Here is a 72,089-nt window from a genome sequence, read left to right on the forward strand (position 1 = left end):
GCATGTCAATTTGGAAAGAAAACAAAGCATGTATTTCCACATGACAGAAATGTGAGCAGGAATGTACTAGATGTTGTGCATTCAGATGTATGGGGTCATGCGAAGACTATGTCTATGGGTAGTTGCAGGTACTACATAACATTCATTGATGATCACACGAGGAAAGTGTGTGTACTTCAAGAAGGAGAAGAGTGAAGTGTTCACTCATTTTTAGAATTTCAGAGTGATGGGAGTGAAAAACAAATAGGAAAGCATGTGAAGTTCCTAAGGTTAGATGGAGGAGAAGAATACTTCTCCAATGAGTTCTCTGAATTCTTGCGACGAAAGAATGGCATTCAGAGACAATTTACATGTAGATACACTCCGCAACAAAATGGAGTTGCTCAGCGGAAAAATAAGCACATTGCAGAGATAGCATAAGCATTGATGGCAGAGAAGAATATTCCACATAGCTATTGGGTTGAGGCTGTGTCTACAGCAGTTTATATCATGAACATGACTCCTACTGGAGCTATACATGATGTAACACCAGAGGAGAAATTTACTGGCAAGAAACCTAATTTGTCTCACTTGAAAGTTTTTGGATGTATTGCATATGTGCATGTGCCAGATGAGTTGCATACCAAGATGGATCCAAAAGGTAGAAAAATGTGTGTTTATTGGGTATTCCCTTGAGAAAAAGGGATATGGATGCTATAATCCTGCTACACATGAATTGAGGGTAAGCAAGGATGTTGTATTTGATGAGATGGGTAGCTGGTATGGTGCTGAAAAAGATGTTGTTGGGGCTGATGTAAGTGGAAATGTGGTTGCACAGAATGCAAGTGAGCAATCACAGTCATTCAGTGGACCAAGAGAGTCCTCATCTAGTGGTTCTATTGATAGACCATGGAGTGGCAGGCTACGTCATAATACCAATCCTGGAAGAGAAAGTGGTTGAGCCCCTTGGTATGCTTGATATTTCTACAGGATATTCTCTTGTTGATGGAGATTCGAGTGGCTTAGAGATGAGCCTTGATGAGAAGCTTAGGATTCTAGCAATGAGGACACCTGGGGTGAAGAAGGCTATGAAAGCCATGAATGCAAAGTTACAAAGATCTAGAAGAGTCAAAAACCCTGTGTGCAGAGGTTGACTTATGATGGTTATGTGGCACATCACTATGCTTATCTAGCAAAAGTTGTGTAGGTTGTAGAATCCACATGTTTTGATGAGGCTATTGGAAATGTGTGTTGGGAGAAAGCTATGGATGAGGTGATGGATGCATTGTATGGAAATGAGACTTGGGATTTAGTGCCATTGCCTGAAGGTAAGAAAGCTATTAGTTGTGGGTGTATAAGGTGAAACATAACAGTGATGGTAGCATAAGCAGGTACAAGACTAGATTGGTAGCCAAAGGATATGCGTAGACACATGGGATAGATTCTGAGGACATTTACCCTAGTTGCAAAGATGGCAACTGTGACAGTTGTGATTGCAGTGGCTACAGCTAAAGGCTGATTTTTACATCAAATGAATGTAAAAAATGTATTCTTGCATGGTGACTTGCAAGAAGAAGTGTATATGGATCAACCACCAGGTTTTGAGAATACACGTCAACCAGAGTATGTATGTAAGCTTCGTAAGGCCTTGTATGGGCTGAAGTAAGCTCCACGAGCATGGTATGACAAGATTGTTGAGTATCTTGTCACTCTTGGTTTTCATATGGTAGATGCAGATCACTCTTTGTATGTGCGCAAGAGTGATAAGGGTATTGTGATCATCACCATTTATGTAGATGATCTTATTGTTGGGGGTGACAACTTGGAAGAGATTGAGCATGTGAAAAGTCTTCTCAAAAGGAAGTTTGAGATGTAGGATTTGGGAGATCTACGCTACTTTTTGGAATTGAGGTCTTTCGTACACCTGAGGGTATTTGGCTCACAAAGACAGTATGTATTGGACATGTTGTCCAAGTATGGGATGGCTGATTGTAAGTCAATCTCAGTGCCATTAGATCAAAATGGCAAGCTTAGTGTGGATACAAGTTATGTGTTGGAGGATCCCACTATGTACAAGAAGATTGTGGGGAGTTTAATCTATGTTACGAGACGATCAGCAGGCCAGATTTTAGCTATACTGTTGGCTTAGAGAGCCAGTTTATGTAGGTTCTGTGCAAACCACATCTTGACAGTGTGTGACGCACACTTCGATACTTGAGGGCCACTGTTGATTATACATTGTTTTATGCAGCAGGTGTACCATTCGAGCTATATGGGTATACAGATGCAGATTGGGCAGGTAGCATCTCAGATAGAAGATCTACCAATGGATTTATGTTTTCATTAGGGAGTGCTACTGTGACATGGAGCAGCAAGAAGCAACCCACAATTGCCTCGTCGAGTATAGAGGTAGAGTACAGAGGAGTTGTCGTGGGGGCAGCATGTGAGGTAGCTTGGTTACACAAGCTACTTGTTGTTGCTGATTTGGGGTTGCATGTGGAGAGAAAGGTTGTCATATATTGTGACAATCTTAGCAGTATACATTTGGCCAGGAACCTAGTTTTCCATGCACGGATGAAACACATTGAGGTACATTACCACTTCATCAGGGAGAGAGTCTTGGCAGCAGGCGACATCGACTTGGCCTACGTTAGCACACAAGATAAGGTTGCTGACATCTTCACGAAGGCCTTGGGAGCTAAGAAGCTCTGTAAATATTGAGATATGCTTGGAGTTCATGAGCTGGAGTTAAGTTTGAGGGGGAGTGTTGAGATATCAAGATCAACATGAGTTGACACTCACAAGGCGCCTGCATGACCATTCGACATTTACATCGCTGGCGGGTTTGGTAGCGTGCACTGACATATCTTCACCAGAGATTCTACAACTAGACTACACCAACTAGTCCACATCTACCCACTTCTCTTAGTGTGTTCATATTATGGACCGCTTGTATATACTCTATTACGTGTGTTAATCACTTTATCTTCTTTGTAGACCTATTTTGTTGTGTGAAGAAGAAGAAGAATTTTCAACCTCTCACCTTGTGTGTTCTCTTCTAAGGTTTGTGTGAGTGTGTGTGTGTGCTTGCAAGAGCTCAAACTCTCTCCTCCCCTCTGCATCTTTTCACAACATAATGTACATGCAAGCACATCAAAGGCACTAACTGATAGGACAAGGAAAATGATGTCCAGGGTGCTAGGGGTGGATCACAATGCTAGGACAAGGAAGGTACAAATATGTGTGACAAAAGAAATCGTAATGGTAGCACTAGTGCAAGAAGATGGTTCCTCACATTTCATTGGGGAACAAGAGTTTATCAACATTGCAGAGGAGATGGGACCACTAGTGGAAGACAACTGGTAGGCTAATCTGGTTGGAAAATTAGGTTTCTATAAAAGAGTTATTCAAATCTAGATAAATAAATTGTGATATTTGAACAATTTAATTTTTTAGGTTTCGGAGGTCAGTTAGTAGCCCGGCAAGGGCCTTCAAAGGAGAGCTTTGGCTTGGATGCACTTCTGAAGCTGAAGCAAGAGTGCACTTATTACGACTTCTTCCATGGAAGTAGGCTCCTAGGTCAAGGGTCCTCAGGTGAGAAGTGCTATGTTTTCAAGATGTCCACCATTGGACCCCCTTCAAAGTTGGATTTGGTGAATCAAATCGACGAATTGGCTCTAGCGACCTACGACATGCGTGGATACAGTTCGACCGCACCCGACGAACATCAAATTGGGTGACCATGGCTTGTCATGTATATGATCCAAGGTAGCAAATTACCAATGTAGAGTATTTAGGTAGTTAGAGCTAGCTAATTGTAGATTTCTATAGTTTCATGGCAGACGAGGCTCACGCTAACTGGGATGCAGTTCGACATATGTTCAATGGTGGAAAAAACAACGTCTTGACAGATAGGGAGAGGTCTTGCCTATTTCATTGGGAGCAAAGCATGGTTGCCCACACAACAAAGTATGTGTGTGTTACGTCTCAAGGAGAGCACAAAGGAATGTGCGAGAAGTTACGCGAGGCTCCTACTAGTGAAGCTACATTAGTGGAAGCTCGATTGATGAGCACTGCCTAGTTGTAAATGCATAAGCACAAAGGAATGTGCGAGAAGTTACGCAAGGCTCCTACTAGTGAAGCTACATTAGTGGAAGCTCGTAACTTCTCGCACAAAGGAATGTGCGAGAAGTTACGCAAGGCTCCTACTAGTGAAGCTACATTAGTGGAAGCTCGATTGATGAGCACTGCCTAGTTGTAAATGCATAAGCACCCGATCCAATGCTAGAATCACTATTGCGGTTCTTTTTACGAGTATTTTATGATTGTTAGAGTTTTTCATTGGGTTTTTATGGTTTAACCATGTTTTTGCATTTTTAAAAGATTTTTTTACAATGAAACGGTAAAATGATGGGCAAATGAATAAAAGTGTGCAAGATGCATATAAATAATGCAAGTGAATAAAAGTGTACAAGATGCATATAAACAATGCAAGTGAATAAAAGTGATTTTTAAAAGATTTTTTTACAATGAAACGGTAAAATGATGGGCAAATGAATAAAAGTGTGCAAGATGCATATAAACAATGCAAGTGAATAAAAGCGTACAAGATGCACATAAACAATGTAAAATGATGGGCAAATGAAAAGTGTGCAAGATGCATATAAACAATGCAAGTGAATAAAAGTGTGCAAGATGCATATAAACAATGCAAGTATGATTTCTATCTTTTCTTATTTTTTTTGCTTTTTAAAAATCCATTTGGATCTGCAATTTGAATTCAAATCCAAATTTGGGATTTTTTTTGTAAATGATCTGGATCTCGAACCGATGATCCAGATCACAGATGATCTAAATATAATGATCCCAAACTAGCGGGGGAAAGACTTGACGATCGACAAAGTGGGATGATCCAAAACCTCAATGATCTGACATTGGGTAGCCGATCTAAGAATTCGATCGATGGTCTAAATATTGGCGGTGATATTTTCACATGATTAAAATTTAGGATCGACGATCAAGAAAAGACTAACTATGATCCGATTTGGTTGTAGGATCCCTGTTCCCACCGCGCAACGGATTCGGGGTGCTAGTAGCGGAAGTAGCACTTCTTACGCGGGGCAGGGTCCCACACTCGGGGCCTCGCCCACCACCGATATCCGGACAAGAGACTAATCCATCAATTTATCCAAAACCGAACCCGGAAAAACTTCCTTTACCCGAAAAGCACGGGCGATTCCACCAGGATAACTCTTTACTCTAACGTAGTCAAGACCATTACTGAACAAACTGATCCGACAAACTGATCCGACTGTACCTATAAAGGTACTTGGTCAGATCAAGGAAGAAACTTGCACTTGGATCATTTGGATCAACGCTTTTTTCCCCATCAAGAGGCACAGCCGTTGATTCCTATCCATAGAACAATTACTATCCGAAATTTACTTCATCTATCGTAATTACATAATTTGAGTCTCGATTTACAGATCCATCAGTCCAGCCTAACCCCATCCAGTCCCATGGGTTAGCCAACCTCCCAACCACTGTAGTGATAGGATCCAATTAGGAATTTAATTAGGTTTTGTCCCGAGTACCAGGGAAAAGAGTTTCTATGCCCCCTAGTCGGAAGTTCATGCAAACATAAAACTAGTCACACCACTTACACACCCAATAAGAAATTGCCTTTTTCTCAGCATCAACTAACTTTAAAACAATCCTTTAATGAAACCATTATGTTACTGATGACAATCCTCAAAATCTCTGGTTGAATCCATATTTCCAGTCCTTCATTCATCGGTGTACTTATGGCATCATTGGCAACCAGAACGCTCACCACCTGTTCACTCAGGGGCCTTTTCAATAGTTCCTAGCTCATAGTACCCAACAATATTTTTCACATATAAAAATCAAGATGGAATCGTCGTTGAAGATCAGCAAGATCAATCAACAGATCCATATAAGAGAGCCATGGACTCATCCGTTGAGGACCAGCAAGGTCAGTCAACCAGATCCATGCCCGGTTTCAGAAAACAACTCTTACTCCTTGTTCCAATATCTTCCACAACGCACGTGTGGGTATCTTCGGCGACCCAGAGCCCGAGCACTGTATGGTCAGCACCCTCTAGGATCCTTCGCAGGTGACCTGGCGCTTCACTCATAGGCCGCTTCCTTGGTCCCTCATCCACCGTACCGGAAGCTCACCATTTAAATCGAACCGAGGCTGGTCAAGACCTCGGTCGACCTTGCTACGCGAGACGTCCTCCATTGACTCTCCGTCAGCAGCAATTGCAACTTTAACAGTTAGGTCTTCATGACCTTAATCCACAAGACGGTCAAAATGCTTCCCCAGCATTCTTGACATAAAACAGTCATTTACAAACAGTCACAAAATACAGTTTCTAAATCGAACTCTCGTCTTTCCACATTATCCCTCCTTAGTCCACATTACTTATTCCACATTCCATTCAATGTGTACTCATTCTCATCCATTTCCTCATATCGACGACACATTAATTCACATACACATTCACATTCACATCCATACATCCACATCTACATGCATACATCCATTTTCACATCCTCATTTATACATCCACATCCCATATCCACATTCATACATACACATCCATATCCACATCCATACATCCACATCCACATCCACATTCACATTCATACATCCACATCCACATTCCCATTCACATCTATACATCCACATCTACATCCACATACATACATACATCCACATCCGTATCTACATCCATACATCCACATCCACATCCACATCCACATTCACATTCACATCCATATATCCACATCTACATGCATACATCCATTATCACGTCCTCATTCATATATCCACATCCACATACATACATACATCTACATCCACATTTCCATTCACATCTACATCCACATACATACATACATCCACATCCGCATTCCCATTCACATCTATACATCCACACACATACATACATCCACATCTACATCCACATTCACATCTACGCATATACATCTTCATGCATACATCCATTTTCACATTCATACATCCACACTCCCATCTCCACATTCACACATCCACATACATACATCCATTTCCACATTCCCATTCATATAACCCCATATGCCTTCACATCTAATCTTTTACGTCACATCCATTCTTGCCCTATCACAACCCATATACATCTTATCCTATCACATACACTTCTTACCTCATCTCATACACATCTTAATTCATCTTATCACCTGCTAACTTATTTCATAAGCATCTTATCACCTCTTATCACATCTTATACACCTCTTATCACATCCTATCACATCTCATACCTATTTATAGAATACAAGAGAATTCTTATATTTGATATAAGATTTCTTTACACATTTATTTATGCATTTAAGGAGATTAATACTTTCGAAGTAAAAATCAATCTTTTATGCATCTTCCTATGCATAAATTCATTTTAAATAAAAATGACACTTTTGAATTAAAATTCAATCTTTTATGCATCTTCCTATGCATAAATTCAATTTAGATGAGAATGACACTTTTGAATCAATCTTTTATGCATCTTCCTATGCATAAATTCAATTTGGTAGGTATTACACTTTTAGAATAAAAGAATTTCTCTTATGCATAAAATCCATTTATGATGAAAATCACACTTTTAGTATAAAAAGAATATCTTTTATGCATACTTCTATGCATGAAATCCAAACATGATAAAAGTAACACTTTTATAATAAAATAATCAACTCTTATACATACTTCTATGCATGAAATTCAATTGTGATAAAAGTAACACTTTTATAATAAAATAATCAACTTTTATGCATACCTCTATGCATGAAATCCAAATATGATAAAAGTAACACTTTTATAATAAAATAATCAACTCTTATGCATACTTCTATGCATGAAATTCAATTGTCATAAAAGTAACACTTTTATAATAAAATAATCAACTTTTATGCATACCTCTATGCATGAAATCCAAATATGATAAAAGTAACACTTTTATAATAAAATAATCAACTCTTATGCATACTTCTATGCATGAAATTCAATTGTGATAAAAGTAACACTTTTATAATAAAATAATCAACTCTTATGCATACCTCTATGCATGAAATTCAATTGTGATAAAAGTAACACTTTTATAATAAAATAATCAACTTTTATGCATACCTCTATGCATGAAATTCAAATATGATAAAAGTAACACTTTTATAATAAAATAATCAACTTTTATGCATACCTTTATGCATGAAATTCAAATATGATAAAAATAACACTTTTATAATAAAATAATCATCTTTTATGCATACATCTATGCATGAAATTCAATTATGCTAAAAGTAACACTTTTATAATAAAATAATCATCTTTTATGCATACCTCTATGCATGAAATTCAATTATGCTAAAAGTAACACTTTTATAATAAAATAATCATCTTTTATGCATACCTCTATGCATGAAATTCAATTATGCTAAAAGTAACACTTTTATAATAAAATAATCATCTTTTATGTATACCTCTATGCATGAAATTCAATTATGCTAAAAGTAACACTTTTATAATAAAATAATCATTATATAAAAAAACTTAACATTAATCAATTAACCATTCACCTAGGATAGAGAATGGTTGGTTTTGTTAGAGAAGAGAGGGGAATGCCTTTTGTAATGAGGCCTAACATTATAGAGAAGACATGAAGCATAAAAATCATTTGAAACCATAAACATCCATAAAATAAGTGCAAGAAAAGAAGAATCACCAACTTCCTAATGACTTTGATAGCTTTCCTTTGGCTTGATGGTTTGAGGGTTCAACTCTTGTTTGAACAAGAGTGGCCACCAATCTTTGGAAGAGGGAAATGTCAAAAACTAATGAATTATTAATAAATTCATAGTTCTTGGCTTGGGTGGAGTAGAGTAACAATGCATTAAACATTGTTGAGTTTCAACAAAGGGGAAGGCCTCTATTTATAGGAAAAAGTGAGCTCCTAACCAAACAAACTGATTCTAGAATTTTCCAACTCAGTTTGGTCAATTTTTGACCATTTTTAGGTCAGTTGAGCTAACTTTTTGCAACTAGACTTGAATTAGGAGAGAGGAGAGATGAAATATCTCAATTTTTATGAGTTTAAAACTCATTCAAGCATGTGAAATATGCACCTCCTTTAATGGACTCCCCTTCCTTACATATGTGTCAAAATGGAATCATTATATCCAAAATATCTCATATTTTTAATATTGCTCATAGTTTTTTACTAATAAACCTTGTACATTTTCAACTCTTCATCTTGTGTGAGCATTTACTCATTTTTGGATACCCAAAATATCTCATATTTTTAATATTGCTCATGGTTTTTTACTAATAAACCTTGTACATTTTCAACTCTTCATCTTATGTGAGCATTTACTCATTTTTGGATACCCAAAATATCTCATATTTTTGATATTACTCATAGTTTCTTACTAATAAACCTTGTACATAGTCAACTCTTCATTTTATGTGAGCATTTACTCATTTTTGGGTATCTTCTTTTACAAATTGGATTTATCTCCTCCCTACACATGGATTGATGCTATTGGCCCATACGAACCTTAATTGGACCATAATCCAAAAAATTCTGAAAATCTAGACCCTTAGGCTAAGGTCTTTTATACCCATTTCCAATAAATTCCAATTGCACATTGGAAAGTTCTTTTTGAATTTCTGTTTCAGGGGAATCATTTTAATAATATGAGAAATTTTTCTATCTCAAAATATTCAAAATCTGAATATTCTCTCTCTAGAATATTTTCTCTCTCTATGTCAAAATAGGCAGAGACAAGATCTTTTATATTTCTGAAGAGGGGATTGATTACAGGGGAAGATGCTAGACATCTTAAGAGGCTGGGGAGGAATCTTACATTCTCTCCCACTTAAAAAACGCGAGATGCCCTCATCTCGCAAACTGGGGGTAATTTCGCAAGATGCACGAATATGAGACTGATAGAAAATTTTTAATTAAGATTAACCACCAAGAAAAGTCTCAAAGAGAGCAAGACTCAAGACAAGAACAAAGATTTCAACTTTATTTATTCTTGGAACATATACAGTAAAGATAGAAGAACTTTTTACACTTCCATAAGCCCGTCCATCATATGGTCACAAAAGCAGCACTCACAAGCTGTACACGTATAAGGTAATTCATCTATGGGAATAATTCGGTCGGTTATTACAGCACCTATCTCACTGGTATGAGGTGACCTATTAAAAGGACCTCTGAGAGGCAAGCCAAAAATGGGATAAAGGCATATCTTCTGATGAGGAAGAAAACACGCCAGTAAGAAGACCCGCTCAGAAAACCCAACATGCCTTGATCTCATCATGCAGTAGTATCGGGGTCCCAAACCCAAAGCTTCAATAACCATAGCCAAGCGAACATTGTTACGAAAGTGCTGTTGACCCCACGGTGTTACCCTAGTTATGTCTTGATAGGTCCGCCATTTGGTCTGAGCTACAAAAGTTCCCAAGTGAGGGAAAAGTGAGCGCTCATACAGTTCTATAAAATCCTTCTTCACAGACTCACTTGCGTCTTGAAGGTGAGAAATCATCATGGATAAAACCAATTCCTGCTGCCAAGCCATAAAGGAGATTAAGAAAGAAAGGAGATCGATGGAAGTAAGATTACTGCGAGCGACAAGTAAGAGTTACGACTTATATAAAGAAGGAACTAGCGTAACCTAGAAGCCACCGGGGTATCTTGCCCCACTGAAGTTTTACTGTCTCTCCATGATTTGGGTTTGGCACAAATTTCTATAGAAGGCATTAAGAACTTTGAGATGAGGAGATAAAAGAAGTTCGTAGGCTAAGTCACCTACTTTCTTTGGTCCACAATATCTAGGGGATAACTACTTATACTCTCCAAGAGATAAAGAACTTCTTTTGGTCCGTACTCAATTGAAGTCCATATCTGCTTCTTTGAACTCTCTGACTGTCCTCTTCTTATCTATATACTGTTTCTGTCGATCCTGGGCAGCTTTTATATCTTTATGAATTGCCTGCATTTGTTGCTCTATGTCGTCAAGCATTTGACTGGTTATCTCGACCCTAATCAATGGGTCGGACCTAGTTAATGGAGTTAAGCAATCTTATCCGAGAGACGGACCCTGATTAGATTGGTATGAAGGAATTGGTCTCTGAATTTGGGTTATTGACTTCCCTCTGCCCTTGTCATGGCAGGAGTCGGGCAGTCTTTTAACTGATGACCAAAACCTTGGCATCCAAAACACCGGTTCTCACTTCTGAACTCATTGTTCTGAATCCTTAAAACAGGTGGGCTCCTGATAAGGTATTATGGGGAAAGTGTCTTCCCTTTTTAAACAGAATCTTTCTTTTATTTTAGAGAGGGAATAATTTTAAGATCAGAAAGAGAGATTCTTACTCCTGTATACCTCGAAGGTTGGGGGAGGAATCTTACATTGGTATTGCTCGATCCAAAAGGTGACAATCTAAAAAGAGAAGTGATCCAAAAGGTGACAATCTAAAAAGAGAAGCAATCCGGATCTTAGATGATCTGAATTTAACAGTGATCCAAGTAACTAATGATCGAAAACATGGGAGGATCTGGAAGTTAGATCGATGATCCAAACTAGTGAGCTAGGATCAGTGATTTTGGGGTCACAATAATCCGGATTTGGGATCAACGATCCAACTATGCATTAAAGATGATCATTGATGTCGATTTTTGTTTACTTTTGAGGTACAACAATGGTCTTTACACAACTTTACACCCTCTTACAAGAGAATGGTACCTTCATAGCCCCTTTTTTACAGCTCGTGTGTGGAAATGAAGATCATTTAACACTGACATCAGTCCCTCATTACCCACTTTTTAAACTCTAGTCAACAATCTAGATATGCTTTCGATGATCCAAAAGCTAGATAATCCAGATCCTAGTCATCAGCGATCCAAAAATTCTAGTGAGTGAAAAACGTAATTTTTTGAGGATTTCATTTTTTTTTGGGGTTTTCTTGATTTTATGGGGTTTTTGATTGAATATTGATGTTTAGCAACACTCCATGCACTTATTTTTTATAAAAGAAAAAACAATAAAGGTTTATACCTAAATTAAGCTAATCTTGGTTTAAATAATAAAAAATACTAATGTACACTAATTTCCTAATTAATATAGGACTAATGCTTATGGTAAGGATGAAGGCAATCAAGTGGAGAGATGGCCTACCTCCATGAGCTTGCTCCTCATTCCATCACTCCCATGAGATAAATAATAGTTCAAATTAATGAACGCAAAGCACAATAGGATTAAACTAGAAGGAAAGGCTACTCTAATCACACACATAATCACTCAAATCAACTCAATATCCTACTCTGGAACACATTTTCCTAACATTCAACCAAAGATTTGCATCCAAGGGAAAGATATGAGAAAAATAGAAGTTTTTTTTTAGTAGATAATAGCTCTACTTCCTTTCCTCATCCAACACCAGTTTGATCCTCGACACCGGTGCTATCTTAGCCAAACCACTTATCTTGGATCGTGGAAGTCCCAATATACGAGAGGAGATAGTGGCCAAGACATGTGAGGACTTCCTCAACTTTCAATCCTCTAAGGTAATCCTTCCAAAAGTGAATGGTTAAGCTAGAAAGCTTGAAACACTCTCCTCTCCACTCTAGCTCAATCATTCCCTCGCTCAAGCTACCAACCATGCACACTCAATCACACTCCAAAAAAATCACACAAGCATGCACACTACAAGCAAGAGATAAGAGCACAAGAGAATAAGAAAGCTTTTGCACTTGAGAAATGATTGATTCTCCTTATTCACATTATTAGAATCAATCACACAAGAAAGCAAGAGGTAAGAGCATAAGAGAATGAGAAAGCTTTTGCACTTGAGAAATGATTAATTCTTCTTATTCACATTATCAAATGGTAATCACACAAACAAGCAAGAGGTAAGAGCACAAGAGAATGAGAAAGCTTTTGCACTTAATAAATGATTAATTCTCCTTATTCAGATCATCAAAAGTTGTATATATATACACAGGCTTTGCCCAGCTACCCAGCTTAAGTGGTTGCCCATTGCTTATCTCTACTATGGCTAGATTTTCCTACATCATAGGCGCCCACGACCATACATAATGTGAAATACTCTCAAGCTAGAGGTGGGGATTTTAGATATACAAAATGTGTGAACAAGAGTGCATAACTAAGAGATCCTTATCCCAAGAGGAAAATTAGATTGCCCAATCTTCCTCCTAGGTGACTTCTACTGCTTTTTATGTTTCTCCTCTTCTTTGGGTTTCTCTTCATCATCATCTTCTTCTTCTTTGTGACCCCTGTGACCCTTCTTTGCTATTAAGACTTTCCTTTCCTCTCCTTCTTCCTCAAAACAAGTTTTCTTCTAGATGCTCTCTCTTTCTTTACTCATGACACTCAATGAGATAGTGCCCTTTTATCTAACATTCATAATAGATTACACTACTCTTATTCCTTTGTGAGATAGTGCCCTTTTTTCTAGCATTTGTAATAGGTTATTCTACTCCTATCCCTGGGTTTATCCTCAAGCTCATGGGGTTCCAGGTGGCCTTGAATTTACTATAGTGTAGCTTTATGTCAAGAAACTCGGCCAAAGTTATGTAATCTGAATGTTATGGTATTTGGAATGGAGGAATCACTTCGACCCAAGGTGATGGAGTTGGCACACTTAAAGAATATTGAAATGTAGACTCAATTTGTAGGGTACCCTCGTTCTTTAAGGTGTTTTAAAGTGCCTTCTCAAGGGGTAACCTTCCTATGTTGGTAGCGCAAGCATCCAAGGCCATGAAAAAATTTCTCATAGGAAAGGTGCTCCATTACCAAAGAATTCTTGGAATCCTCCAAGGATGACAAAGAAGAAGTAGAGTGCTTTTATTTATTTGGCATACCTTCATTTCACCACAATCATATTGCACCATACCTTTCTTCCATATCCTATACCATGGACACCTTGGATCAGAATGGTTGGCATTTGACCACTTTTAGGTGCACCTACACTGACATTGGAGTGGATCCTCTTTGGACATGCAAATATAATATCAACATTTAATTATTGCTTTGATAAAGAGAATTTTCAAGTTTTGGCACGACATCTAGTACCATGCCATAACATAGTACTATCATGCGATCTCATTGTACAATCTCCTTCTCACTCTCACTTATGCCATAGTACCACCATTCTCAATAGTGTCATTCCATTCGATTTTCTCCATTTATTGGTATTATTCTCTTGTATCAATCAGTAGTGGCATAGTATGGTGACTTTTACTTGGTATTGAAAAAGGAAAAAGTGCCATTTCATTCAATGGTGGTTGTAAATATGTGCCGAATAAGTATTATGTCTTATTGAGACAACATGGTATAAGCCTAGGTAGACCACATGCAACTCACCATACAATGACTAAGATAAATGCATGGATCATCTAGGTAATATTTTTATTGTAACATCTTATTTTTACCACTAATCATTAATTTAAGAGTTGAATCCATGTTTATTATCTATGTGATGTTATCATTAGGTGTCACATAATTCTAAACCATGTATTCACATACTAATGAAGCAAGTTGATTGAACATGAGGATGAGCATTTTCTTTAAGTACATAAAGTCCAAATATGGCAAATCAAAATAGCTTGACTTTGCATCTCTACATTCCCATTGGTGGGAGGGTGACATTTGACATGAATAGTAATGACATAATTATTGTAGAAAATATTTATTGCATCGCCTATACATAAGATTTGTGATATGTTAATTTTTTGAAATCATAATGTAAAGATCTATCACAGTATGTAAAAGCTATCACAATGCCTTTGTTTAGGCAAGGCAAAATAGTTGTGTACATCTCATTTGTATGTGTTGTATTGTGTATTTTTTTGATTGGGGTCTAAACAGATAGATACAATGCATGACGCTTATCTTCATATATTTGAAGTATAGATAGAACCATTGGTCACAAGGTACCAATGAAACAAAATGAACCTATCCCAAATGACATAGTTTTTTTTCAAGTGAATCAAAATGATTAAGATTTACAAAATATTAAAAATGATTAAGTTTTACAAAATATTAAAAATGATTAAGTTTTACAAAATATAAAAAATGATTAAGTTTTACAAAATATAAAAGATTAAATGGAAAACATTAGACAATGTACAAATTTAGCATTCTATGGTTACAATATGTTGTTGCTTGGAAAAAAGATTAATAGGTCTTTAAAGAGGGCTTCATACTAGTTGTTAAGAAGTAATTTTCAAGCACACAATGTTCTTTCTGAAAAGGTAAGAAACATGCAATAGTTATGAAGTTGTTAGACAAATAGCGAGCACATTAAAATCTCCCTTTTCTAGATGCGTAAAAAGGTAATGTTCTAACTAATCAATACAAAAAACAAATACAATTAATGCTTAATGCTCCTAAACATCTTAGAACTTTGCACAAATGGTAATCAAAGTAGGCTTACTCATATGAGAGTATCATGTTCAATCATGGCTATAATGAGCACTTGTTGATGATTGACTATTAGTGACTTTTACCAATGAAAGCTTTAAAAAATAGGCAACAAGGTGACCTTTGATGTTTCCCATGAAGTGTGTCCATATGCATACACGTGTGGAGGCATTAAGATTGGTTGTTCTTATCCATTAAAAAAAAGCGTTCTTTATCAAAACTTTAATCAACCTTTAGACGCGTTGAGGATTCCTTGCTAGTCAGTAAGTCAAGCAAAGTTATATAAAATCCCTTCAGACATGTTAAAAGCAATCCCTTTCTATTCATAGTTATACAAAATCCCTTTCTATTCATAGTTATACAAATCCCTTTAGACATGTTAAAAGCAATCCCTTTCTATTCATAGTTATACAAAATCCCTTTAGACATGTTAAAAGCAATCCCTTTCTATTCATAGTTATACAAAATCCAATTTCTAAATAGGAACTTATCAATTTTTGTTTCTTCACCTTGTACAAAATTTTGAAAGTGTTGTTATGTTATGGTGATCTTGTGGGGTAGTTGCAAACTGATTGCTTATTTTGTGGTTCACAAAGGAAAAGCTTATTGGGTGAAGCACTCAAAAAGAAAAAGCTTAGTGGTTGAAGCACTCAAAATTTAAAGATTGGGTAGTCTCTTGGTTAGGTATTAGAAAAAGAATTTGTAGCTTCTCGTTAAAAGGAACATTATTATCACATGTTGCCATCAAGATAAACCCCCAATCCTTATGAGTTTTACTGAATAACATATAAGGGAACCTTAGTTTCTAAGAGTAGGTTAACCTTACCTTGGTGTAATTGGTGGTTCATTTTGGTACACGTCTTACATGCATATGTTCGACTCTCTCTTTGTTGATTGTACACGTCTCACATGCATATGTTTGGCTCTCTAGTTGTGGTTGTATCTATGGCATGAGTAAGAATTGAGTAGTGTTCTTGTAAAAGTGGGGAATGGACAATAGTAGGTTTTATTTGTCGTTATGTCTATCCGTATGCTTGTCTCTCTTTGTGTTGGAAGGGGAACCCTTTGCGTGAAGCCTTCTACAGATCCTTAATCTCTTTCTCTCCCTCTTGCAAGAAAGCATGGATGTTAAATCTTGAGGGATCCTATTTTGTGTTCGAGCGTGCATATATCTCTCTTCCTCCCCACCTATCTTGTACAATGCCACAAAAAGCAAGATCAAAACCTTAAATTTTTGTGTGTGTGTGTGTGTGTGTGTGTGTGTGACATGTTTTGGGCCCTACGTGGGCGGCACATCAAGAATCGTATTATGAGAGGGGTAGTGTGAGAAGCGGAGTATATGGGGAGAAAGGCACGACTATGGCATATGAGAGTTGGGTAGGAAGGGCACAAGGAGAAAGGTGCAAAGGAGGTGAGAAGGGGATGCTTGACATGTGAAAACGACGACTATGGTTGGACTTTAGTGTACTTAATTATTGCCAACTTATGTGGGCATTAATTAATACAACCTTTTTAATACAAACTTATTAGAAGTTTACAACATTCTCTGGGCACCACAAGAGGTCGCCATTCATCCAAATATACACTTGTTGTTTTTCTCTTGGCTATGACAAGAGTTGGTTGACAACCAATGTTAGCTAACAATCTTGTTTTGATGTTGAGGCTAGTAAAATTACATGACAATATGTGTGAGCATGAGTGGCCATGTCAGGCAGGGATGGACGAGCAATCTTGCCCATCTAAGATTTTGTGATCACCCTTAGACAAAGCACAACAACCCACACTAAATCCAACGAGGTTGCTGAAGTGGACTTGAGGTGCTATGGCATGTTCTGTAAAAAAATAATTGAGATGTTAACTATTGTGTGTTACATCATCTCTCTAGCTAAGCCATCTAACATCAACAAGCATGATTCTAAGGCAAATCCCTCTCTACTATAGACATCTGTGAGCATGTTCAAGAACCAATCTATTCATACTATTTCGAATGAACTTCAACAGGCAATACCTCACAACTGCAGATCTCCTTGGGTACCCGTCTTCAAAAACTGATCTGTTCTTATTATTTCAAATGAACTTCAACATGCCATACCTCAACATTGTGAATAGAGCTAGCTGCTCATGGATCTAAGGTTTGTAGCTCATGGATCTCAGTAATGTTCAAAGGGTTGTTTACATAGAGCGAGTGAGACAATTGTGTTACTGAGAGGAGCCCATCCTAACACAACAAACATGATTTACATGCTAATGTAATACTGTTTATAATAGTGTATGTGGTATGACCCAAAGGAAAGGAGTCATGAATTTGGTTTTGATGGAATGTTCCCATTTTTTTAATTGGGAAAAAGGAATATATGCTCCTCTTCCACAGGGAATGGGATATGCGTTTCAAATTTATGTAACTCCTGGAAAGGCAAAAGCTCGGTGGTCGAAGCACTCACGGCGGCTAGGATTGGTGGGTCTTTTCTTTTTTCACCCTTTTTTTTTTCTCGAAAAAATATTGGCGATGGGGACTGCTGCTGCGGCTGTACCTTTGCCACTGCTGCCAAATAATTACTACAAGAAGAAGAGGAAGAAGAAGGCGAAGAAGAAAGCATTGCAGAGAAGCCGTGCTTTCTTGTTGGCTTCCTACACCTGCAGGCCCTTGCCTTTCCATTTCGCAGCAACATGTACGTGCATTTCCATGCCATTTCTCTCTTGTTTTTCATCAAATCAGTGACCGTTTCGAGCTTTCCTTAGCACTGCATTTCCTGCAATTTTTTCCATGCGTGCATACATAAATAAAAAATGCTACTACCTCGACTGTAGCATAGATTTCCATGCCTATGGTAGAAGAGTTGTTAGGGTTTGGTTGTGTACGCCTCGTTTCTTGCCTTGTGCAGAAGCATAGCCTCATGTACGCAACAAAGACATTACAGGTTTAGTTTGATAATGCTTGAAGTTGATCAGCCTAGTTTTAGCATTGCACTTAAATAAATTGTGCTAGGATGGCTAAGGAACAGTTGTAGCAGGCTGAGTTTAGGTGAAGAAATGGTGAATGGTCGGACAGAGTCTCTTTGACAGGAAAGAACAGTTTTGTTGCATCATAAGGACTATTCTTTCAATGGAGCAATGTGTTTTACAATACTATTTGGTGTGTGGTGGTGTGGCCTTTGGCTGGCTGAAATGGGCTGCTTCATTCTGTGTTGGGAACTGAAGGCCATAAATCTACGTTCGTGGAGATGATCTTGGCCGGCCACATGAAACTTGTGGTGTAATTTTCAAGACGAGGAACAGGCTTGCCAGGGCCATGGATCCCACGACCGTGGACCATAGATTCTTGAAGATGATAATTTAGGGAAGGGCTCCTTGATTTTCAATCTGGGCCACAGAGATTTGTTTGAGCTCACAAACCAGGATTGGTCAGCCAAGGAAAGTATTTGGGTGCTGCTGTTTGGAGTGGATGGTTATCCAGAGGCCATTCTTTACTTTCACTGTTCGTCTTGTGCATGCACTGGATGGATATCTAGAGGCCATTGCCTACTTCCGTACTCAGCGAGACTGGGATTCGAAGGCTGTGATTGGAGAAGCAGATGCATGTAGGGCTTACCATAAGCTAATTGTAGAACACAGACACAACTGATTTCTGAGTCAGTGCCTCCGTTTCCCACATCCACAGCTATGTTTGGCTGAGAGATGGACTAAAAAATTTCCTTCAGTCTAAGTTTGCGTGTGGGGATGCTTGCAAGGCTGTTTTTGGCCTGTCAAGGGCTGCAATAGAGAGTTAATTCTCTACCAAAATTTTCAATTTATAGCCTTGGAAGGCACAATTTTCTCCACACGATTCTCTGTCCACCAGTGTGGCTGAAGTTCTTATGATGCATACATCATCGCGCACCATGCCATTCATTTACAGTCTTCTACCTTGACATTCTATATTCCCCTCAACCTTTAGACCTTAGATTACAAATATACATTCAGAGCATAAGTGCTCCATCTCTCTCAGCAGACGTGATTCCTAGTCCTTGCTACAAAAGTGACTCCTTTATTGCCATGGCTTTAGACAGACTGAATCGATGCCTCCGGTTTACATTGCTGTAGGGTGTGAAGATCTGGCTGCCACTTGTGCTAGGCTAACCTTTATAGCTTCTTTGCTCACAGCATCTATTGCTGCATTGATGGAGTTGCCCTATAGAGGAGAGATGCTCAAGCTTTTGGTTCTTGCTAGGTCTAGTGTGTATGGATTGCTCATTGTCTGCTTTGATTTCTTTGCTGGGACTACAGCCACGCTGGAAATTAGAATGAGCCAGAGCATTGAAGCAGTGGAGCCGGCTTGACCTCAGCTATCAGATTAACCAAGGGCTTGATTAAAGCTTAATTTGAAGCTCCCACTGAGGCTTCGGCCCGTCCGCAAACCTCTCGCATCTCGCATCTTGCGAGGCAGCAGCTGCTAATTGGTGGGGCTGAATGCTTAAACTGAGAGTGTTAGAGCCCTTAAATGGTTTAAATCTGTTTATGCATGGTCAGGCTGCTTATGACAAGGCCAAGCCTTAATGAACATATACTTTACCTTCATAAGGTGTTTGACCAAGTCGTGCCTACAACAGGTGCCCAACTCGATTGTGCTGACACCCAGCTCACCCAAACACATTGTCCAGCCTGACACTACTCTTGTGGGCATCCATCCAGGGCAGAGGCTGTTTGCTTAGCTTCTGGAACAAGCAGGCAACCCTGCTGATGGTGGCCATGGGTTGGATGTGCGTAGCACTGACATTCTCGTGGGTTTATTGCTTCTGGATACTGATATCTCCCATGAGAGGCCTGCACCTGTGTCTTTACGTGACTGTAGGCTTAATGGGCATGTCCCCTTATTCCACTATTGTTCACCATGGCCTGTAACTCTTCAAAACTACCCTGTAATAGACATGGAACATGCATTCAAGACCTGATGCACGGGACAAATAGTCAATCAGATTGATTGCAATATTCATACCAAAGATTAAGAAGGCCTACTCTTTCCAGATTTTGTAATTTTGAGGACAAAACAAGAGGGTGAAGTTTGTAAGCACGTTGAAATTTTAGGCCAAAAGAACTCGTAGGTGAAAATAAATTTTTTGTAGGAAAATAACATGCAACTTGACTAATCTACTGCTTATGACTTTGACATGCCTTTTTGTCAATGACATCACTAATGAAATACCTTTTTGTTGGTATCTAACACACTCCCAAATCTTGTACCAATCAAGCTAAAAGCCCACTCAGCATTGCTAACCCTTCAATAATGTTGTGCTTGAAGGCAAAGCCGCAAAACGCCACACGCACGCCCGTGCCTCTGCCTACCATCACACTTGCACAGATACTTGCATGTATGCACATTATGTCAATCAGTTTAGAAGTAGCATTTTTCTCGAAGATTAGGCTTTAAACACATCTTGAAATCAGCCTTCACATGTGCTCTTTTGGTCCTTTTTGGTCCATGTGTCATTTTTAAAATTGTCAGCAGCCAAAATTACTTTTTGGGAGCTGCTTTGCTACAGGTAGGCCTTCCGGGACCTTGTATTCAATCATTCAAAAGCTCTTCAAGTGTCCCATTCTTCAAAGATGCTACAAATTGGTTCTCATTCCCTGTGGCAAGAAGGTATGTGCCATTTTTTGTGAAGCTTCATTACAGCTGGGATAATCCTGTATGGTATAAGCAGAGTATTGTTTAAAATCTTTTCTCGACAAAGCAGGTTATTACAGATTTATGCCCATCACAAGGTCAAAGCAAATTGTTTAAGGAGGAGATGCTGTGATGCTTCACAATGACATGCTAGCATACATGAGCAACCTACTTCCAAAGTATCATCATACAGAGCACGAGTTAGCAAGTCGATGATGCCATTGGGCAAGGAAGATGGGGTCAAAGGTGTCACAGGTCAAACCAGAGAAAGGGATAGGTGTTGTTTGCGCTATTTCTTGGAGGGTGCCAGGTAACTACAATTTTTAGAATACAACAATAGTAGTGTCTTGAATAATTGAGGTGAAAATGTACTAACGTAGATCTGATTGTGTTGGAATTTTCCATTTGGATCCTTTCCAGCAACGTTTTCAAGGCAGATGAGCTTGGATGTGAGATTGCTGTCATTGCCTTGCCAGCCTTGGTTGCTCTGACAGCTGATCCTCTTGCCTCTTTAGTGGACACTGCGTTCATTGGACGGCTAGGTAATGGAGCTTCTTGGTTCATGTTATTCTTTAGTTGGCAAGAAGTGAAGCTTTCTGAACACTGGAAAGTGTTACTGTCCACAAAAGAGCATAGATTTAAGTTGTGTAAAAAAGTTTGCCAGGATCCTCTCTTTATTTTGGCCTGATTCTTTGCATAAACAAATGATTTGACTGTGTGGTTTGTCTGCATAATGCAGCTGAAATACAGAACGGTCATAACATCCTGTTAGCTATTTGATGCACAATTTCAGGATGTGTTTATAGAACATCTTGTGTACCCAAAGTCTCTTTACATTGTCATAAGTATGCTTTAAAGTGCAATAAACTAATGTGTAAGAGCTCCCATCTACTGTCGACTGAGGCAAAGGGCCGATTCAAAGGCAGCTCCCATCTACTGTCAAGTGAGCCAAAGGGCCGGTTTCATTTGAAAAGCTGTGTCAGATGCATACTTTGATAGAGGAGCCATGGTGCCCTTTAACAAGAAGGAAACAATCAGGGCATTAATACTAAATTTAATATCATTTTTTTTTCCAAGAAAAAGATCCTTCTATTAGTTAATAAACAACAGCCACGAAGGGCTAGATACAACCATGAAGGGCTAGATACAAACTTGCCTCCATATACGGGGCGGGGAACAAATAATCAAGAGGTGGAGAAAGATACACTTCTCCTCCGGTTGATTGCTGGCTATCTCATACAGGGGGAGGGGGGGGTAACCACACAGGTGGTTTGTAATGCCAAGTGGGATCACCACCTCTATCGGTGAGAAAAAGGCAAGGCCGCTAGAGCCTCAAGAAAGCTTTTCGCCGCTTTCACATGCGGTCAGAACCACCCTTCACCTGGCAAGTCCTATGCTCAACGCATCCCATGATACATGAGGTCGGACCCCCAACATATGGCCACTGGGTAAACGGATCAGGGGGTTCCAGATCCGTGGCTACCAAAGACGCTCCTCTAAGGCTACCAGAGCTAGTTGCCTAAGGGCCGGCCTAAGGTGAGCCCAAGCTCGGAGTAAGCTGGCTGCAAATCTGTCCTCAAAAGTTGGGCTAAATCCGTGGGCCTGCATCTTTGTGAAGAACCATCTGGTTCTCTGGTTCTCTGTGGCCAGGGGCCCCCGAGGCTCGGGGTGCGGGCAGAAATCCGGGCTAAGAGGAAGTCCTTCCAAGGCTCACCACCGGGAAGGAGTCCTCTAACAATCGCTTGCCCAGCAGGGTGCAGCTTTGAATAGCAGGGTCAATGATGCCTAGGCCCCCCTATGCGTTGTGGCTGAATGATTACTCTCCATGCCACCTTGTCCTAGGCGTGCCTCCTGTCTTTGCCAGCCCACAAGAAGTTCCGGATCAACTGCTGTACCTGAGCAATGCATGCTTGGGAGAAGGCCCAATAAGAAGTAATGTACCACATGGTGGCAAGAAGGACCTGGTTCGCCACCACCACTCAACTAGGTAAGGAGAGTCTCACAGAACTCAAGTACAAAAGCTTCTTCCGAATGCTTAGAAGAAGAGGGGCGAGTTGCTGCTCCGGAGAGAGATCGATGTCCACATGGCATCCAAGATAACGGATTGGAATGCCCCTCGGGATCCACTGGAAATCCTCAACTGGGCGCCAAGTTCGGGCGGGTGCAGTGCCTACTACCTAGAAACCACATGATTTGTGCCAGTTGATCTGAGCTCCTGATGTGTGACAAAAGATCTCGATCGCCTCAGTGAATTTCTAGAGATTCCCCACATCTCCTGATAGGCAAGCTGCTGTGAACATCTGCAAACTCTGAGTCCAACAGCTCCTCCCGAGTACGGAGGGGGAGATGCAATCCCTAGAGCCCCGTCTCCTGAGCAGAGAGAGAACTGCTCATGGCCTCGGCGACGAATAAGAAAAGGTAAGGTGCTAGAGGATAGCCTTGTCGGACCGAGCGGGAAAGGGGGAATTTGTCGCCTGGGGCTTCCTGAATGAGAACTTGACTGTGAGAGGCTGAGTAAGGTCTTGAAACACTATGGATCCACTCCATTGGGAACCCCATCTGGCTCATCGTGCCCTCCAGAAAGCTCCAATCAACCCTATCATAAGCTTTCTCAAAGTCTAGGAGTAGCACCATGAGGTCTTGCTGCTACATCTTGGCCGAAGCTCTCGCCTCCCAGAAGGTGAAGATGATGTCCAGAATGCTCCAATCCTAAACAAAACATGTTTGAGTGTCATAGATCAAGTCAGGGAGGAAAGGCCGAAGTCTTCGGCTGATGGCCTTGGCCAAGATCTTGTAGGCAGTCCCAAGAAGGGTTATGGGTCTCCACTGTCGGATCTCCAATCTGTCACCACCCTCCTTAGGAATCAAGTGTATCAAACCCTCTGAAAGCCTATCTAGCATGGCACTTGTGGTAATAATCTCATTGAAGGCTGCGCGAAGGCCGCCTTCTAGGAGGTCCTAGTGGCAAAGAAAGAAAAACCGGGAGTTCGTCCGCCCCCCTAGGAAGAGCCATCAATATCTCTGCCAACTCCTTTGCAGTGAAGGGAGTCACTAAGGGGGACTGAAGAGCGGGGGGAACCACCTCTCTTGTGTGCCGCCAGACCCTCTCACACGCATCATCACCTATAATGGGACACCTGTGAGGAGAGATTGAAAAAAATCAGTGGCGATGGCTCTCACATGGGGGGGGGGGGGGGGGGGGGGGTCAGAAACAATAGCTCCATCCTGGCCACGCAACCTGCGAATACCATCTCTCCGCGTGTGGGGGCTTGCTATCTCAAAGAAGGCCAGCTTGGGTCCAAAAGGAAGCTCTAGCATGGTACCTCCACTCCACCCTCCTCTCCTTGATGAATCTGATCTCCGTACGAGCGACAGCAAGCTGAATCTCAATCCATGGGCTATCGTGGGAACTCTCCTGAAGCCGTTGGAGAGAAGCAAGACCCCTCCTCAAAATCCTCTCTTGCTCACGAAATCCCTCCAATCTGCTCTGAGTTGCCTTCTGCAAAAAGCTGCTGATCTCACCAAGGTCCGCATCCAAGGTGCACATGGCAAAACTTGGAATAAAATCCAGTCCCGCCCATATCTGCTCTATCTTGCTGCAGATCTCGAGGTCTTGTATAAGGCTGTCTGTGCCCGCGTGCCTGTCGTGCTTCTAGGGGTCCTCTAAGGATAGAATAATTGGAGCGTGATCAAAAAGAATATTGCCCGCCAAGACGCCAATCATGCCCCACGGCCGCAAGGCCAGTCATCCACGTAAAACCTTTCAAGTCGAGAGAGGTTAGGGCCGGTCCTCCTCCTATCAGACCGCAAGAAGCATAGGCTCTCGGGCTGTGCCCAAACTCTGGGAGATGCCAAGGATCCTGTCCCTTGAGTGCCGGGATCAACTCCTCCCATGTAGAGTACTCTGCACCTGAGACTGTAGCTGTGCCTCCTCCGAGTCTGTCCTCTACTGCCTCAATCATGTTAAGGTCTCCACCCATGCACCAAAAGTCAGCTTGAGGAAGGGCTCGACAGACTATACTCCAAAAGATGGCTCTACCTGCTACGGCGTTTGGAGCATAAACATTGAGGAAGTCCATGCAGTCCTCTCCAACTATAATGGTAACCCACTGTTCTCACCTATAGGCTATGACACCTGAGCTTGTCACTGCCTCCAAGAGTTGCTCACTGACAGGTATACAAACTTCTCCCTGTGTCCCCGAGGGCCCAAAAGAGGGAGACCAAAAAGTGTGGCTCTTGCCTGGCAAAATCTTCCCGCAGCGGCGAGTACGCCCCTCGGAAAGGTGGTACTCCGGGAGGAAAAGAACGTCGATGGGTCCCCCAACTGTAGCTCTGTGAAGCTCTCCTCTGAGGACGCCTCACCTCTGAGAGCATTGGCGCTATCCGCATATCAATCTCTGTGGGAGGTGGAACTATTGGAACTGCCCTCCACTTGACAATCAATTCTGGGGCGGAGGTGTGCCAAATGGGCATAGATTTGTCCTCCATATATTGCCACTTTGTCCGACCGCGAGAGTAGGCATACTCCGAACTCCATCGATCACAATGGAGGTATCTGGAAGAAGGGGGGAGGGGTACTGCATCTGAGATAAGAAGGAACACACAGAGCAGCATCTCCAAGCTGGAGGCCACCACCTTCCCGTCCTGGTCTCTATGGCCTAAGCCTCCAAGCTCCATCCTAGCCAAGGGCCAGAGGTGTGTGAGCACGTCGGTGATGCGTAGATTGTGAAGATGGTGTGAGAGCTCTATTGCATGCCCTTGGATGGCGGCAACCACCGACTCTGAATCCCACTCCGTCCCTAGGGCTGCACTCAAGGGAAAGGAGAAAACCATTGCGCCACTCTTTGGCATAGAAGGTATGGAGTGATGAAACACCACACATATCTGAACGGGAGCTACTGTCTCCTCACAAAAATGTCCCTTACATCGGAAGAAATTATAATCCATAGGTAGCCCCAAGATCTTGGGCGGCCCATCGGGACTCTGGCTGGACAGCCCTCATCGGGGAAGCGGCAATGGTGATCTCTACTGGCTTTGAGAAATGATGGATCAAGCGGTGGTGGACGGAACTCGCCGGTTGTCTCTGCTCTGGGTCGGGTGCTGCTGGAGGGCGATGGGAGTGCTCTGGAGAGGCGGAGGGAGGGGGGAGTGCGGGCTCAAAGGAAGAGGACGGGGCAGAGGGGACTGCGGCGGGGAGAGTTGGAGGCGAGGATGGAGGAGGAGCAGGAGAAGGGGGGTGGAGGTGGGGGGGGGGGGAGGCGGAGAGGAGGGAGATGGGAGCGGCCGGGAGTGATCCATCGAAGAGGGAGGGTGCTAGGAGGGGCTCGCCGGGGGCCAGCTGGCCTCATTGGAAACTGAGAACCAAAGGAGGAATCTTGGCGGGGAAGCGGCCACCAAACCGGAGGGGCCAGAGGGACCCTCGTAGTGACTAGAGGGGGCACATCACCGATGGGTGGGTGTTGCGATAAATGCTCGAAACAGTTCTCTGATAGAACCGAATCCTCATGTACTTTGCCAGCTTGGCGCTCGTGGCGGCGGTGGTGCTTAGCTCTAGAAGTCGGTGGTGGCCCTGGCGTGGGCCAACGGTCTGCCACTCTCCGGCAGCAGAGTCGTTTGTGGTCGGGTTCTAGTGCTCGGCTGCCTGAGATCTTGCCTCTTTCTCTACGCCTTGGCGATGATCTGAGTGGGGACCAAGAGGGGGGACCATCGGGAGCAGTCTCCTGGTGGACTGGCACCGAGGGAAATCTTTGGCGAGGTGTCCCATCTGCTTTTTGCAAATGAAACATTAACCGAGAAGGCTGGAGTACTCCACTCTCTGCAGGATGGCGTCTCCCTGAAGACAAGGAAGGGATATGACATGAGGCACTATCTCCGGCAATGCGATGCAGATGCGCAGTGATGGAATCCCGGTTGCTCGTGCGAGGGATGAAGCGGCAATTGGGGGGGTTTCCATCAGTCTCCCAATGGCTCCATTAATCACTGGGAGAAGAAGAAGGTATTCCTTCCTGAGGCCTCGGAAGCAGGCTGTTTAGTGGAAAGCCTGAAACGCTAGCCAGTGGGTCGGATGCGGGGTTGAAGCCGTGTTGCCACCTTGCAAAGCAGGCCTGGGCCATACGCAATGTGACGGGGCTCAGCTCCATGACTCGATTTGACGCCGTTGGCAAGTCAAACTTAACTTGGTAGTAGCTGTGCCCCAAAGGATGAATGTCTGTGATCTTTCCAGGCACTTCAAGGAGGCTAGCTTGAAGAAGATCCCTGAATTGTCCGCGCGCGGGGTGGCTACCAACAATCTTGCAAACCAGAGTGGAGGCCTCTTAGATGCAACCGTTGTAGGGAGGAGCTGGAGGTCCGCTTCAGAGAAAGATAAGCAAGGAATGTCTCGGTCGGGGATGGTGGAGCGACTGCCATGGAGTTCTCCTGAGGGGTGAAGACCAGAAGGGGCCGAGGCTTGCCAATAGGGGAAAACTCGAGAACAAAGAAATTGCCAAGGGAGAGGGAAGACAGAAATGAGAGGAAAATGGGAAAGGCCGAGCGGGGGCTAGGCGAAGAGGGGGGGGGGGGGGGGGGGGGAAGGCGAAGGGGGGGAGGGAAATGACGGTAGAGAAAGGGGGCCGAGGCGCACAGAGGGGAGAAATAATTTTTTTTCTTCACTTGTGTGGTTGGTTTATAGACGCCGGAAGCACTCCCTATTCCGGTGTGACTCCTGTCCCTTGAAGGACGGTTGGTTTTCAGCCTCTTGAACGCAACCGGAAACGTCTCCCCACATACAGTGGATGGTTTGTTTGCGGTTAGGAAGAACTTTGACCACTCCCACTATGGCAACCTCCACCGACGAGAGAGAAGAGCAGATCCAAGAAGAGATTGTCACTTCTACAGCCACGGCATCAAGGAGCAATGCTCTCATTGGGGACCAGATGCAAGCAATGTTCCAGAATTTCATGAATCTCATGAAGCATAGGGAGATATTGCTTGAGCAGAAAGCCATGATTGAGGCTCGGGAGAAGCGATTACCTCTTCCAGCCTCTTCTTCTTCCCATGTCTCCTTCCCTCCTCTCTTCGGTTCTACCCCAATTCCTACCACAACCAACTCCACAACAGACCTGTTCTCCGCTTGAATTGCAGTTACAGGAACTAGAGCTTCGGATGCACGCAGACCGTGAAGTAGCAACTCGCACCACTGCACAAGAGGACCAAGGACGACACGAGGAACACGAGTGTTTCCTTGCAGCTCTCGACGCAAGGGCGGTACCGGTGACTTCCTCAACTCATCTTCACAAGAAGGTGAGCTTCAGTAAGTATAATGGTAAACTCCACCCCATTGCTTTGTAGTCTTGGATTCTTGAACCTTATTTTGCTACAGGTAGAAAGTCGGATGTGAATAATATCAAGGCTGAAACTGGCCTCATCCAATGCCCATCAAGTGTCTGCAATGAGCAAACCGCTCTGGAGGCAAACTCTTTGTCAACAGATCAGCCGGGTTGTCATCCGTATGAATCTTGACAAGCTGAATCTGCTTGTTCTCTATCACCTCTCTGATGAAGTGATACTTCACATCCACATGCTTCGTCTTTGCATGAAAGACAGGGTTCTTTGCCAAGTGGATGGCACTCTGACTGTCACAATGCAACAATGCTCATTCACACTTATCACATGGAGCCAGAGTAGCCATTGGGTGACTAAGGGTCTCATCACACCAACTAGAGATCGAGACTGGGAGAGCAGTACGCATCCCTCGAGCAGCGCATTTGCAGATTATGCCAGACGGGGGTAGAGACGGAGGAGCATTTTGTTTGCCAGTGTGGTGCTTTGCAAGAGATCAGGGCATGCTATCCTGAGGTTTTTAGAGGGACCACATCACTTAGACAGATCTGGGAGAGATCGGACCAGAGACAGCTAGGCAGACTACTACTAGCACTACAGCGACAGGGAGATCTTACTTCAGACACCCGCACATCATAGCGGAGGAAGACAGTCCTAGTTGACTGACTTCTTCCAGAGATTGGCACTAGTAGCCCAGCCACACACATTGGGAGTGACATCTCAGCGAGCGGAGGAGATTCGAGCTAGGCGACGACCCAGACTAGCCGGCTACTAGACACCACGGCTACACCACAGAGAGATCGCGGCCATCCGGTCTCGACACCAGCAGGAGGTCCAGGAGCAGCTGGCACATTTTCGCTCTGATCCAGGATGCATGTTCCAGACATTTACGGCATCCTCAGATCGGATGTATGACATATTGTACCCAGACTATGGGACTGGATGGAGTTAGGAGTAGATAACATATCATACTTGTATCACCCCTTCAGCTCCTCCCACCGCCTTAGAGTAGAGACTGGCAGAGCTGAGGATATCCCACATGAGGAGAGGACTTCCATAGTATGCATCACAAGAGCAGTAGAGGATGAGGCCCATTATATGTTTAGTTGCCCGGCTTACTATGAGATATGGGGGAGATTCCACTGCCTCTTCCAAGAGGGATTCGGACCACTCACAGGGGTGATACAGTTTGAGGATCAAAGGTGCTTGGGCATGTACTTGATGGAGCTCGGATGACACAGGGATGTAGTGTTGAGGCAACATACTGAGAGATAGCCCTGGCTTCGACAAGACACCTCACACAGAGCCATCACAGATTTCTTTGCAGTACACACATCTACACAGAATCCACTGCCCACATCAGTTCCTCTACTATGACATTGGAGCCCACCACCCGTACCCACGCTCTAACTCCACGCCCCAGAGGAGTTCTTAGCGAGTGAGCTCGATCCATTTTGCAAGCCAGATGTCCCCGATCCAGAGCATTAGATCCCTCCACCACACAGAGACAGATTCGTGAGGTTCTCCGCCGACATGACATGCTCCCATCACAGAGGCCTGATAGTCACTCCACCATTAGATTGGTTCTGGCCGAGGCGGGTATTGTCATTAGCTGATCACAATATATCTCACTCTACACAGGATCATCTGTTGATCACATGTACTGTCAGATGTTTTCATTTTAATTTTTCTTTTAGTTTTCCATGGCCCAGTATATCCATGGTACCATTGTATTACTTTTGGTCTCATAGGCCCTTGGGGTCTTCTGTAGACGTTAATTTAACTTTCTTTCTTTCTTTCTTTGTCTCTTTTACACACTCCACCGTGATGACGATATTTCATCCTCCATAGCTTCATGTGTGATCTTGTGGATGCCAACATGGTATTAGAGCTTGGATTGCCATTGTCATTATCATCCTTTATTTTCTACGTGTGAAGCCTTGCATTTTGATGCTATAACTATTATCATCATCAACAACATTTGCGTTTTCATCTTCGTGGCTCTAAAATCTTAGCTAGCTACATCATCATTGTGTTTTCGTCTTTGCGAGCTCCGCCGCCTTAGAGTCTCCGTCGCCGCGGTCCGTTGTCTACACCTCACTAGTGCATATACCACCTACTCATCTCATTAAAGACTAACATCTCTGCTTACTGGCATCTCACGAGTGGTAGGGTTATAGCATCTAAAACCTTTCTACTCCAAAGCATAACCGCCTTAGCTCTCACTTCATTAGGAACATGCACATATGCAATATATGCGAGAACTTCATCAGGACCATGCACATATGCAATATATCCAAATATCTCAAGTGAGACACATTTGGTTGTAAACTTATGTGCAGGTGTCATTCCATGAACAACTACAGTGGGGGCCATGTTCATAATGTAAATAACAGTTGTTACTACTTCAGTCTAAAAATAAAATCTTGTATATTCTTTTTAGAGATAGCAACTTCTATAATGTGTATGTTTTTTCTTTCTGTTGGCAACACCATTCTATTGCAAGTGTACGTACATGTGAATTGCCTCTTGATTCCCTTCCTTCTCAAGAAAACACTGAACTCGTTGAAGAAATATTTTCTCCCACCATCCGATCTTAGGTACTTGATCTACATACCTTTTCTCTTCTCAATCAAGGCTTCAAATCTCTGAAGGTGAGTAGACACCTCACTTTTCTTCTTCATGAAGTAAACCCACAATTTCCTAGTGTGATTATCAATGAATGTAACATAGCACCTACAACCTACAATTGTTGCAGTGCGAAAATGCCACCACGTGGTCACAACGTGCTCTTCATCAACAAAACAAAAAATAAAAAAATGCAGCTTCAACATGTTTTTTAAATTTTTTTTGGAGATAAGATATTTTTATTTATTCATGCGATTATGAGGTGTTTTCATCAAAGCTTGTAAGCTGCTGTTCACATGGACACCTTCATGTGCTTGGCTTTTGAGCTCTTCTACACTACCTCTTCTACACTACATATGAGATCCATGTCTCCACAGCATCCATCTTTTCCGCCATGGGATCTTCTTCAACAACTTCTATGTTCATGCTTGAGCTCCAGACTCAAGTCTCCATCATGTGGCAATGAAGACACAAAAGAATCTACACTAGCATCAAGGGGAGATCTTAATCTTTCCATAATTATCTATTTTCTGTCATGTTTGAGTCGAGGATTCTTTGCTTGGGAAGTCTCCCAAAATTTGAGTTATTTATTTTTGGATTCTTTTGGATTTTGTAAGGCCTTATTTCTATAAAAGGCTCCTCTCCATCATATCCTTTTTTCCCTTGCTTTAGGCAAAAGGAAAAGGGGGGGTTGTTTTGGTATGCCGATGTAGGTTGTCTTTGTTACCCGAGGCATGACTTGACCTCTGAGTCTATCGTCCAGACTATTGGAGATTCACCACAAATCAACAACAACTACATAAGTATGTTAAGCAACATAATAACTCAAATAGACACAAGAGGTAGTCCACAAAAGACTAGGCACATAGCCCTTTTATCCAAGTGCTAATACAAGAGTTATACAAGGTTATCTGGAGCTCTCATTATATAGGGAGGATGAGAAGAGGGCGCCTCATCACCAATAATGTATAATGCCCCTTAAGAGCATCTAAGGCACCTCCTAACTCTCCCCAAATAGGATGCCAACTTGACCCATGCCATGTGACTCCCTTCCACCTAGACTCCTAAAATTGACTAGCTTATCTAGTCCTTTTACACCTTGTAAAAGCACCCACCACAAAGGTTAAAGATTTATCAAAAGCTAAACCATAATTCCAATAAGACCATGCTTGTTAAGCCTCTGAGCCTTGCTTGTTGAGCCTCTGGGCTTTTTGTGCCACACTCACTGGACTCTGAGCCACGCTCACTGGCCTTTGTGTTTAAAGTGGGGAACACGTCTTGTGTCCTTGCTTGTGTTGGTGTATGGGACTATTGAAGAAAATGTATGCAACTCCACCATCACTCCGAAGGGGGGTTTGTTGGATATTTTGGAGTTAGTATGGAGTCTAGTGTCCTTTGTGGTGTGAACACACTAGGTGTGAACATCCTCTTATTTAGGGTCAAAAGACTAAGGCCTTGGTGTCTACAAAAGCATGTACTTGGGTCCTTTATTCATATAGATGAGTACCATTCAAGTTGTGCAATCTCTCTTTCATACTTGAGCTCTACTCTCTTTATCTCCCCCTACCGGGGGGCTAGCTCCATAGGTTGTATGATGATGATGGTCCCACTTTGTATCATATGGCTCGGATTTGACATTCCCAGCTCATAGCTCTAGGCTTTGTTTTCTTTGTACCATGATGAGATTACATGGACACTATTGTATCACTTTTGGTCTCATAGACCCATTGGGTCTTTTGAAGACCCTACGCATATAGGTTGCATATTGAGCCTCTAGCAGTAGTGCTCCATCCATCACACCCCCCCACTAGCTCAGTACAAATCAATGTACAACTGTCAATGTCTTTTGGATGTCGAGAAAAAAAGAGGACAAAATGAACATGAAATAAATTATGAAAGTCTCATAGGTCGAGTTCGGCCTCTAGTAGACGTTAATACAGCTTTCTCTCTCTCTCTCTCTTACACACTTCACCATGATGATGATACTTCATCCTCCATAGCTCCATGTGTGATCCTGTGGATGCCAACATCTCTACTGTGTATTGAGTATGAAGAAGAAGCAGTTTGTTGTGCACGGGTTTAAGTCTCTGATTAGGGGCTAACCGCAACTAATTAATCATAAACACGCTTCCGCAAGCACCCATGTTACATATGATTACGTACATATCTTTAATTCTTTTACTTCTTGATTTTACATTCATATCCCAGTACATTCAAATGTAGCTGTTTTGTTCTCTTTGCCTTGTGAACACGAACTATGTTTTAAAACACCTAACTGCTCATTGTGAATGTAAGGGTAGTGTCAGGACTTTAACGTGGCTTTTCAAAGGTGAGGTTTGAAGTAAGGGTGAAGTCTCCACGGCGTTTTGATTCTCTATGCTTTATTGGCTTCCTGAAGGTTCTGTGGAGCTGGCTGCTGTTGGAGTATCCATTGCGGTTTTTAATTTGATATCAAAGTTACTCAACTTTCCTGTGTTGAATCTCACAACATCACTTGTGGCGGAAGAAGATGCTACAGATTCAGGAAATGTGGATGAGATTGAAATGGGAACTGGTTTGTTTGATTCCTCCACAGCCGGAGAGAAAGATGTCTTTATCTCAGTCAAAGGTTCGTACAAAACATGTCACTGCATTGAAAAAATTCTTTGTGACTGTAAAGTGGAAAGATATTGTAATTTTGTTTGGGCTCATAGAACAAACTTTCATAGCATATGTAGTTTCTTTTTCAGGGTTCTCACGGGTCAGTATTTTCTTGGAGATTTTGTAATTATGTTTGGTCTCATAGACCCATTGGGTTTTTGGAAGATGTCAATATATCATTCATTCTTTCTTTCTCTCTATTTGTAACTCTCCTTTGGCTTTGCTCACTCCAATCCTAACCAAGCTTTTCAATGAGTCCATTTTCCAATGAGTATATATTAGCAGACCATTGGTCGTGTAGGCACAAAACAGGGACTTTGAGAGCCAATCTGGAGCATGACTTGGGTAAAGCCAGGCTGTCCTTCTCCTCCACCCTGTTTGGGCTCTATATAGATGAGGTGGCAGATTTCGTTGATTGGCAAGTACCCCAATTCGTCTGAGACTGCAGTCTTTATTCTATTCTATGCAGATGACATAGCTCTACTGGCACACACAACAGAAGGGCTATAGAGACACACTTGGGTGCATTACTCTCTTTCTGTAAGAAGTAGGTCTTGCATGTTAACCTTTGGCGAGGTGAAGGTCATAGCCTTCACATGAACTATCAGGGGCTGCATAAAGACACTTTCACATTTGAAGGCCTAGACATGGAAGTAGTGAGGGTGTTCTCAAGCCCAAAACTCCTCATGAAAGCAGCAGTAGAAGTGAGATTAGTTAAGGGGGGTATGCATTACTAGCACACTTGGAGAGGCTATGCTTCCAATCACACTTCTAGCATGTCCAAAGTGGGTCCCTTCTCTTTGATTCACCAGTTAGACCAGGAGTCATGTATGGAGCACCATTTTGGGCTGTACAGCTCACATCATGCGATTGGAATTCAATTGCGAGACTAGAAGTCACGATGCTCCCACAACTCATACACATCAAACCCCTCATTTGGCACCACATCATTCTGGAATTTGCAGCCTGCTCTCTCCACATAGATGCTTCATTTGGTTACTTACATACAAAGGTTACACAGGGTAGCCAATGACTCCCATGGCTAGCCCTCTCCTCATCCATGCATCATGCATCACAAGGGGTTTTGACAATTGTTGGTATGCAAAGAGCAATTGAACAGAAGACAGCACATGGCCTCTCTATAGATCCATTGCCACTATTTCAGTACCTTCAGAGAGGGATTTGGTCATCTTTGTTGAGCCATAGATTCTGAGGAACAAAGGTGTGTGGCACTCTCTCTACGTGAAATATAGAGACACCGAGTGATGTGAGAAGGGCAAGAGGAGGCCAGAAGAACACAGCTAGTTTCAGACACTAGCATCTTTCTTCTAGAGTATTGGACAGCCCTGAGCTCGAGAGCCTTCCTGACCTTGAGATCGACCTGCCCTCCATGTGACCCCACACCCCCACACTCTCCTCGGGAACAGAGGACCGTTTTGATATTATGCGCTCCCTCATTTCTGTTACTGGACAAGGTCTTGAGCTTTGTAACCATGTCAAGCTTTGACATAGTGTGCCTTCAATGTCCATCACTGTCTTCTTGGTGCACTTGAGAATTCTCAACTTTTTAAAAGCAATTTTTTTAATGTGTAACCATATATATTAGTGGTAGGCAACATCCTGTCCAACAATTGCAGGCAGGGGGTTTGAACTTGCTTTCCAGCTGGGCTAGACGACGCTGGACAGTTTCCACCTATTTTTCGTTTACATTATGCTTTGTTTAGGTTATAGGGTATACCCCTATGCATCTCCCACCACAGTACTCGCAAATATTGTATCATCATTAGTCTCATGGGATGTTTCGGTGCCTTGAAGATGTTAATACCTCCCAACTCTCTCTCTCTCTCTCTCTCTCTCTCTCTCTCTCTCTCTGTGTCTCTGTGAAGCTCCCTCCTTAAGATCAAGCTAAACACACAAAGTTAGAACACATAGAAGGATGTAGGCAAACTCACCTCCCAACCATAGATTCCGTCTGGAATCACCGCCGAGCCCAGGGCTAAGGTTCCACTCCCCACAGGCCAAGCCAGTTAGCCCTGGCATCCCATGCCACGAGAGCGTGTCCCAAGGGACCCTCGGCAAGACTGCCCTTGAACCATGTCCAAGGCAGGAGTAAGACTATTGTGGTCGAGGCAAAGACCATTTGTCAAGTATGACAATCTCACAACACAATAATCCATAAGTCACTTAAGCATAAAACCGTGCTCTATCCTGAGCACTTATGATAGATTCCTATGCATTGACTAGCATCTCCTGCATATCGCTTCTAAGAAATCTCTAGCCGCATCAATCTTAATACCCCTGAGTCTTGACATAGGTACCAAAAATCTAGGTTGGTAACGGTACATCAACATAAATGGATTGTAACCGACTGCAGCCTGCTTAGCACTATTGTAGGCAAACTTAACCATTGGGATGTACCTCTCCCAATCAAATGGTCGCGTGGAGACATATGCACGAATCATATTGTCTAGAACCTGATTCATTTTCTCCATCTACCCATTGGATTGAGGGTGATCAAAGGAACTCATACGCAACGTAGCCTCCAATTTATGGAAAACTAGCTGTGAGACGACAAGTGTCTAGAAAACTTTGAATCCCTATCACTCACTATGTTACAAGGCAATCCATACAACGTGAAAAGCTGCTCTAACAAATTGTTGCACCAAATGAGTTTCTCTAATAGTTGACCTTGTAGGTAAAAAGTTAAAACCTTGCCATCTTTGTCAGTCTGTCTGCCACCACCCAAATGACATCATGTCCTGTGCTGGTCCGTGGCAATCCGACAATAAAATCTCTAGAGGATGTAACAACCCTCCAATTCAGCCTTATTCACCTACATTGATGACATTTCACCACATAGTTTTGGACTTTTGTCTTCATCTTAGGCCAGTTAATGTCCATTTTACCAAATCATATGTCTGTTGTATCCCCGGATGACCTACTGTAGGAGAGTCATGACATTCATAAAGGATCATTTTTCGAATCTCAGCACAATCTAATACACAGACTTTGTCATCCTGGAACAATAACCCGTTCCGCATTAAGTTCTGACTATGAGCCACCCAAATAGGTGGTATGACTCGTGAGTCTTGGTCTAAAATTGTGGAGCTCCTTGCCTGAATGTGCTGCCAATACCGATTGAAATGCCCATCGGTTCGACACAGCCCTCTCAAGTAATCATACAAGTCAGCACTAATCGCGGTGAAACTCAAAAGATTCGCCTCCCCAATCCAACTCAAAGCATCTGCAATGTGGTTCAAACTAACTGAATCTCCATATCAAAGTCCTGCAGAAGCTCTACTGACCGTGCGTGCCTTCCTCCCTCTCGAGTCTCAACTTAGGTCTATCACAAAACCATTCTTTCTCTTGGGTATGCCACTTGACTTGGCTATCATCAAGCTTCTTGCTTTCAAAGGCCATAGGTCAGCCTCGCTGGAACATGGTAGCCACTATTGCGTAATCACTGCCACGTCAGTCTCAACTACAAATAGTTGGCTAGGATCTAGTAAGGCCAAAATAGGTGCTTCCTTCACCTTGAGCTTGAGAGTATGAGAAGCCTCATCAAGCTTGTCATTCTAGGTAATAGGACTATTGGACTTTCATTCGTGTCCTCTGAGAAGGTTCGTGAAAGGAATTGTCAGACTCGAATAATCATTCACTGACTTTCTAATGGGATGCCAAGATTGATTGGCTTGACGTGTGGGGAGTGGAACCTTAGCCCTTGGCTCGGAGGAGATTTCGGACAGAATCTACGATTGGGAGGTCAGTTTTCCTGCGCCCTTGTGAGTGTTCTAACTTTGTCTGTTTAGCTTGTTTATTAGGTGATCTTAAGAAGGGAGCTTCGCAGTTGGTATCAGAGTCTGTCCTAAGGGACCATTGGCAAGATTGCCTATGAACCACAATGTCCATGGCAAGAGTAAGACTTCTCTAGTCTAGGCACATACCATTTGTCAAGTATGACAGTCTCACAACACAAGAACCCATAAGTCACTTTTATAGTGACTACGGTCGCTATAAATAACCATCAGTCTCATAAATAGCAAGTAATCATGGATTATAAATAATAATGAACCCTAGCCACGTGGAACGTGCCTGTAGCCTTCCCCCTAATCTGAGGGCTCTCCAACCTTGAGAGACTCCTCCCAAGGATTACTAATACACATGCATAAACAAGATTCGAGAAACCGAGGCGCAAGCAAGCTCACCACCCAACCGTAGGTTCGTGGTTGCAAACCTCCCCCGAGCTAAGGGCCAAGGTTCCACTTCCACGAGTCCGTGCTTGTTAGTCCGGGCATCCCATATCACCGGTGCCTGCCCACTTGACAAGACTACCCGTGATTTGCCATGTCCATGGTAGGTGTAAGCCTCTTGGTCCAGGTCCAGACCACAATGAATTGATAATAACCTAAGACTCAATTATATAGTGCTTATTGCTGCTATAAATAACAGTCCAATCATAAATAGCCAATAACCTTGGATTTTTTAAATTTGAACCCTAGCCACATGAATCCGCTTGCTTTCCCTAATCCTAGGGCTTCCCTAACCCTGTTGGATTAGTCCCTAGCCCCTAGGGTTAATGCGAGGTACATAACATTCCTCCCCACTTTGGACATTTCCACTCTTGGAAATAAATGAGGAAGAATTTAGTTAACTGCATCAATTGTCTTTGAAATCAGGTTTATACTTGTCTATCAAATCCACATAGCCACATGTCTGTTAATCCATAGTATTACCCTAATAGTATTAAAACTTAGTCATTATTCTTGCGCTTAGATATCAACGGCATATTGAAACCGTACGTGTTGCTTTGTATCTTTTCCAATTATCTTATAGCGCAAGGCGCACAATGTAATGAAAATCAACAGTAGTCAGAGAGAGCTTTTACAAGAATACATAGATATGTTATGCCATCACTGATATCTTATAGATGTCTGGTATATATTGATATTTGTTTATGGTATCAGTTGATTGTAATGTATTAACATGTTAAACCGTATGTGTTGGTTATCTGCCGACGCTTTTAGCGATCCTATTGCGCTTGATTCTCCCGTGTTTCTCTGAGATTTGCTTTAGATGTTGTTCCATTTTCATGGACTTGTCGTTGGTTGAGGGATTACCTCTCCCAACCAAGTGGGGAATCGTTAAGAGTCTTTAGGAGACTGGAAACGTTTTATTAATTTACCACATTGTGGCCCCTATATCGAGTCCTCCTAACGAATTCAACACTATTCATCTTTCTAAAGGGTTGAGCTATCATTAGCAATTTCATTTTGGTGCCATTCCCTGTCTTATGTGGTTTGAGGATTTCTGTCAGTTTTTTGATCCGCATACCAATCAGGAGCGAGGTTATGACCACTAAAGGCGGTGGAGCGCATGACTGACTGCGGGCGATGTTAGGAACCTCGTATGGAGCGTGCTCAACTTACTGAGCCAACTGATGAAGGCCGTCCAAGGGAGGCTGATGTGGATGCATAAGACACGTGGAAGGAGACCTTCATTGAAGAGGATTCTTACAATAAATAGGAATCCCCGATGGGGTTGTACGAGCATGGAATTTGTTAGTTCCCGGACTTCTTTTCGCCAGTCTCGGTACTTCCTTCATCGCTTCCAAAAAGACAAGACGTTCTCGCAGGTACTGGATAAGCTTGTCGGCTAGACTCTAGAGCAAAAGAGTTTACCAGTAGAAGATAATGTAGATAAGTTTCGCACTCTCCGGAGTAGGGTAGAAAACGCGGATTGGCCAACTGAAGCCTTGATGGGGGAGTGGTTTGTATGCAGATTGCAAAAAAAGTTAAAACCAGTTGTCGCCTTAGTGGACATCATAGTGGGTGGTTTTGAAGCATTAGTGGAGGCTACCAAGCGTTTTGAACACAGTTTGACAGAAAAGACTCCTAAGAAGGGAAAGTACAAGAAGGATACGGATTCCTTGGATTCGGACCAGTAAGTGGAGGACACTTCGGATGCAGATTCAACGCACTAGAACTGGAAGAAGAAAAGCTAGAACCTGGACAAGAAAGTCGAAGATCGATTGTTGGCACTATTGGCAAAGTTCACTGGAGGAAGTGCAAGAGGAACTGGATCCGGAGTCCGATCGGATATTTGGTGTACCAAGTGCTCCAATCAAGATCATACGAAGGAAGATTGTAAGTTAACCCCATACGCAATATGCCAAACCACTACTTATGTTATCGAGGCTTGTCAGTATAATAGCCGAGTTCATTGTCCACAATGAGCCACGGAGCCAGCACAACCAGCAATTCGAGTGTAGCAAGTGACTCCTATTAATCCAATAAGCACCGATCCACCACCGTATCGTCCATATGGGCGTGAGGTAGACCAGGGGAAATACCCACAGACGCTTTTCAATGTTATTATTGTAAAGGCCCCTCGGCACTCGAAGTCTGAATGTCTGGTTTGGCAGTGCCATTAAATGGAGTTACAATAGAATCAGGCAGAGGGGTCTACCTCGAAGGCCCTAGCAATTAAGGTCCAGATCTAGCCATTACCAGGTGAAGTTATTCCACCAAAGGTTGTATTGGCAGTCACACAGTCTCAAGGACCTGTGATGGAAGAAAGGAGCCAGGACGTACCAAGGACAAAGGAGAGGCGTGCGGATTGGGCGGAACAACGATGTGTTCGAGACCAGGTTACTAAGTTAGTGCAAGAAGCACAAGGGGTGGTTCGGAATGATCTCAATAGATCCCTTCCTAGGCGAAGGAGGATGCGAATGGTCCGACTCGGCAGAAACAAGAAAAAGGTCTAAGAAGCAATTCTGTCGCTTCCAGTTTAGAGTAGCCCGGAGGATAGAAGAATGCACAACAGTTTTGGGTAGTACCAAAAGAATCCGTAATCTAGGAAGAAAGCAGTAAGGTTGTGGAAGGCCAAAGAGCACCAGTACAGACCAGATGTGTGAAGGAAATCCAGTTGGATGGTGTTCATCCGAAAGGAAAGTCGGTAGTACCGAAGTAGTTGGAAGTAGGATGCTTCACAAAATAGGGGGAGGATACCCCAACATAGAAAAGTAAAATAGGGGAGGATACCTCGGTCCAGAAAAGTGAAAAGAAGGTGAAGCCTGGGGGTGATGATAAGTCCAATGCTGAGTATGATCTGTGGGAAGATGTTAAAGACATGAAGCTCAATATGACGTTGGATCAATTGTTGTTCTTTGTGCCTAATTATCGAACACAGTTGATCCGAAAGCTTATGGATAATACATATTAGGTTGCTAAAGCACATCACGATAGGAAAAGAACAAAGAAGAGGAAGAGGCGAGTACAACTTTCAAGGTGCAGCCAGTTGTGGATTGGGATGGGGCGGTTCCAGAAGTTACAGTTTAGATACATGGCAAGACCATCAAGGGAGTGCCCCCCCCCCCCCCCCCCCCCCCCCCCCCCCCCCCTCCTTATGAGATAACTTTCTCCTCATAGAGCCGCTAGTCGGAGGAGAAGTTTCTCTTCCCCTATGATTACTTGATTTTTGCCCCATCCACGAGGCGAGTTTGTATCTAGCCCTACGGGGTTGTATCTAGCCCATTGTGGCTGTTTTTTCATTAACTAATAGAAGGATCTTTTTCCCGGGGAAAAAAAAGACCATCAAGGGAGTGGTCATTGATGGCGGGTCAGGAGTGAACATTATTTCGGATGCTACCCGCCGTAGGGAATTGTGAATTAAGGATTGGAAGTTGGAGCCGACCCCATGTCAAATCGGAATGGTTGACTAGTGAAGAGTGAAACCTCTTGGTCTAATTCGAAGTACAGATATCTAGATAGCAGGATGTGATTCCAGTAGCATTTATTGTGTTAAAGATGGAGGGGATCTCCGAATCTTACTCAATGTTGTTGGGTAGACCTTGGTTGCGGCAAGCAAAAATCAAGCGTAACTGGGCAACTGATCAGATTACAATTCGGAACCCAATGAAGGAGGTCTGGGTACAGGTGGCGGCGAGAGATATGCTACAGTAGTTAGTCCACCTGATATGTGTTGAAGGCCTGAATTGGTTAAAGGATGTAGATATTAATGAGGATGAATAGATTGTCACTGAGAATCCGGATCTGATCTCAATGTTTGAGGTGGATGTGGACCGGATTGTGTCTCAATATACCCCAACTAGCGATTTGCATACATCACTAGTGCTCCAAGCCGGCCTCTTGGATGAAGCGGGCGTGCCGGGAGAAATCAAGGCTCTAGTGGCAACAAAGGAAGCACATGAGAAAGAAATGAAGCACTCCCATCGAGTTAAGGAAGATGGTGTGGAGGACATGAATTTGGGAGATGAGAAGGATCCGAAGATGGTACGGATTAGTAGTCCAGTGGATCTAGAATTTAAAAAGAAACTCCATGTGTTATTAAAATCATATGTGGTTGTGTTTGCTTAGATTACAAAGATATGAAGGGGGTCGATCCTCAATTTTATCAACATCATATCAATCTTAAGGAAGATGCTGTTCCAGTCAAGGAGCAGAGATACCGGATGGACCCTAATTATGCAAAACAGGTCAAGGAAGAGATTGACAAACTCTTAAAGGTGGGATTTATTTATCCAGTAGATAAGGTGACTTGGTTGTCACCCATAGTAATAGTTCCGAAGAAGAAGAGATCGCAATCGATGACCGTGCGTGCATTGCTGGAGAACTCTCCTCCCTTGGCCTCTTTGATTGGAAGTTGGAACAGAGGGAGCTAGATTCAGAGCCGGATGGGATGGGGGACGGACTCAGGGATGCGGAGATACCAGACATGGAAGCTCCTCCACGTCCACCTTTGCCTTGGTTGCGGATGAGCGAGTACTTGGCAATTTCTTGAGGAATCTCCTTGCATTGCACAACTTTCCCACCAAGCTTGGACACACGTGCAAGGAGCCTAGTGGCGCTACTTGTGTAACCCTTTCCACAAAAGTTGCATGTCCATTTCCATGACCTCGAATTAGCGGTAGGTTTCTCAGTGGTGGTGGTATATAAGGCAAAAGCCTCATGCTTTCCTTTCCTCCGGACCTCATCGGCAAAGTCTAAAGAGAGAGAGCTTGAGAGAGAGAGAGAGAGCTTGAGAGAGAGAGAGAGAGAGAGCTTATGCCCTAGAGGGCGGGCTCCGGAGGGAGGGATCTTGAAAGTTGAGAGCTTGAGAAAAGAAAAAGAAAAGATATATTAACGTCTACGGAAGGCCAGATTGGCCTATGAGACAAATTTGTATACAACATGTCCATGTCCTGAGTATCATGGAAAGAAAACTGAAATGAAAAGCTAATCCTAGTCATATGTAGCTCACTATGCAGTCATTGTCTAGCATGCTATAGATGTACAATCATGATAGGTGGTATACTACTAATTCCACCCAGTGGAGATGGTAGGGTGTAGTACATCATACATGGGGCATGGGGCGAGGAGGACTCACATTTGTTGTGCCCTGGTGTAGCCTCTGGACTCTCTCCTCCTCCATAGCTCTGTGTATTGTGCTTGGATCTGGGCAGATTGGGCCTGATGGAGTAGTGGTGGTTTGCGTCCGGGTAATCGCGGTCTCCTGGCAGTGCTGATCTCCGAGGCTCTCTGTAGTGTGAGCCCTCGTCAAGAGGTAGATGAAATAGGGGGAGGGGGGTGTGGCTTGCTGATAGACATGATGAAGCTAGTGATTTGTGGCTGGGATCTCTTGCTCTGCACCTGTAGAAGCCTCTCTCTATGTCAGTGTAGCTCAAAGAGGAAAAGGCCTAAGCATCTCTAATTAGGATACTCTATCACCTGGCTAAGTGGGCCAAAAACCTCTCTGAACAAGCAGTGGTATCTCCCTCTGATCTCATAATATACAGGGCATATGTAATGCTCCTCTGTCTCTACCTCTCTGTGGCATAATTTGCATACTCTGTCCTCTCTAGGGGTGCGTGCTACTCTTCCTGCCTCAATCTCCAGAGTGAGGAAACTCTGATCTCACCAATAGTCACTCTCATAGCGTGAGACATCTGTACATCCATATAGCATGGGTGCATGACAAATCCATCCTCTGGGGTGAAGGTCTATGGAGTGTTAGGGCTAGGGTTTGGAGATGCTGCAAACAGGCGTGGAGAGCAACAGAGAGAGAACACGACTGCTGTATATCCAGATGATAAAAATATGAAGTACAATAGCCACATAATAAGTGACCTAAAGAGATGTGTTCACATGTCCGGCCATAAAATGTGCCGGGTGGACCAAAACACTTATAAACTGCTTATAAGTGAACCTAAGCTAAACTGGGGGAAAAAACCTCCACTAACTGAAGTAAAAAGTGCCCCAGTAATCTACTGATGATCACTAGCACTCCTCTGGGTGCATACACAGCATAAAACCCAACAAACCCCCCTGGAGTGATATGTGATCACTGTACATCATCCACCAAAAGGAAACAAATTCAAAGCAGTGCGGAATGCTTCGAATTTCGGACGTGGTAATGCCTTGGTGAAGATGTCTGCCACATTCTGATTTGTAGGACAGTAGATCAGACTGATATCTCCTGCCTGGAGTCTCTCCCGAACAAAATGATAGTGAATCTCAATGTGTTTCATGCGAGCATGAAACACAGGATTCCTGGCCACAGCAATGGCACTTTGACTATCAGTATAGATAGGTGTAGGAAATATCCATATCAGTCATGAGACGACGCAGCCAAACACACTCAACAGTAGTAGTGTAGGCTGCTCTGTACTCTGCCTCACAAGACGAAGTGGCCACTGTGGTCTGTTTCTTGCTTAGCCAAGAAATGCATGAAGAGCCAAGAAAGAAACAATTTCCACTAGTGGAATGTCTGGTATCAAAATCACCAGCCCAATCTGAATCACTGTAAGCGTATAACTGCATGTCACCCCCTCAGGATAAAGCAATCCAAGAGACAAGGTACCCTGCAAATAACAGAATACACGCTTCACAGCTTGCCAATGTGACAACCGCGGGCTGTGCATGAATCTGCTCAACTCAGAGACTGCATACTGAATATCTGGCCTTGTATTACACAAGTAAATAAGGCACCCAACAGCCTGAGCATATGTAGTGGCATCAAAGGAAATACTGTCATCTTGTAGTGACAGTTTCATCCCAGGCTCCATAGGAGTACTAATAGGCTTGCAATCCTGAAATTTAAACTTCTCCAAAAGTTTAGCAACATACCGTGATTGCAACAACCCAATGCCTCTGTTATCCTGCACAAACTGTATGCCCAAACAGTAGTGTACAAGCCCCAAGTCAGACATGTCAAATGTCTGTTGCAGTATCTCTTTAAAAGCTGCAATTTTGTCATCATTTGATCCCATGAGCAAGAGATCATCTACATAAAGACTGATGACCAGCAGATCTGTCTCTTCTTTCTTTACATACAGAGTGGCTTTTGATGGACTGTTCACAAATCCCTGAGTGAGTAGGAAAGCATCTATTTTTGCATACCAAGCTCGTGGAGCTTGTTTCAAACCATACAAGGCCTTTTTCAGCTTGCATACTTTCCCCTCATGACCATGTTCTGCAAAACCCATGGGCTGATATACATAAACTTCCTCCTCGAGGTCCCCATGTAGGAATGCAGTCTTTATGTCCAACTGGTGAACAACCCAACCACGATGTGCAGCCAATGCAATGACACACCTAAGTGTCAACATACGGGATGTAGGAGCAAATGTCTCCTCATAATCAATGCCCTTCTTTTGTGCATAGCCCTTTGCAACTAGACGGGCTTTGTACCTCTCAATGGATCCATCTGCATGTCTTTTCAACTTATAGACCCACTTAGTACCAATTGCTTTCTTGCCTTTGGGCAGATCAACCAAATCCCATGTTTGATTCCTTTTAATAGAATCAAGCTCATCCTGCATGGCTTTGTTCCAATGCACATTGTCTCGTGCATCCACAAATGAATCAGGCTCATCATCATCCTGTAAACTGGCTGCCATAACCAGATTCAAATCCATGATGTGTGCATGCTCATTGGTCCGTGTCTCCCTACGAGTACGACCAACAAGAGGACCCTCTAAATGGCTGTCTAGTAATGTCCTCAAATACCATCTAGGTATGTGTCTGACCTGTGGTGCCTGCTGCCCCATATTTGGTTCAGCTTCTGGCTCAATTTGTTGCTGAATTTCTGCACCACCTTCATCGTTTGCTGGCTGTCCTGTACCCTCATGAGTTGGATCACCAACTGTGGAATGAAACTCCATAGGTAGTAGACCTTCAAACACATCATTTTCAGCCTGTTTTGCATCATAACCAGCCATGGATATTTCTGATTTTTCATCAAAAATCACATCCCGACTAGTGAATATCTTCCTAGATAGTGGGTCATATAACCGGTAGCCCTTGCTCTCACGGCTATACCCAACAAAAATGCATTTTGTGGCTTTATCATCCAACTTCCTCCTCAACTCTTTGGGTATGTGTGCATATGCAAGACACCCAAAGATACGAAAATGTGATACAGAAGGCTTACGGCCATGCCAAGCCTCAAAAGGAGTAATAGAAACCAATGCCTTTGTAGGACATCGATTCAAAATATGACAAGCACACATGACAGCTTCCACCCAAAAGATATGTGGTAGCCTTTTTGCCTTTAGCATACATCTGGCCATCTCCATGAGTGACCGATTCTTCCTTTCTGCAACCCCATTCTGCTGTGGAGTATAAGGAGTAGTATACTGATGTTTTATACCTCTACTCCCAAGAAAGGAATTCAGCATGTGTGACATATATTCCCCCCCTCGGTCAGAACGGAGAGTCTTGACCTTGCATCCTGACTCTGTCTCAGCAAGTGCTACAAAGGCCAAAAATGCATCATATACCTGTGATTTCTGTGTCAAAGGATAGACCCAGCATATACGAGAGAAGTCATCAATAAATGTTGCAAAATAGAAGCAACCACCTAATGACTTCGTCTGCATGGGACCACAAAGATCACTGTGTATAAGCTGCAACTTTGCAGTTGCTCGTAGAGCCTGATCACGTGGGAAGGAAAACCTATGTTTTTTTCCCAAAATACATCCTTCACAAATGTGATCTGGAGGCTTCTCCATGAGAGGTAGATCTGTAAACATGTTATGTCACTGCATAAGCATAAGACTACCAAAATTTACATGCCCCATGCAAGCATGCCATAACTCCGCATCAACCATAGCTGGAGTAAGAGTGAATGCATTATAAGCAGACTGATCCACTGGCTGAAATGCATCCAACTGATAAAGTCCATGACATAATGTACCAGTGAGCATCAAGGTCAAAGCATTAGCTTTGTCTCTGACCATGCATTTATCATCATCAAAGTGGACTTGCATACCACAATGTGCTAAAGAAGAAATGGACAACAAATTCTTCTTTATCCTTGGTACATATAAGGCATCTGTAAGGCGGAGAATGGAACCATCAATGGCTGTGAGCTGAATCTCCCCAATGCCACGAACTGGATATGAAGCATTGTTGGCACACTGAACAGTTTTGCCAACAGGGGCAGGGCCAACATGACTAAACAAATCCCTGCGAGATGTAATATGCTTTGAGGCACCACTATCAAAATACCAAGTACATGCATGCTCTGTCATACTGAGTGCCTGTGAAGACCAAGAGGCATCATAGCTGCATGTATAAAAACAGTAATCCCTGTCCTCAACAAAAGAAGCAGTCTCTGGAGGAGCTTTAGAAGCATCATTAACAGACATCCCAGCTTCCTTTGCCTTCTCTTTGGCAATCCTCTTCCTACATTCAGTGATGTAGTGACCTGGCTTCTTACAGTAATGACATTTGCCCTTCTTCTTGGGTTGTCCATCACCTTTCTTGGTATCCTGAGATGAACCACCATCACCTGAATTCTGATTTGAACTCTTTGGCTGAGTTTTTCCTTTCCCCTTTTGACCTGTAGTAAATGCTTGTTCAGCACTTGTGTTCATATTCATATTCTTCCTCATTTTCTCTTCTTGTAGCAAGAGAGCAACAAGTTCCTGATACTTAAGATGTTCAACAGCATTCCTCAGCCAAAGGAAAAACTCTTTGGCTGAGTTTTTCCTTTCCCCTTTTGACCTGTAGTAAATGCTTGTTCAGCACTTGTGTTCATATTCATATTCTTCCTCATTTGCTCTTCTTGTAGCAAGAGAGCAACAAGTTCCTGATACTTAAGATGTTCAACAGCATTCCTCATGCTGAGGTTCAAAGAGGTATGAAAAGCCAAGTAAGATCTTGGCAAAGAGTGCAAGATGGTGGACACAAGCTGTGTCTCAAGAATAATCTCATCCACATTGATGAGTTGCTCTCTCAAATCCTGCAGCTTGTTTAAGTGGCTAGACATATCATCTCCTTCATTCATTTTCTGATTTTCCAGCTCTCTTTTCAAAAATGAGATCCGAGCCTCATTACGAGCAGCATACATCTGCTCCAAAGTCACCCATGCATTCTGTGAAGAGCCAGCTGAACGAATATGAGGTATAATAGACCTTTGTACTGACAATGCAATGAGTGACAAAGCTTGTGCATCCTTGGCATCCCATGTCTTTTGAGCATTTGTTCTTTGAACAGGCAATGGCTGCCCTGGAGCCTGTACCTGTTGTCCTCGTCCACGAGCACCCCCTTGGGGAGGAGTCTCTGGAGCCAATGGACCTGGACGTGGTTCATCACCACTAACAAAGTCCCAAAGACCTTTTGCCACAAGCACATTTTTCAGCATAAAACTCCACAAGGAGTAGTTCGTGCCGTCCAATTCGTCTTCCTTAGACAAATACGTGAATACATCACTCTGCTGTTGATTTGCCATTATGCCTATGCACAATGTTGTACCTGTGTATCAAAAAACCCAATAGCAAGAACCCTGAAAACAACTGTACTCCACTGAATACAGTTCACCCAAATATGCCTGCACTCTCAATCCTCTGAATGTGCAGCTCAATGCACCAATGACTGAGTAGAGCAGCAAAAATGGCGTACACAATGCCAAAATGCCCCAAAAATGCCCAAATTTACTGCACCCAAAATTGTGCAAAAAGCCTGTAGACTTCTTTGCAAGAAAGTCTGCCTGTAGTGCCTGTAGATTTTCATAAAGAAAATAGAATTGCCCAAAAAACAAAATTTGTAATGCTTACCACAAGTTGACTGAGTAGGTTGTGGTACATATGCGGGTACAGTCCACTAAAAGAACAAGTACAGTTGACTATACTGTGCAGGTACAGTTGACTTGTACTGTACAGAACTGAAGGCGACTGCAGGCAGATACTGTGCAAGTACTGACGAAGGCGGTGCTGACAGGTACGGAAGCTGCGGTACGGCGGCGCTGTCAGGTACGGAAGCTGCAGTACGACGGTGCTGTCAGGTACGGAAGCTGCAGTACGGTACTGATGGCAGCTGTCGGCGAACTGGTACGGACAAGTACTGATGTACGGGCTGGACAGAGACTGAAGGTGGGAGTGTATGGGCAGGGCAATGGCAGGCCTACTTGGCTCTGATACAAAATGAAGGTCTATGGAGTGTTAGGGTTAGGGTTTGGAGATGCTGCAAACAGGCGTGGAGAGCAACAGAGAGAGAACACGACTGCTGTATATCCAGATGATAAAAATATGAAGTACAATAGCCACATAATAAGTGACCTAAAGAGATGTGTTCACATGTCCGGCCATAAAATGTGGCCGGGTGGACCAAAACACTTATAAACTGCTTATAAGTGAACCTAAGCTAAACTGGGGGAAAAAACCTCCACTAACTGAAGTAAAAAGTGCCCCAGTAATCTACTGATGATCACTAGCACTCCTCTGGGTGCATACACAGCATAGAACCCAACATGGGGCAATACTTTGTGAGGACTCCATGGCCAAGAGAGAGGTAGGGGGGGAGAGAGAGAGAGAGAGAGAGAGCTTAAGCCTTGAAAGTTGAGTTGAGAGAGAGAGAGAGAGAGCTTGAGCGTTGAGCTTGAGGCTTGAGCCTTGAGAGGGAGAGAAAGAACGAAATTTATATTAACATCTACGGAAGACCCCAAGGGCCTATGAGACCAAAAGTAATACAATGGTACCATGGATATACTGAGCCATGGAAAACTGAAAGAAAAGTAAAATGAAAACATCTGACAGTACATGTGATCAACAGATGATCCTATGTAGAGTGAGATATTTTGTGATTAGCTAATGATGATACCCACCTCGGTCAGAACCAATCTGATGATGGAGTGAATGTCATGCCTTTGTGATGGGAGCGTGTCATGTCGGCGGAGAACATCAGGAATCTGTCTCTGTGTGGTGGAGGGTCTTGATGCTCTGGGTCGGGGACGTCTAGCTCGTAGAATGGATCAAGCTCTCTTGCTAAGAACTCCTCTGGGGTGTGGAGCTTGAGCGTGGGTATGGGTGGTGGGCTCTGATGTCGTAGTAGAGGAACTGTTGTTGACAATGGATTCCGATGTGGATGTTTGTACCGCAAAGAAGTCTGTGATGGCTCTCTGTGAGGTGTCCTGTCGGAGCCGAGGCTGTCTCTCAGCATGCTGCCTAAACACTACGTCCTTGTGTCGTCTGAGCTCCATCAAGTACATGCCCAAGCACCTTTGATCCTCAAATTGTATCACCCGTGTGAGTGGTCCGAATCCCTCTCGGAAGAGGCAGTGGAATCTCCCTCGTATCTCATAGTAAGCCGGGCAACTGAACATATAATGGGCCTCATCCTCTACTGCTCCTATGATGCATGCTGTGCATGTCCTCTCCTCATGTGGGATATCCTCAGCTCTGCCAGTCTCTACTTTGAGGCGGTGGGAGGATACCCTGAGCTGGCCGATCGTGATACGCATAGCATGTGACATGTGAGACTCGAGAGAATGAGAGAGCGAGCGAGCTTGAGAGAGCTTATACAAGAGAGCCTAAGGCCCAGTCGCTCACGTCCCAAACGGCTACAAAAAATAGCCCAAAAAAATGGGCGAAAAAAAAAACGGTTGGAAACGGGCATTTTTTTTATTAGGTCTGTTCCGTGAATGTACTGTACCACCGTACGATATGAAATGGTACGTACCGTTTTGTATGGCTACAGCGAAACGCGAACGGAAAAAAAAACATCCCGCCATCGTTTCGTGTGGATTGTTTCATACTGTCCCGTTTTTTACATGCTGTCAGTGCAATACGCTTCCCACAAACAACTATGCAACACACTGATGCTTTCTAAACCAATGTCCCTCAAACATCTAACTTAATCGTTATAAACTAGAATTATATTACGAAGTCTTGTTGAGTTACAAAAATAAAGGTGGGATCGCAAAATCACCCTTCAAATACACTGGAGCATCTTCCATTACAAAGGACAAAACATGACCCTTTCAATCTACATGGACGTATAACTGTGAATAAATATTAGTAACTAAGACACATGCCTGTCCCAAATCTATCCAAGTCTTGCCACCAGGTTCACATGATACATGTGATCACTCGATTGTAACTCCACTCCGAGCTTCTGCACAAGTTTGGCATTAACGAAGTTGTGAGTGCTACCAACATCAAAAAGGATGTGCATAGTCTCCCCTAACACTGACTTATACATACGTAACAAGTTGTTAGGACCGAAGAATGCCATGGAGAAAACTCTTTTTATGCAAGCACTTTGACCTAAGCAACAATATTCATGGAAGAAATTTGAGGGTTACCTATTACTTTGGTCAAATGAGCTGCCTTGGTCTTTGCCTTCGGACAACTTGCCTTCATATGGCCCTTCTGACCGCAAGAGAAACACTTGACCTCCCTAATGTTATGGAGGATCTGTTGATGCATCGAATCCTTCTTCAGGTTGGGTTCACCCGAAGACTGGGTTTGGTTCTGTGGAGCCTTCTTGGACTTAAAACTTTTGTTTACACTTGGAAGCTTGCTCAGAGGTTCTTGTGGTTCGAGGTTCCTCAGAGATGTTCTTTTGTGTATGCCGGCCATCGTCTCTTCGTATCTTCACAAATCCTCTAGTGCTTGCTATGATTGTTCTTTACCTTTCCCGTGCCAACCCATGGATAAAAAGCCCACACAACTTTGTGGCATCCATGTGTGCCGCTCAGGACTCCCACTTTCTGAATCTCTGTATGTACGTGTCGAAAGACAAGTTCTTCATGTCCAAGTCCGTAAACTTGGCCACTATATCAAACTCATCCTCTGCTTGGGGGAACTTATCGTGAAACACTGTCTCAAACTCTGCCCAAGTACTTGGGTTTTTTTCTGAGTTGTCTCCACCACGTCAGGGCTTTCCCCTTCAGGAGACCCCTAAATATCTAAATCTTTCGAGCTTCCAGGAACAAGTGAAACTCAAAGTGTACGTTCCAACGGTCGAGCCAAGAGTCTACCACCCCCTGGGTCCTCTCCTTTTTTCTCACCCGCAAAAGCCTCGGGTGCGAACGAAGGAGGTACTGCTGCCGGTCCTGCACGAGCCGCTGCACCAATCACCACTCGCTGAAGTACAACCATCTGATCCGGCAAAAGCTGGATCTCTTCCTGGACTCAACTTGGAGTCGAGCCATGTGCTCCTCGAAGTAAGTTTTCTCAACCTCCTCGAGTTTTCTCAACTGCCTCGACCACCACTTGTTGCACCTCCAGGTGTTCCGCTGACCCCTGAGGACAATCTTCCTCATGTTTGGAAATGTCATCAAACAAAGTGGCATCATGCTGCCATGGTAAAGGGAGAAGTAGAAAGAAAGAAAGGTCCACTGCTGCAAGATACCTATGTGACCGATTCTGAAAATTCAGAAAAGACGGGAAAAAAAACCCAAGTTTCACGTGAGAAACTGGAGAAAAGCACGAAAAATAAGGTGACCCACCTGTACTCACGCATGAGAGATGAAGATACAGCTGTGAATTGGTGCAATGGCTTGCTTCAGTCTATTTCGTCATGGGCTGAATACAAGGGACCCTAGGCATTCTCTTTTACGGCTAAACCTCCCCCCCCCTCCCCCCCCCCCCCCCCCCCTCCGGGGCCGTTTATTAAGTATCTAAACCCAAACCCTATTCATGTCCCAAGGGGGGCCCATCACACAAACAGAACTCACCTACAGACTTCTTCAGGTCATATCAGACGACCATGATGGATGCCCTGTCACGGCAGCACTAGAGACAGCCAATAGATCAGGGGTGATACACTAGATCCTGCTAAGCCACTGGCGTTTCTCCTAGTGGTAATATGACTCACCTGCTCCCTGGTGTCACCGAAGAGAGCACAGTCTCTTTAGAGAGCGAGGAGGCATTGCCCTTGGAGATCTAGACCTTCATCTGGTCAGCTTGAGATCAGGGACATACTTCAGCGACACAGATGAACTGATCTGGGAGGTGGATATTGCGACTTGGTACTCTACATATGAGGAGGACAATTACTTTCCTTATGGATACACTATTGTTATTTGTACTTGCTGGGCTTGCATAGTATGCAGACTCACGTTTTTTAAATCTTTCCATGTTCTGACTTTTAGCCTATTCATGGCACACTTGTACTACTACTTGGTCTCATAGACCCTTTGGCTCTTTCGTAGCCACTAATATAATCTTTTTTTTCTCTTTGGTATATCTCATCTCAAAAGGCACGTGAATTCGCCAACCTTGCAAGGAAGAGAACTTTCATGCGAAGTGATTGTTTTGCTTTTGGTATTGTGGATGGCAGATATTCACAGCCCTGTGGCTAAGAGCAATGGCAGCAAGATAGTTTGTGGTATGCAGGAGAATGGCGACATTGAGCAAAGAAACCTACCAGCAGTTTCAACAGCACTAGTTGTAGGATCCACCCTTGGTATTATCGAGCTTGCTGTATTGACATTAGGATCTGGGCCAATTTTGGATCTTATGGGGGTCCCCGTGGTAAGTTTTCTTAGTTGTAAGGCTTTACAAAATTGGTGAATAGTCAAACTTCCAAGCCCCATGGGCCATGTTCAATGATTAACCCAATATTCATTGGATCTACAGAGTTCCAATATGCGGGTGCCAGCTGAGCAGTACCTTGCGCTGCGTGCAATTGGTTCTCCTGCTGTTGTGGTGTCCTTAGCAGTGCAGGGTGTCTTCCGTGGATTCAAAGATACTCGAACACCTCTCTTTGCCACTGGTGGGCTAAGTTTCTTCATAGACATTCTGGACTGTGCTCCTGCCCAACTCACCTCCCCTCCCTCTCTCCATTCCTACCCTCTCCCTCTCTTTCTGTAATTCATGGAATCTTGTATGGATGCCACCTCCAACATTTATTGTCTCTGTGGGTGCAGCTTCTGGAAATATTCTAAATATGGTGCTTGTCCCCATTCTAATGTTCTCTCTTGGTTATGGTGTTAGCGGATCAGCTGCTGCTACTGTCATATCCCAGTAAGTACCAACCTGACAAGAAAGAAGGCTTTATGGCGAAGGCACAGACGAGAAGAATTGTATGTAGTGAAAGAATTAAAAAAAAAACATGCAACCTGCACAAAACTGCTTGCAACACACAAATGCCATATACCGTGTTTTCATTGACAATGCTTGCATGCACAGATAAATCTATATTTCATCACCTCAAGATGCTGCGATAGGTTCCAGCAATGCATCTAAAATCAAACCATTCATGTGCTTGTGATTGAGTTCAGCACCCACAGCTTCTTCATCACCTTGAATGCTTTGTAGACAGAAGTATGGGATGTAGAATGTTGTCAATACCGAAATACTAATCCAATGTGATCTTTCAAAAAGCATCGGTCCATATGAAGACACTGGTGACTGTCTGCATCACATATTGGCATATTGGATTACCATGCATATGTATGGCTGAACCCCCTTCTGCACTGGAATAACAGATTCAGCCTTCAGACTGATGTAATCCTCTAAAAAAGCAGCATGGTGGGTGGGATCTCCTTTCGTCCTTTTTAATCTCTCTCACAGACATTGTGAAGAGACTTTGGATTTTCAGCAGTGTCACCTCCAAAACCAACCACCCCCTGCCACGCCCCCTCCCCTTCTTCCCCTGGCCCCTAGGCTCTCCTCTCTCTTTTCCTCCACTCCAACTGTGATTGTATGCTCTGTTTTTTGGGTATCAAAAGACTTGGAAACATGCCTTGTTTCAGTGAGTGCTAAAGTCACACACCCTGACCGCTTTAATGTTGCAGGTATCTTATTGCCCTGATTCTTCTGTTGAAGCTAAGCAGGAAAGTGGTGCTTTTGCCACCAAAGCTGGGCGATTTGCAGTTTGGTCTGTTTCTGAAAAATGGTGAGAGCTGTGAAATCTCATGTGGTTCTAGAAATTCCTGGTTTTTCCACATACATCGCTCAGTTTTATGCAGCATGAATTATAATAGTTCAAGGTTTTATAGTGCAATTTGCAAAAAAGGTAACATGGTCTCAATATTAGGGACTGTGTTCATTAAAGCTTCTCAAGTGCAGATATATTGCTTTTGAGTTCTGATCAGCTTTAGTATTTCCGGCAGGTGGTCTTTTACTTGCTCGTTCCACTGCGGTCATGCTAAGCTTGACTTTGGCCACATCACAGGCTGCAAGACAAGGTGCCATCCCAATGGCTGCACACCAGATCTGCATGCAAGTTTGGCTTGCAACCTCCCTTCTTTCAGATGCAATAGCTCTTGCTGGCCAGGTACATGAAAACGTCATTCAGAAATCTGTTAAGGATGTCTATGAACATGCCTTTTCACTCGAAAATGTTTATGTTTTATGGCGTGCAGGCCATTATAGCCAGTGCTTTGGCAAAATGCAACTATGATATGGCAAAAAATGCTGCTTTTAGGACGCTACAGGTGAGTCAAAAGCAAAAAATTGGGCAATTGGGCATGTGGTGAACAATAGAGCTTCAAAAAGAGCCCAAATAAGCCAATGAGGTGATAGCTCAAGTGGTGAAGGTGCTTGCCTAGGACCAAGAGGTCCTGGGTTCAAAACCCCCCCCTTGGTGCTTCCTCGGTGGCATCGCCTACCGGTGGATAATTGAGCGCACGCCTACGGGCGGGTGCCTACAGGCAGTGAAAAATTGGTAACTACGGGAGGATCTTGGGCCCAAAGGCTAGTTGAAAAAAAAGAAAAAAAATGAAGAAGAGCCCAAATAATATAGGGCTATGCTCTGGTCAACTTCTTTTGGGTCCTTTCTGATATCTATTGTAGGTTTTGGGAAGGCTACGTCACAAGTTGGCCATGGACATTGGGTGGTTTGAAAATTGAATGAACGCTATTGCACTGGTTTTGCAGATGGGCTTTGCCTTTGGTCTGATTCTATCTTTGATACTTGGTGTGGGTCTGAGCACATTCTCCAAGCTGTTTACAAGCGACCCTGGGGTCCTGGAATTTCTGGCCCTGGGGATTCCTGTGAGCTTACCACACCTCCAGACCTGTGTTTGAGCATGTTGTAGCTCAATGATTGTGATTACTTAATAACAGCTTTTTCTTCATTGCAGTTTGTGGCTGCTACCCAGCCAATAAACTCTGTGGCATTTGTGTTTGATGGTCTTCATTTTGGAGCCTCAGACTTCGCATATGCAGCACATTCTATGGTTGGGTCTCATCTTCCTAATTGAATGCTTTTCTGGCACACAACAACACAACCAACCCCCTGGTACAACCCACCACCACCACCGAAAAAAATCCACCCAGAATTAAAAGTCATGTTGCTTGTTGACTTGCAGATTATCGTTGCGGTTTTAGCCTCAGCATTCATGCTAGTAGCTGCTCCAATGTGGGGCTTTGTCGGTGTATGGGTTGGACTCACTATCTTGATGACAATGAGAATGCTTACTGGCTTTTTGAGGTAACGCTTTCACTACAGTATAGGTAGAGAGAAGGCTTTATGAGGGTCTTCACAAAAACGTCCCTCCCATTGAACAGTTAAGGGTAGGGTGTGGGGGAGATCCCTCTCATGAGAGATGGACGGGCAAGTTCTCCCCTTGTATAGACCGGGCTTCATGTCTGCAAAGCCCCTGATTTCTTGTTCCATTTGTTGATGTCATGCTTGTGTGGTGCAGGGTAGGCACAGCCAGTGGACCATGGAAATTTTTGAGGTGATTGCCAAGGTCACAATACTCGTACAAATTCAGGTGTAAAATGTAGTGGTCATATGTAGTATATGTCTCGAACTCTGGTTTCTCAGTTCAATCTTGAGGAGTTTTGTTGTTAAAGCCAGTGGGCTCTAGCTGGCGCTGCTCAGCAGCAGGTCTCTTAGCGAGAATCTCACAACAAGGCAAAAAGTAGGCTTACTGAAGCGAGCTCTGGGCAAAGTGTTCTCAACAGCTGATGACGGCTTATAAGATTTGCAGATTTTTGTGATTCATCTGATTAATGGCACTGTATTGCTGGACAGATCAAGGGCTGGCATGTATCTACAGTGTCATGGATTATCCCATTCTGTGTATGAGTTAAAGGAAAGCTGATGTCTTCGCAAAGTATCTTGATATGGAGTGGTGTTTAGAATCTCTCGTTGTATGCCATTTAATTACTACACTTAATTCGAGTCTAAACTGGTGGATGGTTGCATGGTAATTTGCTGACAAACTTTTTGCTTGCAGTTGATCCATTCACCACTATACAAAAATGATTTATGATCACATATGAAACTATTCGTAGATCACACGCCAAACCCAACCCCCTACAATGTAGCAATTCACATACTTGATAGCATGCTTGGCCGGCTTAAGACTTAATGAACCCACCACACACGGGCAGCAAAAAGTATCAATATGAATTCTTAGGCTACTTGACAAAGTAAGAACTTCTCAAGACCAAGACAAATTGAAGGACATGAATATGGCAAAAGACAAATTGGTACACCTTGAGCTATGGTGTAGTTAGTTGGTGAGACAATGTGTTCGGCAAAAGGACCTCCGCTCATGAGTTGAGTCTTCCATGTTCACTTTGAACGCTTCGTTCCTTTTTTTTAGATGTAATGGATTTTTCTTGCATGTATGCAATTATAAGGGTTTGGTTGCCGCGCACAAAGATCATCACCATACAAGAGTGGCGAAACTTAAGCCAAAAGTTTTGTTTTGGAGATCGGTGGGCCCCTATCAGCTAGCTTCATAGATGGATTGGTGCTATCTAATGCATGTTGTCCTTGCTTTTAAGTTGCAAAAGTTCCATAGGTTTTATAATGGTCCCCATCAACCACAGCTTCACAACTAGATGGTGCTATCTAGTGCAGGTTGTCTATGCTTTTCCTAGCATTGCTTGGTGATTATGCTAACTCTAGCACTTCCATCCAAGATAGTTGTGATTTGTATGTCCTTGCATTTCATTGTTAGTGTTGTATTCATATCGTCACCTTTAAAATAGTGACCCAATTCAGGGACAATCCATATTGTGACTTCCCTCATAGGCTACTCTCCTTCCACTAGACTTGTCTAAGGAGTTTGGTTGTGATTGCTCTTCCATGCTTGTTCTTAGCCTTTCGTCCATCATCCAATCTGTAGAGTTTGTCTATAAGCTTGGACTTCCTTGAAGTAAGGAGTCGATGGGGATTTGGACGTGAGAAGAGGAAAGCGAAGAGACTAGCGATGCCTAGTGGATTGCGGATGCTTTCACTTTTGTAACTATCATGGTTTACAATGGTGTATAGCCCTTTTGAGAGTGGAACTCTCAAACGATATCCTAGAACCTTGGAGACAATGGTGTTGAACCTAATATATAATAGGTATGAGCATGGTTTTGAGTTCTCCTCTTGGAGAAATCCTCTCTAATTATAGAAAGGACAAGTTCCTTTCCATGTCTTCTCTTGGCTAATGTAAAGTTGGTGGTGTCTCTAGTAGTGCCAATTATTGTAGCAATTGGTATTGTTTGGGCAACTCACCCTCTAGTTGCTCTTGGCAAGCCTTGACCAACTCTTGGGTGGTGTTAAGCTTGCTGTTTTTGCTTGGGTAATTTGCTAGCATCTTTGACAAGTTGTTTGGGTCAATGAAGACTTTAAGTTCCAAGGTTGGCCATAGAATCATCTCTAGTCTCTCGGAAACGTTTGAAGAAGCATCCTCACTTGAGCCAGCTTGAGAGCTATCACACTGTCATCCCCCTTTCCAATCTTCTTTGTTCTGTCTTTGGGTCCTTCAGGTGACTCTTACTTGTCTTGAGGTTTCATCCACTAATGGTAGGACTCTTGCTTCCCCTTGAACCCTTTGTTGGGGTTGCAAGGCAGAAGACTTTCTTGATGTGTAGGCTCTTCATCTGCTTTATTCTTTTTATTGCATTGAGAGATATTGTGTTTGAACATATCCATCTCTCCCATGCTTAGCAAGTTAATGCTTGTAAGCGATTTTGCATCTTGGGCTGCCCTTGAAGTGGAATGGGTAATCCTTATACATGTGGTCTATGCCATAGCATGTGCATAAAAAGTGGTATCAAAGGTGGTTGTGGTTGCAGTGCTGTAGTCCTAGCTCTCTTTTATTGGCACATGGTAAGGTCCCTTGCAATGGAGACATTGCAATGGTTGCATAGCTCCTAGAGCATTGATATCCCTACCCCTACTAGTTTGCACATGCATTGGTAGACATGGTACACATTGTTGCCATCTTTGAAATAGTGGTTGAAAACCTAAGCCAATGGGCTCTATGCTCTAGGGCCTTGATGTAAGTCATCTTTTTTTCTTTCCCCTCTTCATCCCCCTCATGTATCATCCCTACCCCAACTAGTCTATAGTGCAGCTTGGTAGACGGGTACACATAAAGTTATCGTCAAAGTCTATAGCGCTTCTGTTGTGCATGGCTCAAAGGACGTGTGTTTTTAGGCGTACAAAGCATTGTGCAATGCCACATTCCATAGTCTTTCCATGCATCTCCTTGTTAGCATTCTATCAAAGAACTTATCTCTAGGTATTGTGCTTGATTAGTGTAATCACAGATTGATTTCATCCTCTATTTTTTTAAAAAGGCAATGAAGTATAAATCAAGGTTGATTAAAGCCTAAATGTGATTAGTTTACCCTTAATCTATACCCATGCCTCATATAAATCAAGATTTTTAAAATTTTTAATCTCTCTCTCTCTCTCTCTCTCTCTCTCTCTCTCTCTCTCTCTCGCCTCACTAATTATAGAAATTCACTAGATTAGTGATAATTCAAAAAATTAAGAGATTCCTAAACTAACGCTTTGGTTCTCTTTGAATAATAAAATTAAGGGACTAAATTAATAAGCTAACACACCTATAAAATCAAACAACAAGAAAAACAAACAAAAATAACAAAAATTAATGAATTTTTTAAAAGGAAACACAAAATATAAAAAAGAGAGAAAATACTTACTTGGTAAGAACACTTGATTGGTAAGAACACTTGAGCACACTTGGTCAGAACACTTGAGTGCCCATTGAGTCAATCCATTGCTCCAAGGTTCTAACACAATAAAAAATAACATAAATTACCCAAAAAATGGGTTTACATCCAAATAAGAATCTCTTTGATCACCACTCACAAACGTAAAGCAAGGGAGTCCTAAGCTAAATTCCCCCCTTGGTAGTGGTGCCAAAAATACTCATTGGATGGGAACTCTTGTGCCTTGCACGAGGGGAAGAAAAGAAGAAATGAAAGGGTCTTATTTACACTCTTAAACTCAAACTCAATTGTGATCAACCTAGAAAACGTAAGACCTCCAACCTAAAAAACTCAACCTAGAAAACATAAGACCTCCAACCTAGAAAACTCAAACTCAATTGTGATCAATGGGATAGTCCCTTTTCTCATTATTAAAAATGACTTCTATACATGGGCTTATATTTAAAAGTGTCTAGTCGCCCAGGGGATAGAAGACTCAAGCTTAATTATGATCAATGGGATAGTCCCTTTTCTTGTTTTCAAAAATGTCTTATGTACATGGCCTCATATTTACAAGTCCTCGAGTGTCCATGGTATGGGCCCAAAAGCTACCAAAGCTTATACTTAGGCTATGTATATAAAAATTTCATCTTAGACATTAATACACATGTCGTAGGCTCAGCTAGATCCCCTAATCGATTATCAACGTGATGTCATTAGAAACGGTGGAAAGAAGTGACGATTGCATGACAAGTAATGTTAACTAAATTTCGTTAACAATGAAGATTTCTTCATTTTTTAATGTTAACCTTGGAAGTTTATACGTGCCCCCCCCCAACACACACACACACACACACACATGTTTTTTATGTTTACATTGTAAGTTTATACGTGTGCTCCACCCCCCAACACACGCGGTTTCATGTTTAAATTAGTGTTTGAAGCATTTTTTAGCATGCATAAACACATAAAGACAAGATGAGTGATGCCAAAATGCATAAAACCCACCCATGTTCATTTTTTAGCATACACAAACATAAGATGAATGATGCTAAAATGCATAAAACCGATCCATGTTCAAAATGCAAAAAAAAAAACATCCATGTTCATGGCCATAATTAGTGTTTTATTCATTTTTTGCATCTATATATACACATAATTAGGTAAACAAGTGGAAAAATGCCTATAATCTGCTTGCGTTTAGGCAATACTCATAAGTTTATAGGATGGGATATTTAACTATAAAGAAACGTCTTGGTTTTTAAATCGACATGTAGATAAGGTTGAAAACTTTCTCTTATTCATAAATCAAGGTAGATTTATGCTAAAACAATCCTTAGATAAGATGTGCTCTCGTCAAAATATTTGTTGTTATATAGGAGTTTACATTTGTTATATAGGAGTTCATAAGCATTCCCATCTGAGCACATCTAAAATGGTTTTACATGTTTCATCTTGAAAACCATATCATTAAGTTATGCTTCCTACTAGCATCAAAACATACGTTTTAACTAAAAGAAAATACAGATACGATCTATACTTTCATACATCAATGCCTTAAAATTATTAAAGAATATTGTAGTTTCAACTCAATTGTGTTAAAGACTCAAGGTTTTTGGGTTTAAAAAAAAGATATTATTCTTTTCAAATGCCACTATAATTTCTTCTATATGTAGTATCCTTGAATAACCTTATTGCTATAAGGTTAATACAATTGAGTGAAGCTAGTTGCTACTTTAAAAATCTTGGTTTCTTAGAATATCTTAGATCATAAATTATTAAATAGTTACAACATTTTTTGGTGCTCTTCTAGCATCTTGTTGACTTTTAAATAATGTGCTATGAATCTCAATTTGTATTTCTTGAGATCAAAATCCTTCTAGAAAAGTGGTTGACCATCGAAAAAGTTCATGAAGCTTTCTTCATTTTCTTATGTGTGCCTTCGAAATTTACATAGGCATGTACATGCGTGTGCCTTGGAAGTTTATGGGTGCATGCATGTTTGAACACACATACACGCACTCTCTCTCTCTCTCTCTCTCTCTCTATGTTCATGTAGGGCTCGACCGAACATGGAGCCCGATCGTCGAAGTGGGCAAGTGTGGACAAGCAAGCCACTACATAAGCCTGGCAGTGTGGAGCTTATCACAGTTCCTCTATAGTTAGGTGGTGAACAAGAGATCTATATCCTCTCTGGCTATGGTGTCTTCCTGGTAGGCAATGCAACATTGGTATAAGAGTGCAGATGTGATGACCTCCGCACGTGACCTCGCTCTAAAAAACAAGATAAGATTTTTTAATAGTTAATAATTTGATTTGTGGAGGAGGCATAATCAAGCCCGCTAACTAGGGAGTAGTGTAAAGAACACCACAAGCAAGCTCACTAAGGAGGGACCAACGTAAGAAAGCGCTAGCCATGACACCAACAACGACAGCAACAAGGGCATCGGCAACAGAGCTAGCCACGGCAACGGCTCTGAGGATAGATGGCAAGCCCCCTCCGTTTGTCTTATTGACATGTGGAGGGGCTGACTTTTCAAAGCCCCCCACCTGTTTTACCCTTACCCGCCCCCCCCCCCATCGTATGCATTCCCAACGTCGGGATGCATGGCCATGCACATGGGCCCCATCGTTGCATGGGCCCCATCATGTTTCAAACTCCAACTCCCGCCCGCTCGAGCCGCTCGAGCTGCATCCTCCCGTCCGTCCATTCCAGCATGTGGCGGACGGACGGCATGCACCATGGCGTCTCCCAGTTGCCAAGCCTCCGTCCATTGCACACACAGGACTGGCGCTCGAGACAGGCTCTGTGGCCGACGATTCAGGGCTCATATGTGGAAGTATACTCACATGTGTGTACTTACATGTATACACTCCTATATATACACACACATACACGCATTTTACCACACACATACTCATCATTTGCATACACACATGCAAGTAATTACACACACATGCATTTTACCACATACATATACTCATCATACACACACATACACACACATGCATGCATTTACACATGTCAGTCACACACATATTACCACTACACACACACACATTACAACATACACACACGTTACCCATCTTACACACAACCCAAGATGCCATAACTACACACACACACACACACACACACATTACAACATACACACACCATCTTACACACACACACACACACACACAACCCATCTTACTTACACACACACACACCACAAATAATACCACATACACGCATTTTACCACACACACACATACCGCATTTTACCACACACACAACCCATCTTACACACACATATTACCACATACACACATATGCAAGTATTTACATACACACACCATCTTACACACACACACACACACAACCCATCTTACACACACACACACACACACACACACACACACACACACACTACACATAATACCACATACACGCATTTTACCACACACAAACTTATCATACACATAATACCACATACACGCATTTTACCACACACAAACTTATCATACACATACACACACACACACACACCATACATACACATACACATACACATACACATACACACACACATGCAAGTATTTACACATCCACAATTCACACACACACAACCCATCTTACACACACATTTTACAACACAAACATACTCATCACACACATACACACACATGGATGGTTTTATACACACACACAACCCATCTTACACACAAATGCATGGTTTTACACACTCACACACAACCCATCTTACACACAAATGCATGGTTTTACACACTCACACACAACCCATCTCTCACACACACAACCCATCTTGCATACACATATTACCACTTATACATACACATACTTATCATACACACACACACGCACACACACACATGCATGTACTTATACATCCACAATACACACACACACACAAACCATCTTATACACATACTTATCATACACACACACACGCACACACACACACATGCATGTACTTATACATCCACAATACACACACACACACACAAACCATCTTACACACACAAATTACCACACACACACACACACACACACACACACACACACCACTTTCATTTCTAATGTTTCAAATATCATTTTTAATACTAGACACTTCTACTATGCATGTGGATGATGTGGTTAGTCCATCTCCAAAAGAGGATGCGAGAATGCCCCACTATGGATTTGGTAACACCAATTGGTGCACGAAAAGGAATGGATGGATTAGAGGAGGATGCATTGGATGCTCTATTCCACATGAGGTCTCGGGTATCCCCACATGAGCAATGTGGTATGCATTATTAACTGGCTATTGCTCGGCTTTATTAGTAGACACTCAAGTCTTGTGATGTTGCCTATATAATTTCATCTATGCACTTGTCTTGCTTACTATTTCACCTGCAGTTGAGACATATATCGGAGAGGATGACACAACCATGGTAGGGGGTACATGTTCCAAAGCCCAAGATAATATACATGTTGGAGGTGAAAATCAAGATGACACAGCCATGGTAGGGGCTGCATGTTCCATTGAGCATAGAGAGGTTGCCATGGAAGGTGTGTGGACATACACATTGCATAAGGTAAAGCATATGAATTTAGTTACATCTATGTTTATCACTGACTGTACCTTGCAGGTGAGGTTGAGCTCGTGGGTGGGGGTACCAAAGACCAAGATAATATGGATGTTGGAGGTGAGGTTCAGGATGACACAGCCATGGTAGGGGTTGCATGTTCCATTGAGCATAGAGGGGTTGCCATGGAAGGTGTGTGGACATACACATTGCATAAAACAAATCATATGAATTAAGTTACATCTATGCTTATCACTGAATGTACTCCTGCTGAGCTCATGGATGGGGTTGTCCAAGTAGATAAGGACATGGCCATGGGAAGGGCTGATTCATTCATAGACCAGGAGGGGTCATGGGGGCTGAAGTGTTGCGGGTTCAATACAATACTCGAAGCCGAGGAGTGCGGACACTGTCTTATGCTTTGACATACCATAGGGGGACAAAGAAGCATGGTGGGGAAGAGCTTGATAGCCCAGATTGAGGCCTCTTAGTAGGCTTTGTAAATGCATAACTTCAATATATATGAAAATGTAGTATGTGTCAAGTATGTCACTTGAATTTTATATATCTCTTGGACAAATATAATATAATTGTGGTGTTGCTTTTGCATGATCAAATCTCGCTTTGTTATGTTATTCCACTGAATGTATGGATGTTTAAATCATGTGACTGGAGGCTTTTAATCTCTGATTCATATGCTTAAATCATGTGAGTAGATGCTTAAATCATGTGACTTGTAATATCATTTCCAACAAGCAATATCAAATGATAACCAAGTTGTTGTAAAAGAAAAAACAAACACAAGCTCTGTTTGTCTCTCTCACACATCCAATATATGAATGTCCCTTCCATTCAATAGTTTTTTGGAAAGTGTTTATGATTTTCTCACAAAGAAATTACATTTCTACAGTTATATTAACAATACAATTATGGATGTAAACTCATAGATGTTCATGTCTTGAGAATAAACACAAATAAATTGTTGCTGCCAAAGGAGTACACATCTTGACTACTCTCCGGACCCATCCTTCTTTGCATTATTATCTAATTTAGCTTGCATGGTGATCTTTTTCCTCAACTTGGGTTTTGGAAAAGCCTCCAAATGGGTGCTCGTAGCCTTTCCTCTTTTCTTAGACAAGGCCTACATACCTTTGATGAATGGCTTTGCACATTGTAGAGAGTTGCCAAACCCATCATCAATTGGTAAAAGTTGTGAACAAGGATGTGCAGTCATATTTGATCTCCCTGCCTTCATTTGTTGCACAGAAGTGAGCATTTGCAAGGCCATCCTTTTCGCATGTGTAAGCAAGGAAATATCACTCCCTATTTCCAAACATTCACATGTGAGATTCATAGATCTCCCACACCATAGAAGCGGACAAGAACATAACAAGATAATTTGAGTTCTGTATACATACTTGAAATTTGTAGTGTTTCATTGAATATCCTTTGCATGGCTTGCACCATTATTTGTGGGTCATCTTGCCTATCCTCCATCAGTGTGGACTGTTGGTCTGTATATCTCTTGTCTCCATTGTATTTGAAGACAATGGAGGCATAACACTCTCAGCATGTAAAGTGTTTCCATGGCCTGCACATAGCATAGTTTTGAAGAAATATATTTACAACAAAGGATCGAATCACAAATATGAGAAGATAGGCATACTCACGAGTATTGTCCCCAGAGTTATCATTATACATATCCATAGTCCTTGCAATGAGGTTATATGTGTGGAGCCCATTAACCATCATCACCTTCACTTGATGCTTGCAAAGGTTTCCTGTCATTGCCCAATCACACTCACAACATGCCCATTCATAGTTGGCATTTTGCACTTTGTACCAATGCTTTTCTCTGCTTTGGCTTTTGACTCTTGCATTTATGTTCTCTTCATCGAGAAACCTCACATGATGGTCAGGAATGGCTTTGGCATGTGTGACTGAGTTCATCACAACATTAAGTATATTGAAATTCTTTTTAAATCTAGCCTCCTTAAGCATGTCTTGGTACTAATAATATGAGTGACATGCACACACAAGCTTTTGTATAAGAAGCCAATCAATTCGGCGACCATGAATCATTCGACGTCTAGACAAGAATCGGCTCTTCAAGATGCCATCGTATGATTCAATGCTTCCGTTTGTTTCTTGGTTTGCATGAGGCAACAATCTCGATACACGGATCCAAATCCTATAATAACATTTTGTTTATGCATCATAAAATTATAGTGTAGCATATAATCAAGCGAAAATTTAAACCAAAGCAAAAAGACATAACATGCCGATTCGTGGAAGCCATTGATCCTTGAAGTACTGTATGAATGATGCTTGGACATGGTATGTCTGCACAAATGTTTCTACTAGTTGGGTTGCTTCTTCTTCCTTGTCATGGGAGCTCTTGCATGGCTTGCCACACGCATATTCATAATATGCCCCAAAGCCCTGAACATGTCAGCTCGAATGGAAGCATCAGGTACTTTTTTTATTAAGTTCTTAAGCCAACATCTTCGGACATGCCAAAGGCATAAATAGATAGGGACTCCAAACACTTCCCTACATAGCATAAAGGCATGAATGGTTATAGTTAACACATTGATATTTCGGTGTTTTACTCATTATTAAATGTGGGAAATACGAACTTATTGTAAAGCTTGAATTTCTGCTTTTGCATCATCAACCATAAAAGCATTTGCTTCCCATGATCTATTAAAGTCCAGAATGCAATTTCTAAGCGTGGTTATCCAAGCCTTGGTATCATCGCCTCGACAAGACGAGGTGATAATCCATGCAATCGGAACACCATTTCGAAAAGCATCAAAGACTAAGATGGTGTATAGATGAAACTGCATGGAAATTTAGAGCAATAAGCTGGGAAATGGAGTGCAAAGAAGAGTAATAGCTCAATCTCATAGAAATAATGACAAATAATATGCATCATAAAAATATACAATACCTTGTACTTATTGGTGCCAAAAGTAGCGTCAATGGCCAACAAACTATTGTTGCCATATGTGTTCATCATGTCTAGCTGCCAACAAGTTTGGATACCCAATGTAAATGGCTTTCCCTTTGCCTCATCATATGGTTGGTAAAAGGTGTGCCCAGTGCTAGCTGTTGCCCAATTATGAACACTTTGTGCATCATCATGATCTATTTGGAGTGTTAATGTCTCTAGCTTGTTTGCAACATTTAAAATGTCACGTAAAGAAAGGAAGGTATCTCTTACAGCTTGAAATGTACCCTCTTGTGGGCTCCTTTGTACCAATTCAAAATGATAGTGCAACACTTGCTGTGGTGTAAATCTCTTGTGGAGCATGTCACAAATCCATCCCTTCATGTGAGTGGAAAACCATGGAGCAAAAGATAATTTCATAGATGGAAGGCCCATATCATGCATTCCATGACACACATCACCATGTGAGTTAACATGCTGATACTGGTCATAGCTTATGCGAGCCACATTAGGCCATAAATATAATTGTGAGACGACAAAGTGACATTGGCATCCAACAAAGTGCCTTTTGGAATGTACTTGTCTTTTGAGATGTGGCTTGAAATTGGAGCTACTGGTAGCATCTTGGGGCCCAAAAGCACACTAGTATCTGCTTATAAGCCAAAGAAAAAAAAATCTTTTAAGTAATGTACACAATGGATGGACATGAAAAGATGCATGGTGTGTTTATTTGAGGAACTCTCATGCAATGAGACGAAGGTAGCCATCCTCATTTGGTACATGCAACGAACCAAGATCCCTCTTCTTTGCCCACTCCACTCGAAAGTTAGTAGGTGCATCGAGCCTTTAATTTTCACCAAGCACAAAGTCGGGTACTCTTTCCCATGGTACATAAGCAATTTGTAGAATACCAAACTTGGAAAGGGGATCATGGTGATGAGTCTCCCATTGAAGATTTGTTACATCAAAAGCACGAAGTGTAGGTTCTTGAATTGATATGTGTCGCTCTCTTTGTTGATTTGGATTTGAGGTGGACGTTGGAGGTCGAATCCCAGTGGGAAACATTCACTTGCATCATTGTGTGAAGTGTAATGTGAAGCTCTGTACTATGTAATTGTGTAAAACACAACTAAATTAGAATAATAAAATTATGTGCAATAACAATAGAAGATACAGAGAGGAGAGAAGCACACCTGCAAGGATTTGCAGCCTAGATTAATTCGCTTGAAGATGGGATTTAGACTTGAACTATGAAACTTAATCCCATTGCAAATCCTTTGATTTGAACTGCCAATCCCATTAAATTGATTTTGATTTGAATACTATTTAATCTGGAGAGGCTAACTGGCCTTGGAAGGACTAATTACCCTTTGCTTTTTTAATTAAAGAGAGGCTAATCACACTTTGCTATATTCATTAAATGTGCAACGCTGAACTCGAAATAGTGTATTTTAATTCTATAATATTTCATGAAAGCTCATTTTTGAATAAATGTGCAGCGTTGGATTTGGTTAGGCTATTTTTTAATGTATTTTAATTAAGTTTTTCAATAATATCAAATTTTTATTTTTCAATTTATACCGCCAATTTTTCTATTTTTAATACATGCGCTGTCTTCATTAAGGTTGCGTTGTCTTCGTTAAGGTTGCATCAGCAAGCTGCAACGGCGCCGCGTTGGCCCCAACATGCATGCTGCATGCATGGGCATGCCTCGACCATGGGCTATGGGTTGGCGGGTGAAAAAAAAAGTGATGGGGTCCTGTTGAAAAGTCAGCCCCTCCACATGTACGTCCTGTTGAAAAGTCAGCGCCTCCACGTGTACTAAAGACAGCGGGAGGGGCTTGGGATCAGTGTTCGAAAAAAATAATTTTGCCAAAAAATTAAAAACCTTCATTAGAAATTTCAAAAATTATTAATTGAAGAATTTCACAAATTTTGGAGGTTTTCCTTCTAAAATTTCCCAAATTTTGCAGGTTTTTGTACCTTCAAGTTAAAAATTTGAAGGTAATTTTCAGAAGTTGCAGGTGCAAATTACACTAAACCCAGGTTCTTTTTGAACACTGCTTGGGATCCTATCTTCAGCTGTACCAGCCAACCACGACAGCCAAAGGCGCCATCCATAAACTAAGCTATGCTAATATGGGAATACAATGAGAGCCACAACACAATCCAACAATACGTCTGTCTACACGAGCATCTATTGAACTCGATTGGGTGATGTCCAACAGTGCGTGTGGAGAAGGGGGCACACTTTGATGTTGTCGTTCCTCTCTCGCTCCCGACTCTCATGGGCAACAAGAAGCAAAGGCTACTGATAACTGGTCGCCTGCCACACCAAGCAAATGAGACAACCACAACAGCCCATCAGTGCATGAAACCCACCAGAGAGAAGAAACTTCTCTCTCTTTCTCTCTCTCTCTCTCTCTCTCTCTCTCTCTCTCTCTCTCTTGTGGGGTAGCACAAGAAGAATTCTCCTCCTCTCATTCTTTTGGACGTGGACGTGAGCAGTGCATGCTTGAAGAGACCCAAGCCACAACAAGCTGTCAAACAAGCAAGCCATGTATGATAATGCATACACAGTTGCAACATAATCCGGTGTTGGAGCCCGTCACCTCCCATCGAAGACTCGGAAGGAAGGGCAAACATATACAAGGTGGTCACAAGAGGGAGAAATCCGAGGTGCTTGTGGTAGAGGTCCGCCGTCCAGAGGGCACCGATGACGGTGTAGCTCCTCCTCGATCTCCCACGACGACGCAGCTCGTCCGTAGCATCGACATCGTATTTCGCTGGTACACTTCACGAAATCTGGTTGTTCGGTACAATCGCAAAGAGAAATCTGGTAATCCGACGCTTGTGTTCATTTTTGCATAATTTATTATTTGCACTCATGGCATCGAGTGATAGCCTAACCCCGACCTCAAGGGGTAGGAGATAATTTGACTAACACACATATTAGAGTATATACAAGCAGTCCATAATGTGAACACACTAAGTGGAGTAGGTAGATGTGGACTAGTCAGTGTAGTTCAGATGTAAAATCTCTGGCGAAGATATGTCATGCTAGCTACCACAAACCCGCCACCAGTGATGCAAATGTCAAACGGTCATGCAGGCGCCTCGTGAGTGTCAGTTCATGTTGAGCTTGACATCTCAACACTCCCCCTCAAGCTCAACTCGAGCTCATGAACTCCAAGCATATCACAAAATTTGCAAAGCATCTCAACTCCCAAGCGAAGATGTCAATGACTTGATCCTGTGTGGTGATGTAGGCCAAGTCAATGTCGCATGCCAATACTCTCTCCTCCCTGATGAAGTGGTAGTGTACCTCGATGTGTTCTGTCCATGCATGGAAAACTAGGTTCCTGGCCAATTGTATACTACTAAGATTGTCACAATATATGACAACCTTTCTCTCCACATGCAACCCTAGATCATCAAGTAGCTTGCATAACCAAGCTACCTCACACGCTGCCACCGCAGCTCCTTTATACTCTGCCTTTGTACTCGACAAGGCAACTGTGGGCTACTTCTTATTGCTCCATGTCACAGCATCACTCCCCAATGAAAATATAAATCCACTGGTAGATCTCCTGTCTAAGATGCTACCTGCCCAATCTGCATCTGTGTACGCATATAGCTCCAATGGTACACCTGCTGCATAATCAACAGTGGCCCTAAAATACCAAAGTGTGCGTCGCACATTGTCAAGATATGGCTTGCACGGAACCTGCATAAACTAGCTCTCTAAGCCAACAGTGTGAACTCAAATTTGGCCTGCTGATCATGATATAGATCAAACTCCCCACAATCTTCCTGTACATAGTGGAGTCCTCCAACACATAACCTGAATCCGCATTGAGCTTGCCATTTTGATCTAATGGCACTGAGATTGGCTTACAACTAGCCATCCCGACAAAATGTCCAATACATAATGTCTCTCTGACAGCCAAATACCTCAGGTGTGCGATGCCTGGAAAGTAGCGCAGATCTCCCAAATCCTTCATGTCAAACTTCCTTTTGAGAAGACTTTTCACATGCTCAATCTCTTCCAAGTTGTCACCCCCAACAATAAGATCATCTACATAAATGGTGATGATCACAATACCCTTATCACTCTTGCACATACAAAGAGTGATCTACATCTATCATATGAAAACCAATAGTGATAAGATACTCAACAATCTTGTCATGCCATGCTCGTGGGGCTTGCTTCAGCCCATACAAATCCTTATGAAGCTTACATACATAGTCTGGGTGACCTATATCCTTAAAACCAGGTGGCTGATCCATATACACTTCTTCTTGCAAGTCACCATGCAAGAACGTATTTTTTACATCCATTTGATGTAAAAACCAACCTTTAGTTATAGCCATCACAATCACAGCTCTCACAATTGCCATCTTTGCAACAGGGGAAAACATCTCCTCATAATCAATCCCATGTGTCTGTGCATATCCTTTGGCTACCAATATAGCCTTGTACCTGCTTATGCTACCATCACTGTTATGTTTCACCTTATACACCCACTTACGTCCAATAGCTTTCTTGCCTTCAGGCAATGGAGCCAAATCCCAAGTCTCATTTTCATAGAATGCATCCATCTCCTCATCCATAGCTTTCTCCCAATACACATTTCCAATAACCTTATCAAAACATATGGGCTCTATAACCTACACAACTTTTGCCATGTAGCATAGTGATGTGC

General features: G+C 42.6%; 1 protein-coding gene across 2 annotated transcripts; it reads left to right on the forward strand.

The window, feature by feature from the left end:
• The first annotated feature begins 17,819 nt into the window (after nucleotides 1-17,819).
• Nucleotides 17,820-57,007, forward strand: LOC147604810 (protein DETOXIFICATION 42-like). Of its 2 annotated transcripts, XM_086795063.1 has the most exons (15): nucleotides 17,820-18,152; nucleotides 21,000-21,100; nucleotides 21,195-21,434; nucleotides 21,545-21,666; nucleotides 33,471-33,680; nucleotides 53,278-53,471; nucleotides 53,577-53,712; nucleotides 53,867-53,963; nucleotides 54,737-54,837; nucleotides 55,055-55,218; nucleotides 55,307-55,378; nucleotides 55,821-55,937; nucleotides 56,027-56,122; nucleotides 56,255-56,376; nucleotides 56,591-57,007. In XM_086795063.1, exons 3-15 carry the CDS (start codon nucleotides 21,337-21,339, stop codon nucleotides 56,628-56,630), a joined length of 1,569 nt encoding a protein of 522 aa, XP_086651189.1. In that variant the 5' UTR covers nucleotides 17,820-18,152; nucleotides 21,000-21,100; nucleotides 21,195-21,336; the 3' UTR covers nucleotides 56,631-57,007. The 2 variants fall into 2 exon arrangements, with proteins under 2 accessions (XP_086651189.1, XP_086651190.1); XM_086795064.1 differs by lacking the exon at nucleotides 33,471-33,680 and having other exon boundaries at nucleotides 17,958-18,152.
• Nucleotides 57,008-72,089: the final 15,082 nt, after the last annotated feature.

The sequence above is a fragment of the Cibotium barometz genome, chromosome 61, assembly GCF_041138505.1.
Source record: "Cibotium barometz isolate CiBa-2024 chromosome 61, ASM4113850v1, whole genome shotgun sequence".
NCBI lineage: Eukaryota > Viridiplantae > Streptophyta > Polypodiopsida > Cyatheales > Cibotiaceae > Cibotium > Cibotium barometz.

Bases quoted from the DNA above. Each gene is read 5' to 3' on its own strand.
- LOC147604810 (XM_086795063.1), top strand. From the start codon at position 21,337: ATGATGCCATTGGGCAAGGAAGATGGGGTCAAAGGTGTCACAGGTCAA. The intron at 53,713-53,866 runs GTGGGCTAAGTT...CTGTGGGTGCAG, and splicing joins AACACCTCTCTTTGCCACTG to CTTCTGGAAATATTCTAAAT. The intron at 56,123-56,254 runs GTTGGGTCTCAT...GTTGACTTGCAG, and splicing joins CATATGCAGCACATTCTATG to ATTATCGTTGCGGTTTTAGC.